The following is a 71911-nucleotide window of genomic DNA, read 5'->3' on the forward strand; positions in this document are numbered from 1 at the left end:
CGCGGGCGTTTCAGATGGTAGGCGCATCAAATGTCCCAGCCAAAGTTAGTCATCTTCTGGTTATGATTTCATATGCCCAGAAAAAATAGATTAAATCGAGCTGCAGAATGAAGTGCAGGAATAAAATGTTGTCTGACGGATGACAGCAAACGACAGATTGAAATTCTGATATGCAAATACACATCGACGGGCGTATAAAAATAAATGCACCAATAAATAATAATAATCACACGTTCAGTTTCTGATTCTTTCATGTTTTGGTCAAATGTACATAAGATAAAATTGATCTCTTACTTGATTCGTATTGTCGGGTCTGATAATCCAGTAACAGGACGCATTCTTCACAAAGTCAGAGGGGCCTAATTCTAGTTCAAATTTCCCTGACGAGGGGACCTCAACAACCCTCATGGGATCACACGCATCGATGGTGTTTAAACCTGAAACCGTTAAAAAAACCCAAGAAAGATTAATTTCAGTTCGTAGGTGCTTGCGTGAAACCTTTATGTTGATGACGATCGAATATGCACAAATTTGAAAAGGAATTTTGAAGATTCGACTATAATTCTTGAACCTGCCCACAAACGATATTACAGATTTTCCAATCGCAAGATACGATCAAAGTATCATCACATCTGAAATTTCACTTATCACAATTTTTACTTACCAAAGATGAGAACGAGAAGCGCTATGTGACAGTTCACCATCTTCAGACCAAGCAATCCACGCTGAAAATGACATTTGATTCGACTCTTAAATATACTGCCTATTCTAGCGTTGTTGTTTGATGATGATAAATAGTAGCTGGTTACGTCCGTTTATACAGGCGCGCGATTTGCAAACTTAGATTAGCGAATGAATCGGGATCTGTGTAAACACTGTGGCCACGTGTTTTTGTACATATTCCATGCGAGCCGACAAAAGATCCGCCTACATTTGCTTTGAAATCATACTCGAAACTAGAATTCTTCGATAAGCCCTATATCGAAATCCCAATTATTCGAAAAACAACGCACTACCGGCTTAAGGGTGAGATTTGGCTTGGATCCAATATAAGAAATCATGTAAATATAGCGGTTTCATCATTTTTAGGGTTTCTGCTGCGTTCGCAGAAACCCTCTTGTAATTCTGTTGATTATTATCATTATAAATTTTCCACTTTTCAGCCAAAGATTTTTCATAACATGTATCTCCTCTCAGATTCGACTACTAACAGCTAATAAACGTAATTTTCAATCATGACAGAAATATAACTCAGCGCCTGACCATTTCGAATTTGCGTATTTTAATTTATTATGAATGAATCCCGCATTATTATTCTTTAAAAAAAGAATAATAATGGGTCTAAACAGCAAATAAGAATGTCGCAAGAATCGTCATCCATCGTATATCCCGAAAAGCCTACAAATTACCGCACGACCTTGAGCTTCAAACTCAACCGTAAATCACGGATTCGGACATACAATTAGTCCCGATCCGTCATTTCCCACGAACGATAACTACAGCCGGTGCGCAATAAGTGTCTTATTAAGGAAACATGGCGGATGGTTGAAATAATTTGCGGCTTAAATTTATCGCGAGTTTTAGGACCTTAATGAATTTCACGAAACCATGATCCTTAAAATGAGTCAATCGGTTAATTCTATTCGCAAATCAATTATCGTTGGCTACATTTCCTGAAGATTTCTGGCTCGATTCAACGTAATATGGACAGAAATGGTAGGAATTTCCATACGGAATTTTACTTCCGCGTTCACTCGACGACTCAGATCGATGACAACGACAGCAGATTTTACGTAATTTAAGGTGAGAATCCGATAACCAGGGAATGTTTTACATATTAGTACATATGGTAGCAAATGAGTACTCGGTGAAGCAATGATCATTGTTGGCTAGCTACTTTACCTAGCTTTTTGGGGGGGGGGGTACACCTCGAATAGGCCTTTAATGTAGTGTGTAGAGCCAGTGGAGAAATCCCAAGTTGTTAGTAAGGGGCTGCTTTACTCTTATGTGTACGACTATTTATTTTGGTCACTTTCTTTCCAGCTATTATTCGAGGAATGAACTGGTCACTACGGTCTTCAATTCATTTGCTGATTCTTGCAGCTGGTGGAAATAAATTCAAACCACAGTGTGCGAGTGTACGTTCCAAATCAAGCTTTTTCGTCATTGTCGTAACTTCAGCGCAACTGTCTCTGTTGCCATGATTACAATATTTGGATAAGTAATCAGTTATTATACTTTCTTTCACTCCTCTATGATATTATATAACCGAGTAATTATTATATTTGATTGCTTAATTACTGGTGGAAAGAGGTCAGATGGCATGAAAATCGACTGTGGCTGACTATTGGTGCGAGTAGATCAGGCGTCGATTTTTCAAAGAGTGTAGCCAACAAGCTTGTATCATCAGGGGGTATACAAATATCCGAAGATAAATGAAAACTTCACCTCGTTGATCGTCAGTTGATTTTGCTGTAATTTTTTCGCCTGGATAAATCAACACATCATTCAGTTCAAAATCTGTGTTCAGTATAGAATTTCTTTCAATAAAATGAAAATTTAATTGACTTATTTTTATGCATTAAAGATTGAAATTGAATGCATCTTAAAAACCAGAGAAATCAAATTCTGTGAAGTCAGTTAAGGTCTTTTGCTCGAATCAAGCCGAAGCTCAGATGGATAGAATTCAATTCCTCAATGTCCTATAATGCAGAGTGCGATAAAGTCTACACACTGAAAAACTTTGGGCTGTGTTAGTATAATTTGGATAAGTTAGCAATATAATGACCGCCCTGGCCCGCTACATCTGAGACATATTTAGACTGTGTTGCTTCGATGCTTTGACAAACAGAGTTCTAAGGACAAGCTTCAAGATGGAAAATAACCCCACATATTACGTAGATAGAATATTGTGAAGAATGTAAAGAAAGAACGGGAAGAAATAAAGTGATCTAAAACGTCTGTTGTGACTCCCGCATTTTTACCAGATAGTCGAGTATCGCGGGGCACTCGTATCCACACCTGGTGTGATTCTCCAAGTTGTTTTTGTCTCTTGAGGCTATTAGTTGTGTCGAAAATATTTTTCGAAGGTGTGACTTCGATGTGCTTAACATTTTCTGTTTTATGTTAAGTTAATAATATCGAAACGTTGCATAACATATCGGCAATCTTCTAGCTGCCAATATGTTTGATCAGCTTCTTTGGCGTGCACACGTATTTGAGTTGCGGTGTCTGTTCTAAAACCATCATTGTCATTTCGAATACTCCTCCGCAACGCAAACTGTATACACAGCAGCGAGTCGAGCTACGAATATCAGTAATCGGTCCATATATCCTTCTGTGGACGATCGATTGCTTATTATTTGTCCACGCGATCATCTCAACTTGGGATCATGTTTTTTATGTATACAGCTCCTATATTCGTCGCTTGAATCCTTTGCATAACAACTAGAAATTGTTTATGTTAACATTTGGAAAATTCCATTAAGAAAACAAGAGCAGCTTTTATAGTATCATCGGGTTTATCAAACAGTTGGAGATTGATAAGATAAAACAGGATGAATTATTGCTATGATATAAACTCAGATAAAACATTAATTAATAATCTGTTTTTAAACTGTGTAGAAATGAAAAACATTCGACCATTTCCAGTACACCATTCTTCGTTATTTGGTTCTCGTGTCCTGTATCCTAGCCAGTGAATGAAGTGAATTTGATTTTCAATTCTTTATAAACGCCTTTGTTGAAATGATAGCCGGCGTATTGGTAATCGACGTTGCATTGTTCGGCGGGAGTTGTAGATCGAAGATCGGCGTCAGTGCCGTCTAAGTATCCTTTTACGCCGTTGAGGGATCCGGCAATCTTTGGTCGTCTTTTGGTGAAATAGTCCGGATATCAAAACCAGGCACTGAAATCCTTATAAACCCGGTTTAGTGTTTCCAGGAGGCAATACACAAAGAAGTCACGAAACGAGCCAGATTCTGTTAGACAAATTATTAAAGTACTGATGATTGTATGCGATGTTGGTCGAGATTTATTAGCTGTGTATATTATACAGTCGAATTTTATGAGCATTTATTTTCAGAGAAGACCTAAAGCTGTGGCCATATAAATATGGAGCCCGGAAGTTTAGGGTTTAAGATAATACAAGTCTATATAAAACTGGCCTCTGATGTTTAACACTCGGGCGTGACAGCCGCCAGTACACAGTAACTTACTAACCTGCGATATCAAAATGTATGACGTCACCGACAGCAGCATTAATTCCAAGGCTAGCAAATAATTCATCTGAAATGATTGACACAAGTAAATATTCTTCACTAACAATTATTATACACTCTTGAATCCCGTTAATGCGTTTATTGCCATTGGATTGAATTGAAAATCTTTGATTTGCTTTGAATGCCAGCAGCTGCGCAGTGACTGAATGGTGCAAGCCGCCCGTCACTCGTTTCGCCAATCGAGCGTCCAGGGTTCGAATCCCGGGTGGAGATAGAGTTTTTTGGTCGAAGGTTCTATGCTATGGTCTATCTTCGCCTAGAAACATCGAACCCGACAGTAATGCTCGCGTGGCGCTCAGTGGGTTGAGGGTTCATGTATTTGAGAAAAATTTACAGCAATGTTGTTTGATCGGCCATAGAACTAGGATTGTCTTAGGCCGGTATTATTAAGCCTACTCCGCTTGTTATTCTTGAAATTCGGTCGGGCACGGATAACACGAGTTTTAAACAACCCACAAACTGTAGACATCTAGGTGAAGAGTCGTAATAAATGAAATACTGCGCATTAGGTCAAGCCTCCACTTGGGTGCAGTCAAATTAAACCTACTGCATGAAACTGGAAAGAGATGACAACCGACAAAGAGTCAAACTGAAATCATTAAAACCACTTTAGTTGTTACAAAACATTGTCAGTTTACTTACCTTGTTACTCGATGCAGTCGCGATTGCCAACACTAAAAATGTGCCGCATTCAATCTATTTTTTAAACGTGTTCAAATAATGTGTGTTATCACCGTTTGAAATAATTGCCTTATTTACCATGATGAGATTACGACCTTAATCCCGTGCAAATTTGGATTAATGACGAGGTGCAAATGTGGAATTCGGTTTTTTATATTCATCCGTGCCACAGAGTGTGTGACTTTGGCGGATTCCACTTGTGGCAAGTGAGGATCCACCAGGGGTCACTAGGGTGGGCACGTCAACTACTGCGGCAATAGCGGATTTTGCTTGTGGCTAGTGAGGATCCATCGAGTGTCGCTAGTGTGCAGTAGGACATCAACTTCAGCGGTAACAGAGGATTCCACACACGCGCACGCACGTACGCACGCACGCACGCACGCACTCACTCACGCGTTCTATTCTACCGGAATAAATCTACTCAGCACGCAGGACAAATTCTCACAGATACATGATCATATAGTGATTTCCAAATCTCGATTTATCAAGTTAGATAGCCAACACGATTAAAGATGAAATCCAATCGGTGGCTCGCCATGAATCCAGTTTGATTGGAATAGTGTGTACACGAACCGAAACCGAGATTTTGAGAATGTTCTTCGTAATAAAAATCGAATTAGACATTAATAAAGATATGATGTTGAAATCGGCGCGAAAAATGTGTTTATGCGAATGGAGAGTTTGGCAGTCGGTCGGGCACGTATATAGTTTTGAAAAAAAGTTATTTCACCCAAAATTTTGAAAAAGGGTTGGTAGGCAATTTTATTTCATTCTGAAAATAAATGTTTGAAATGGTGAAATATCGGGTCGGTTGGGCCCGAGAAACAGGGTTTTCTTTTGATGTGGCCTAACCGAACAGTGAATATAGACATGTTATCATCAGCATACGTCAACGACACACATTTTTGGAACTGATAACTCTTTACAAAAGACACTTCCGTTAAAAGTTGACACTGACCGAAATCGAGTCAATTTTGATTGAATTTTTTCCTTTTTTGATTTTCAATTTAATGAATTTTCGCGCACGGCGTTGCATTTTTATTTCGCGTTTTTTGGTGTGCTATTGGACGACTATAGGTCCTTTATTCATCATTCGACTAATGGTGAAAATGGAATGAAATGGTTTCCAGTCAGACCTCGTTACGGGAAATCGAAAAATAAACTTCGTTTTGTCCGATACTTCGTTGCACGAGTTGAAGCCGGGTACTACATCGAACGGCGGAAAGACACTGGACTGTCATCGGTCATTGCGGAGTTTCGCTGACTATAAAACCAGGGGCCAGTTTTATAGACTGGTATTAACTTTAACCCGGGGCTAACTCAATTGAAAATGATTTAAGTAAGCCCCGGATTAAAGGTTATAACAGTCAACAATAAAACCGGCCCTGGGCATAGGTAGAGCATTCATTCGATATAATTCAATTATTAAAGTTCATAAGTGAATTAGAGCGATAGAGGGTGAGTTAGGCGTGATAGAGGATGAGGGAGGCAGCAGTGAAGGTACCAGGCTGTTGAGGTTTATTGATTCCCGACACAGATTCGATGGTGTCAATTCAGATGTGAACAAAACGCGTTTAGGTCGTTTTAGATTTTGGTCTACGTATCTCCTCATCGAAAATGCATTTTTTAATGTTTCAATTTTCTGCTATCTAGTTATTCGTTTGAAACCGATATGAATAGGCGGATGAATCGTTTTCGGAAAACCGGAATGGTCCCGACGTATATAAAAAAGTTGGTGCAGAAAACCGATTGCCGGAATATGAATAACCATCTTTCTAGAAAGTACACTTCCCAAAGCTTCCAATACGTGTCCTCGTACTCGGGCCCCTTGCCGATAGCGTCGAAAATATCGCGTAGAAAACGATTGAAGTAAAACAAGAAACTACAAATCCTACACGGTATTACAAGCGCTATGAACGTGACAACGACGACGAGGAGAGTTTTACTGGCTGAAGATCGATGCCGATCAGTTTTCCTCGTCGCTCTCACGTCAGATCTCTTATTACGTGTTACAGCAGTTATAACTGACAATACAACAATTAGAAAACATGGCAAAATCTCTTTTATAAATGGATCGAGAAAACGAAACGTACGATTGACTAATGTAATTGACAACGGAGAATAGTAACAATGCCATTTGAGGATGGTTTCGTTGAATCTGATTCTCTTACGTTCGTCGAGACGAATATCGCTGTGCGAAATAATGTCTTGAACTCCTAAAATATAAGCCAATAACAACACGACGACAATCGCCAGTTTACGCCTCTGAACGGTGAAATGCTTCATATGAAAGAATGGAAAACTAATCGAAACAAATCGTTCGATAGCGATCACTAGAACCGTGTAGCTCGATACAGTAAGGGCTGGGCGGTAGAATAAGAACTCGTAGAAACACCACGGTATCAACCTATCGGGAAGATACTCGAAATAGTAATAGAAATAGTGAATATAGGGACAACGTTTTTTGACGTCAGTTATGTACATGAACATGACGTCGCAATCGGTCAGTCCGATGTCGTAGAGGAAATACATCATCATCTGCGAATAATCGACGATTAAATGAAACACGATGACAGTTTGATCGGTAACCGCGATAGCCATCAGATAGAGGAACGTGTAACGAACCGACTGACACATCCGACAATTTATCAGTAAAACCACGGTCAGGATATTAAAGAAATTTCCCGCAGGAAGAAGCAGCAAGATTCTGGTGTAATGGCTGCCGCTGTCGGTATACCGCAGGAATCTAAAGAACGCTCGTTCGAAACGACGAATTGTAGGCGCATTAGCGACGGTTGGAGCGAAACTATTCGCAGGTTCCAGCGAGGTAGCTACAATCGACTGATTCATGTTATTATCAGAACGCGAGCGTCGCTGAATCTGACGTAGGACACGGCTGCTGCCGGGAAAGCGCGATATCTAAATCTCTGTATATTGCTGCGACACGCGTGGTAAGAATTGATGTTTTAGGAGGAATACAGAACTATGATTCGCGCAAATAGATGACACTGAAAAAATGCTAGATGTACTGCCAGTTGCTAGCGAATTGAACTGCAAGCATTTCCAGGTGTCTACAGTTACCCCTTACGTGGGAAATCATGGATCCAGGTGTCTACAGTGACGCTTGCAAAGATGAATATCACTCTACAACAAGAGTTTTACCTTCGACACTGGCCTAAATAGGTATAGACCTTTCCAAGAAGAGGACCCACCGAAGCCTCGGGCGGATATCCCTCATAATGTATATATTCGTTGCGCGTAAGGTAAGGGGGTATAATATTGGTAACATTAAGATAACATCATTTTTCTAGAAATATATATCAATGCTGCAGTGCCAGAATGTTGATTGTGTACTTCGATTTAAGCAAAAATGTTTGTAAACTCGACCGCCGGTCACATATCTGTACTTCGATTTCCGATTTCAAAATCAAACCCCCTGTTTCGATCCTGGCAGGTGTGGTGGGTCTGTGAGGGACACTCAATCGAAAAATCAGACGAAATTTACCAACCGAATAAATAACAGGGACAATGACGAGAGAAATCCCACAATAATAATAACAAAGCCAAAATTGAAAAATTCTGTATCAGAATGATTGTGTTTGAGGAGCGACGTTTTGGCTAAAAACTGTTAGCCATCATCAGGTGTACTGAGACCAAAATAAAATAACAGGATATTTATACATGAATATGACAAATGATAAACATTAAAGGATTAAGATTAAAGTAATTAAATGACAAAAACCGGAACAATAAGGAAGAAAACAAAGAAGGCAAACGACAAACTAAGGCGAAGTAATCAAAAAACAAATGCCCAGAGGGATCAAAGGCAGACAAACTAAGGGGTAATCAGACAAAAACAAAAGGCAAGAACATCAAAGGGATAATCAAGAACTGAGTGAGGGAGTGAGTTAGTAGAAGTGTCAAACGGAGAAAACAAGCTAACGGGATTAGAATAATAATAAAAATAATAATTTTATTTTTTCCATTTTGAATTATAATAACCGTACAAAGTAATACAAATACCAAAATTCGAGATGGAGGGAAACATGAAGAAACCTGTTAAGGTTTATATGATATTCCTGCCACCCTCGTACACCCAATCACACTGTCTTTCACACCACATTCATACAGAAATTACTTAAGTGCCAGATGGCAGAGACTGGCAAATATATAGATATAGATTAGAATAGAATAGATATAGAATAAAATAGATATTCATAGTCTAAACAGGGACAATCCCTATCTTTAGGTCAAAAAAGAAATGTTGAAAACTTTTCTATTTTGATTTAACCAGGTTCATATGAATGTTAATAATAGTAATATCTTCATTGTCAGAGAATATTCTCGTCAGTAAATCAGTAAACGCGATTACATATCATGACCTGATTTGATAAACTATATTAATAAAGTGATCTGATATATTTTACTTTGTTCAGAAACTTTGATAAATTGATATAATATATTGAGGGGGTTTCTCATAAATTTGGCAACTTTCTATATGTACTGAGGGCAACATAGAATAACTTGGACTTCGTCCTCCATCTCATTTGAGATTAGACCTTCTCAAGAGTTAGTCTTCATACACCTGCACAGTCTGAGAAACTGTGTCACTTCATGTAACTCCCCCGTCTGAGTTCGTGGCCCACCTTGTTACGCCGGTCGGCAAATACACCGAGATGGAATCGGCGGCAGCAGCCACAGACAATGAAAACACAACTCGTGGCATTTCGTGATACTTTACGTATCCTATTATTCGAGTACTAAACCGTACAACAAGTTGTCATGGAATGAACAGTCGACAGGTACCTGATCATATCGCGAATCAGACTGACCAGAGTACCACCTAGCGGCCAAAACACATTACAATAGGTTAAACTTTATTCGCATATAAAATTACAAACCTTTATTTACATTTATATCTACGGAGTCCTAATGGATGAATGAAATGGTGTAATATGAATATTTCTTTTTCGTGGGAACGAAATATAGTCGTTTCGTAGATTTTTTCGACGATTATGTTTTTCACGGGAACGAAATAACCTTTTCGTTGGAAAGAAATGATTTTCGCGGGAACGAAAAGATTTTCGTAGGAACGAAAAGATTATTTCGTGCTACGTTTCGGGGAAAGTATAAATCTTTTCACCACGTCACTGTTGTGGAGATAGTTAGTAGTTTAGATAAATGTACGAAAGCTGGAGTTCATGGCCAGTGTTGTTATCGCCAGACAACCTGCGTTGATGCGTACGTCATACATAAACATAAATAGAGCTTATATAAATAAACAAGTCTGGAACTGACGTATGTGTCTACGTAGGTAAACCAAATATGGCGCGGCCATGAGCTCTGGTGAGTGCAAAAGGGTATTTATAGATAATTGTGACGTGTGCAGATACGTCATCACCCATACATGGGTGGGAGGAATGTTGTGACGTATGAATACGTCACAATCCATGAATTCCAAGCCATGTGTGGAAGAGGGCCTGCACACGTTACTAAAGATAGAATAATATAAAAGGGTTTAAGAAAGCTTTAGAGAGAGGTTGGAGAGAAGAGGTTTTAGGGAGAGCTCCGGGGAATGATCTTGTATACATCTGGTAAGAGAAAATAAAAGAATAGATAACTTAAGAAATTGTTAAGTTATATCCGGGAGCCTTGTAAGAAAGTCAAGACCAAGGACTGTGATCCGGCCCAAGAGAGTGTCCCTCGCAACATCGTCGAGAGAAATCATTACCACAACACTGTTACATATACGCGACCACAACATCACCTTCACGACTCAGTACACATACCTCTTTTTACGCGCATACTTATATCCTAATAGCCCCCTTAATCGCACAACGCTAAACTCTTAGGCAACGTCACGTATTTATTTTCTCAGAAAAGTCAACTTTTCAAGAGTGACGGCTCGGTATCCGACGTAGGCCTACTTTTTGTATCTGTACCTAGATACTGGGGTCTAACATATTTTAAACACCGGGCCCCTGTTTCGGTGTCCAAGTTTCCGCATCCATGTCAGTGCGCCCCGCACCCCGACCTGGGGCGCTGCGGGAAGATTTTTGGGGATGTATGTTTTTCCGGACGCTCCCTCAAACGAAGTTTCAAAAACGAAAAGGAAATACTCATCGAATACGTAGCTCTTATTGTTCGTTTTGCGAGAAAGACACCGGCGATGACGAGCCAATAAGGAACTGAGATGCAACATATTCAACATTGTCCAATGTATCTACGAGCAATTATCTGAACATGTTCAGATAATTGCTCGTAGATATATTGTCCAATGTATAAACGATATTCTAAAGAGGCACAGGTTCCGTTGATTGTTTACTCGGGTCGTCGCCGCCATTTTCCTGTAGTTTCGCTCGTCTGTAGAGCAATACCGAATGTTCTTTAAGCGCTACAAATGACGCTACGGCTAGTCCGATAATCAACGTGAAAAACACACCAGACATTTCGAAAAACGTCAACGGTTCAGTCTTCGATATTTCGTTTGACCAACCGTCGCGAACGTTACATGGAAACTGACGTTTCATATACCTGAAAAAAAGAATGAAAGGACTGAAGTCGAACCGTTAGTTACTAAAAATCGAATTCAACGATTGTGACAAAATTCTTTTCCCTGATCCTGAACCTAATTCCACAGTTCGGAAACAAGATTGCTTGAGTTTTTATACTCATACGAAATGAACAAAAATAGATTGAACTAGAGTGATTGGTTTTTCTTTAGAAAAGAACATACGTAATGTTACGTGTATCGAAACCGGTTTTTGCGTTAGACATAACGCACCATTCACCTGGAAGTGCCGCGTGTTACTCGCCGAACCAGCTGTTTGCGTTGTTTGCGCCGTTCCAATACGCAACATAAAACATAGGTAGATATCCTCAAAACATAGCGCCGTTAGTCGTCTTTTTTGATGCTGGTTCCTATCGGATACACGGATATTCTTATCAAGGATAAGACGGTGGTTAAAACTGTGTGTAAACGATTAGCGATTCTGAGGTAAGAAATAGCACAATTTCGCCTTTAAATTACAGCGTGAATCATACGTAAACTGTTATACCATCGTCTGCGTGATATGTATGATTTTTTAATCGATACAAAATCAATTCTACGACCTGATTATGAATTTCAAGAATTCCCTTATCCCCCTCCCTCTATCTCTCTCTCTCTGTCTCATTCTCTCTCTTCCATTCATCGTCCCTTCATAATCTCTCTCCCTCTCCCTCTCCCTCTCCCTCTCCCTCTCCCTCTCCCTCTCCCTCCCCTCCCCCTCCCCCTCCCCTCCCCTCCCCCTCCCCCTCCCCTCCCCTCCCCTCCCTCTCCCTCTCTCCCTCTCCCTCTCCCTCCCTCCCTCCCTCCCTCTCTCCCTCCCTCCCTCCCTCCCTCCCTCTCTCTCTCTCTCGTCCTCTATCATACCTCCAACCAACCTCTGATATCAGTACCTACCTCTTCCTCTCTCATCCCTCCGCCCATATCAGAATACCTCCCTTTCTCTAGCCTCCTTTCATACGTCCCTAGCTCTATCATACTTCCCTATCCCTTCCTCTCGCATTCGCTGTGCCATTTAATGCGCTATGCCAGTAATTTAATCATATTGAATGAACGCTTTATGCCCTGGTTTTTAGTCAACAAAGCTTCGCAATGACTGACAACAGTCTGGTGTCTGTCTGGCTGCTAGTTCCCGGCTATATATAGCGTCTATATTAGGCTCTTCGCAGATCAAGGTACAGTTTTCATGTATGATATTTATATTCTAACGTCGTAAAGATCGATAGTCACATTTACGCTCCAGTTTAAAGAACATGATGCGTCCATATGATATACACGGGTCCCGAAGTCGAAACTTATTAAAACTTCGAAAGTACTCTAGGGTTGTTCTTTATTGACTAGAACTCAGTGGATCTTTTAAACTGGACTTAAGTTATAAGACTATCGAACTGGCCCCAATTGATTTTAAGGCTGATCGAAAGGCCATCGAAATCTTTACCTAACTGATAATGTGCTCCATTTTCTGGAGTGAGTCAGTTGCAGTTTATGAGATACATTTCTAATCACTTCGGCAAATCTTTATTATACCGCATCAAGAGCGTTAGCAGGATTTTCTTCTTTTCTTCGGGGGGGGGGGTACATTTTTTGAAAACGTTATTGAAAAATTAGCCTCGATTATACGTAACGCTGTAGTAGCCTAACAATAAACACACCAGAAAAAAATGCCACCAGTGAAAATGACAGTAGGAAAAAATGCTACCGATGTTTTGATAAAATGCTACAGATTATTTGCACACTTCATCTATCAACATTACATACAAGTCCGAAGTATAATTAATCATCTACTGATTATGAATTCAATTTTTTCAACTAGGAATAGATAATTTTACAATTAGATAATTAAGTGTAATAAAACGAACATTCGTAACATACCACATAAAACAATTAAGGGATAAAAAGATTTAGAATATCAAACTAGAGAGCAATCAGATAGAAAGAGATCGTAAGATGATTGATAATCATCGTAGTTTAACTAAGATTTATGTATCGGAATAGCTTTATTTTTTCCTGGTGGCATTTTTCCTACTTTCCACTCATGTGGCATCGTGCGATTAGTACAGGGACCGCCCTAACTTAGTTGTGCAATCTGATAATCACACCCACGAGACGTTACAAACGATTTCATAGTAAATAATCCATTTCATTCCATTTTCAATATTAGTCGAGCGATAAAACAGAATATGCGGCCGAGTAGCACTTTACACTTTTAAGCATCCATCGCCTGGTCTTTTGAGACATACGTACGTAGTCATATATACGGAAGCGATAAGGGGCCTCGAGATGTCGCGTTCCAACTCGCCAAGTCGCCATATTTATGTCGATATATCGCGTCAAGTCGACATGAATATGTCGACATATCGTGACGTTTTGACGACATATTTCGTTTTCACGACCATTTTCCTCGCGACAAGTCGACATATTCATGACGACTTGAAACTCAGTCGTCATATCACTGGTGTCCTCATCTTACATTAAGACGTGTCTTCAAATGACGGCTTATCCCGTGGAAAATGGGCGAAAAAGCGAAATTTGTCGTGAAAACGTCACGATATGTCGCCATATTCATGTCGACTTGACGCGATATATCGCGATATATCGACATAATATGGCGACTTGTCGAGTTGGAACGCGACATCTCGAGGCCCCTTATCGCTTCCGTACATATACACACTGTCACAGATGAAATGGGCATAATAAAACTCAATTAATGACTGTCATATATACGAAATGTATTTAACGCATTTCGTCCTGTTCTTTCGACAGAAGAAGAAGAAATGGGAATGTTTCGTTACTCATCGATATGGGTAGTTCTATTCAGTTCCGGTTTTCTGATGACGGCCACCTCGGCGAAAACGATGCGAGTCGGTAAGTTTTTTAAAGCTTAGAAACCACATTAAATGTTTGATTCGAGTATTTTTCATTGATATCGTAGACAACGACCGACAAAACTACGGAACTACTGAAGCGATAAGGGGCCTACTATGTCTAGTTTTCGCGTGCCGACTCAAAACGTCGCCATAATTGTGTCGACATATCGTGACGTTTTGTACGGAAGCGATAAGGGGCCTCGAGATGTCGCTTTCCAACTCGACAAGTCGTCATATTTATGTCGATATATCGCGATATATCGCGTCAAGTCGACATGAATATGTCGATATATCGTGACGTTTTCACGACAAATTTCGCTTTTTGCCCATTTTCCACGGGACAAGCCGTCATTTGAAGACATGTCTAAATGCAAGATCAGGACACCAGTGATATGACGACTGAGTTGTAAGTCGTCATGAATATGTCGACTTGTCGCGAGGAAAGTGGTCGTGAAAACGAAATATGTCGTCAAAATGTCACGATATATCGACATATTCATGTCGACTTGACGCGATATATCGCGGTATGTCGACATAAATATGGCGACTTGTCGAGTTGGAACGCGACATCTCGAGGCCCCTTATCGCTTCCGTAGTTTTGACCACAAATTTTCCTTTGTCGTCATTTGACAAACGAAATGTAAGGCGAGGACGCCAGAAATATGACGACTGAGTTTGTCGCGAGGAAAATGGTGGAGAAAACAAAATATGTCGTCAAAACGGCACAATACGCCGACATGATTATGTCGACTTGACGCGATATATCTCGATATGTCGACATGATCATGGTGGCTTATTGGGTTGCCACGCGACAGCTTAAGGCCCCTTATCGCTTCCGTTTATAAAACGCCTCGATTAATGCTGTTAAATCGATTTAACAAACGCATCTGATGTTGAATGTCTGTATGTCGATGGTGCAATAATGATATTTTCATAATATACTTTTTTCTGTTATTGTGATATTGATGAGCTGTCAGAACGAGAGATTCCTCGGCTATCAGAAGAGTTTCAAATCAACTACGTACCCCAACAGCACCTATATTCCCAAATTCAGCCCGTCCTGTGGTACGGAAGCGATAAGGGATAAGGAGCGATAAGAAGCGATACTGTGGATCTCATTGCACAGGACTTTCCATGATCTATTACTATACAAGCTCCATAAAAAAATCCAAGTTTTTTCCAAAAGGCGCGTCGAATAAGTCATTTATAATGAATGTCCTTGACTTTCAGTCTGTATCGTCACCGATCATTTTCCGAATATGCAAGAACGAGTCGAGTATTTTTGGACCGCGATCGCGAGAGTTCAAGGTCAGGAATATAATGCGACCAAGCCGTCTATCGATTTTACATTCGTCGATGTCCGGTCAGAGATCAACGATGGAGTCGGTCTCAACGAAAAGCGTAAGTTCCATATTGGTATTTTATAAACATGCAGTGCTGTTTGATTCAGTAGTGTGCGGGCTACACTAGAAAGGCCGTAGTCCCGCCGTGGATCAATCCAATAGGGTTTCTATCTCGGGAAACCAAGAACCAAACGAGCAAGATATTTAGATGAATAAAAATCTAATATCGATTTAGATGAATAAAAATCTAATATCTTCGATCACAACTGTGGCGAGTAAGGTCTCCGTGATAGTTCGTCAGGTGTCGCTAGTGGTTACTCGGTAGACCGCAATTCGAATCAGCCTTTCTTTTATACATGTATAAGTAAATCAATTATGAGTTAGATCTATACCAAACACTCAATAGGAAAGTCAATCTTTTTGAATTTTGAAGCCTCATTAAAATTTCAATGATAATAACATTCGTTAATATTAACGTTAAGTTAATGATGATAATTTAAACCCTAGAAGCCTAAAGCTTATAAACGGAATGAAATATGCTCATTCGCTCAAACGGCTCAAATGAATGAATGGGTTTTAAGATTTGATTTGAAAACAGATGGACTACATATCCCAGGTATTTCTGATTACTTGGGCAGAGGCTGAATGCCCGGGATACCGCACAACTGGCCATAGTAGTGCATTTTAACTGTTTTAAAGAAGATACCCGCAGTGCTACTGTGGCAATCGAGGATTACGTATGGCAGGCGAGGATCCGCCAGGTGTCGCCAGTAGATAGTTGGTCGCCCGCGTTCGATTTCTGTTACATTTCAATTAAATTTGAATGAACTTTTCTCTTAAATGAATCATTTATTCATGAAAAATATACCGATCTGATTAGACGAATAAAAGTATTCTATATTTGGTGGGTGGCGCTGTAAGAATACATGGATTGGGGAGTCTAGAAAATCCAGTTTAAAGACCTACTGCTCATCACGCCATCTGGTGGGATAGCTAGTTTTGCGGGTTCCCCGTGTATTCTTATCATTTCCATTACTATAGCGTATCGGTGACGTGCTACCCGAATGGATCAAAAACAACCTACCGATTCTTGACTCATCGGAAGACGTTTTTGCGACATTGTTTAATGCGTCGAAAGGAATTTTCGTGTATTTTCAATAAATCAAGTTTTGATATTTTCAGTGAAAAAGGTACTGCAAGCAAACTACGACGCCGCGATCGGACCGCCGGTAGAATATTTTCAAAGATACATAGGAACGGAATATTTCGTCGTTGGCGACGGGCTACAAGCTAAAGCGTGTCCGTCGTACGATGGAGTACACAACGTTCTGCCGACTTTGGATCAAGCGATGAGTCTCGTTTTCCCTTTCATTAAATCTACAGAGGACAAGCTTTGTTATGATTTCATAATCATCACGCATAATACAGGTATAATGATGGTATAATTGCTGATCTGCGTAACAAATGTGTCCCTGACAGATGCCTGCACTTCGACAGTAAAACGCCATAAACTGCCCACTTTAGTATTTGTAAAGAGGAATGAAACTTTAAATTAGATTTTCTTAAGTTTTTTTTTATATTTTTTATTTATTTTTCAAAATTTTGGAAGTTCGAACCCCGTACATTACCGTAGTGTCCTCGGGCAAGACACTTATCCTCACCACCTCTCTCCACCCAGGAGTAAATGGGTACCTGGTCTGATAGATGACTCATGAGCCCCCAGTAGTTGCTCGGATGTTATCCCCCCCCCCCCCCCCAGAGAGAGGTGACTGATGCATAGAATAGAGTTATAGGCTAAGGTTATTTGAACTGGACTCCGTTTGGGATACCTGCGCTATATTAATGACTAATATTATCATTATCATAATCATTATCATCATTATTATTATAATTATTATTATTATAATCATTAAGAATAAAATTGAAGTCTAAGTTCAACCCATTGGGCATTTAAGGTGTTAACATGGTAAAATACCATCAACTGTCCACTAGTTTTTATAAAGATGAGACCGGTAGAATTCAATTTCAAGTTCAAAGCGTCCAAAAGAAATTCCTAAGCAAAAACTGATGCCACAGAATAAAATCACATAAACAAAAACTGATAAATTACACACGTCAAATGTGTCGAAAGGTTGAATTACTATATGAACTGTACTGTAGTATCACTATGAGGCCACACAATCAATACCGGTAGCTTGTTTCTTATCAGTTTCATTTTTCTCATTAAAAGATAAATTTTCGTCACTTTTGGAATTTGGAATGAGGCTTTTCATTCCTCTCATTTTTTTTAAAGGGAGGTTAAAATAAAAACCTCGTCACGATTCCAGGCACAGGCTGATGAGAAACAACGCGGGTATTTCTCTGCGTGGCCTAAAACCGTTGAACGGACGGATGTATCACGTTTCAGGTGAGCTCGACGATTTTCTCCACGCGTTCGTCTCGTACTCGGACCAGTTTCGCGGTTACGAGAAGCTCTGTTTCAAGTACTACCCGCTCGTCACGGGCTGGACGAAAGGGGCGACGATGTATGAAAATATCGACCCTGAAACGTTCGATCAAGTGAAAACTGCGCGAACTTTCGGAGTGTCGCATATCATCGTATTCTCGAGAATGCCCAACGCTTACCATCCGTTCGAGGCGGTAGGTATATGAGATATCTGAAATCCGGGATGGGTTGCAACATACTAACAAAAGCGAAGCCAGGATTTTGAAAGGGCCGTTCTTAGATTATAAAAAGGGGACTTTTGGCATGTTCTATATTTTTGAAAAGCAAGCACCGTAGTTGCGACTCCCGTCTGGGGGCCTCACCCAGAAAATCTATTAAAAACTATTCCCGAAGCATCTAGTGAATATTTTACTCACACTCAAACTTGGGGGTCATTGGCATCGTATTGGGTTCCAATTACTGATACTACGGTCAGGGCCCAGTTTCACAAAAAAGTTTAACTCTTTAATCGATTAAATTTCTTCATTAAAATTCAAATTCTTAAATCGATTTAGGCCTTAATCCTTTTTGTGAAACTGGGCCAAGGACATCCGTTTTGAAATGTTACAATTTGAATTAAAAGATTATTCTTAAATAAAATCATGAAGGGCATTTTCTGAAAAGGGGAGTTCGCTCGAACGGACGAACTCCCCCCTGGCTACGGGCCTGTATTGTTGAAAGCCCAGCTGTGTGATTTTCTTAGTGTGTGAATGTGCCGTTGTCCATGCAGCCCGTTTGATACTTTTTCAGGCAACTAATTTTGACATGAACTCGTATCTTTATCGCTGGCTTTATCTGACATATGTGAGTACTGCTTCTTTGTAAATAATGAAAATTATTCAACCTTTGATTCTTCTCGGAACATCACTTCGACGATTGAGTTATGCCTATATAGATTTTGTGGCTGTAAATAAAAATATGAATGCGCACTTCGTCGATGTGCAATACGTCATGAATATTGGGTTTTCAAAATAAGAATTGCGATGGGGTACCGGCACTCACACCAGATGGCGTAACAATAGATTCAGTTAAACCATGGACTCTAAAAACGAATTTCGTTAAAACGTAGTGACAACTAATACATTTTCAATGAACTTTGAACTGGATTTTAAGGCGCCCAAATGGAAATGTTTTCAAACAAGTCATGACATAGATATGAGATTAACGTTCCTTATGAGTTTATGTTATGGTTTGACTGAAAATTGACAAAAACAATAAAAAAAAAGTACATTCAAATTCAAAAGAAATGTAGAAGAAATTGAGGTGCGGTAACTGAGTTACTACTAGCGAACCTGGTGGATCCTCGCCTGCCATACGTTGAATCCTCGATTGCCACAGTAGCGGCGCGGATACCCCATTGTGAATACTGAAGCTGGCTAGACTGGTTGCCGGTCGATTCAATTCAATTGTATAATTCAAGTCAAATGCGTACATGTGTTATTTTACCAAGGCGTCACTTAACTTTCAAGTTAATTTTCTTGTTTACGTATCTTTTAGGAAAACGTTCCTTACAAGTCTTTATCGGCGGCCCACGTCCCCCAAACGAACCCATCGCTGTCATTCCTCGATATGTTCAACGATAATCTAGTGAAGGCGTATAACCTGGCCGGATTACAAACGGACCATAAGAGTCGGGATTTTGGATTGTTCGACACGATTCTTACTTTATATGAATTTGCCGGCAGACAAATAAGAAGAAAATCGGAAAAGTTTTTTGTATGCGAAAATTTCACTGTTCCATGTTATGATATATCGATCGAAAGATTCCGTCAAACAATTCCGTCAAATTACAGTTATCTTCAATGACAACCTTCTAATTCTCAGTGACTTCAATGATTCAGTAAAATTATAATTAGTTAGCAATGACGGCATTATCATTTCCAATTACTTCAACGATTTGGTAAAAATTATGGTTGACCATCTCATACTCGCTGATTTCAGTAAAATTATGATTAGTAACTGATTTTCAATGAGATTAATCTGAGGTATTTCGATTCTAGGATGCTAAAGTCGAAGTTAATGGTTTCAGCGGACGATTTAGCTTCTCGCTGATGAACTGTCGCGAGGCGCCCGCCGTTAAATATTGCGAAACGGACGCGAATGAAAATAGAACTCAATGTGAAATGACTGATTTAGAGGTAAGAAATGCTTTCCGACCAGTGCAGCAACGATTGATGATGGAAAGTTGGGGAAGACCAAAATTCCACTTTAGCCAAAGTTAACTTTTTTCTTTACGATTCAGGACCCAGTTCCACAGTTCTGAATTAAGTTCAACTCTAGGGTTAACTTAATTGAAAATCAGCTAACTTTAACTCAGAGTTAACTCTAACTCACAACTGTGGAACTGTTTCTAGTACGTTCATGACTACAATCAAAGCTCGTTATAACGCCAGTCCCGGGACCGTCAAAATGTTGGCGGTATAACGAAATGACGATCGTGAGAGTTGAAATAGTATACACAACATGACTGTTAACCAAATCCAGAATTAGACATCAGTTGATCTTAATCTAGGAAAGGGTAAAAAATGATACAGTAGATGTGTGATACTGCTAACCACATGACTGTATCGATTCTTAAACAAAAGACTAGAAACGTCGTTGACGAAAGATCGTTGGCGGTTTAACGAATGATTTTACTATGAGTTTGAATAGGACTGTTCTAGGATTTCGTTGGCGTTGTGATGGAGGGTGAGAGGTGAAACAACAGGAGCTATTTACCTGTATATGGTCAATGTTCTCCGTTTTCTTAATGATTTCGGTGGTTCTGTAAAGATCATTACTCTTGACATATTTTTCGTTTCTTTTTTCATAGTACATGGATTGGAATGTACTCGACCAGGCAAACCCGATCAAAATTCTCCCAGATGATGGCGTGAAAGTATTTAGTGCTAACCTCGGGCGGATTCTGATAAGACTGGTTAGTATTTGAATTCAAATTTTGACCCGGATATTCGAACACAACCTCCCAGACGCAGCTTTAAATAAGGCTTTTATAAAGCACCACGTTATATCATATCCTATCACACACCACACCACACCACACCACACCACACCACACCACACCACACCACACCACACCACACCATATACTATCATATCATTTCATTTCATATTCATTTTCTGAATAATTTACATGAATGTTTAAAGAATATGTTAGGCTTACAAAAGGAATGTAATTTATTTGTTTTACACACAGATGTAAAATAACAGCAGGGCAGCCAAAAAAAGAAAAGCTCGTAGTGGTATTAAGCACCCTAAATGGCAAAAAAGGAAAAACACACACACATATTCATTTAAGACAATTTGGTAATCTTTTTATATCACACGACCCAAACATCTTAAGGAAGCTAGCAGTATTTAGCAAAAAAGGCACGTAGCGCTGTGCACACACGTCTTAATTGCGCGTGTAATGCTATGTACGAACTTTATAGAAGAAAAAACTGTTACTCTATATTGTAAATGTAACTGGAGTGGTACCTGCATTTGTATAACTGTATTATGAATCCTGTGCTCGAAAAAATTGTATAATTTCTGGAGCAATAAATTAAATCTGAATCTGAATCTTCACACATAATAAATGCATAGCACACACACGCATACGTACACGATATCAGATTTTGAACAATGTTCTCTTATTAGATTCATAGATAGAACCGAGATTTGTAGATAGTTTTAAGTTAAGATTTAAGGAATTCCGTTTATCGTCTTTATACAGCTGCCGCCGTTTTTTCTTTTGAACAGGAGCCACCGTTCTTTATCAGATCAGAAAGCGGCCACGTGAGCGGCATATTATTCGATTTACTCGAAATATACAAGATTTCTATCGACGTCGCGTTTGAATACTTTGAATATTCGTTAGGTGAAGATCTTTTGGATAGATTACAAGGTTTTGTGAGTATTTTCCCACGTCAAAACACCCGGTTTTGCGGCAGGTGAAATGCCACCAGAATCCGCTAGATGTCGCTTGGGTACGGGACGATATACCTTAAGTTCTTGTGTTTCTAAGTCTTTTCTATTTTGTACATTTAAACATTTTAACATTTAAATACATAATTCAAGCAAAACAATATACCGGTACTGATAGCTATGGAATTAGGAGAAGCCCAATTGACTTTTAAACGGTCGTAATCCCTCGTCCTTACTCCCACCGTGGACATGGTTCCCTACCATGATAAGAATGTGGTCAACGTCTTACTAGTAAAAACGTCGTATTATCTTATCTTTCTTCAAAAATCGAACAGTAATTCTACAGCAATTCTAATTTTTAGGGGGAGGTTGCGGCTGGAGGCTTTTCCATCGATTTAGAACGGGAGACCATCGTCGATTTCAGCGACCCGATCTATCCGGCGTCGCTGCACCTGGTATCGAAGCTGCCCGCAGTGGAAAAGAATCGCTGGCAATTTCTGAAACCGTTCGTCAGCACTTTATGGTTGGTCGTTCTGGCGACGATACTCGTCATAAGTATTTTGCTGTCGTTGTTGACGTTTATAGACTACACAACCGACACGATCTCGTTGGTGGACAGTTTCTACTTCACAGTGGCTCGACTCAGTAGCGGCAGTTCGGAGACTAATCCTAACGCCATTCCCAGTAGGATCCTCGTCGCCGTTGTAATGTTTTTCGGCATGGCGCTGTCGGCAGCCTATACGGCCAATATGACGGCGTTCTTGAGACTGAGAGCCGATGACCAACCGATAACGAGTCTCAGCGAATTGATCGAAAGGGGCGAGGGGAATTTCGGCGTCATCGGTTACACCGAAGTTGCAAAAATATTGTCGAAATCGCAGAAATTTCCCGATATTATTGTTTGGAATATAATACGCCGAACAGGTAACGTACTGCCGGATTTAGAAACGGCCGTTGAAAGGATCGTCAACGAGAATTTCATACTGATCACCGACACGTTGACGGCGCGGTACGCGGTAGCGCAAAGATGTGATTTAATCGAGCACGAACTGAAGCAGTTGTACGGATTACGATTCGCGCTCGCTTTGCCGAAGGGTGCGTTAGTAAAACGACCGATCGACGCATTGATCGCCAGCATAAGGGAAAGCGGTGAACAAAAGAAAGTGGAGGATAAGTAAGTTACTTCAGTAAAAACACTATCCGCTATCGGTTTAACATTATTGGTGTTGATATTTTTTTCAACGTTCGAGAGTATCAATATAATCAATAATTGTTGCGAAATCCCCTACGTATAAGGAGCCTGATTCAATTTCTCGGAAAGATAATTTAGGGTTTTCTGCCAATTCGGTAAGAATACTTATTATTAATCCCATGCATAATCATTTTCATATATATTGTTTTTCACGCTTTTTTCGGTCGGTGAAATTCGCCTATCATTCCGACTACTGATCATCAAAGCATCGCAGAAATATAAAAATGTCCGACCGCGAAGAACCCTGTACGCAACACTGCCCTTCGAAGTAATTTCGCGAAAAAATGGCCGATTACACCGATTATAATGTACGAATGATCACGCGTATAAATAGCCCATTCCCTACATACTCTACAAAACTCAGACGACATTGAGATTTCTCATTTACGAGTTTAAGAAAGAGGAAGTCTCCGAGTATATCCGAATGCGGGTATACAGAAAACCGGCCGCGTAATCGGTGCGTTGCAGCTACATTTTTTGGGATAATGATTCGTGCAGTAGTTGTGCATCTAGTTTCGTGAAGAATATAAAGCTAAAACGATTCGAATAGCTGTCATTATTGATAACATAAACGACACTAAATGTCAACTGAGCTGAACATTCGAGTTTTACTTGTCCTGAAACTTGAGCTGCGAGCTAGTTCCAATTCTTGCGAATTTGGGGAAAACTCTAGTTGATTCTATTTTTGTTCATTTCGTATGAGTATAAAAACTCAAGCAATCATGTTTCCGAAATGTGGAATTGGGTTCAGGATCAGGGAAAAGAATTTTGTCACAATCGTTGAATTCGATTTTTAGTAACTAACTGTTCGACTAACAGTCCTTTCGTTCTTTTTTTCAGGTATATGAAACGTCAGTTTCCATGTAACGTTCGCGACGGTTGGTCAAACGAAATATCGAAGACTGAACCGTTGACGTTTTTCGAAATGTCTGGCGTGTTTTTCACGTTGATTATCGGACTAGCCGTAGCGTCATTTGTAGCGCTTATAGAACATTCGGTATTGCTGTACAGACGAGCGAAACTACAGGAAAATGGCGGCGACGACCCGAGTAAACAATCAACGGAACCTGTGCCTCTTTAGAATATCGTTTATACATTGGACAATGTGGCCAGGATTATCGATTGTATTCCCTTCATACAAGCGTGTGTCCGGATGTATTATTGTGAATATGTTGCATCTCAGTTCCTTATTGGCTCGTCTTCGCCGGTGTCTTTTTGGTGAAACAAACAATAAAGCCTAGCGCACATCGACACTGCGATTGGAGACAACTAGTTGCCAGGCAGTTTTCGGCGCATGAGAGCAACTGGCTGGATACAATCAGTTGCTCGAATTTGTCGATGTGAGCGAGCTTACGACTGGTTAGCGTCCATCTATCTCCAGTTCCACCCAGTTGCTCATGTTCTACTTTTGAGCAACTAGTTGTACTCAGTTGCTCTCATATCCGTCGATGTGAGCGCTCCATAATCAACAACACATGGTTGTAACTGACTAAAACAAAGCTATTTGTCACGTGACTTGTGATGCCCTCAAGAATATTTGCTAGACCACATCTCAGTTGCTGTCGATGTGTGCGCTATGGACCTAGCGACCGGCATGAGCCACGCAGTTGCTGGTTTTTACTAAATTTTCGATGTGCGCGGGGTACTCGCTGACTAGCAACTAGTTGTCTCCAGTCGCTTTGTCGATGTGCGCTAGGCTTAAGAGCTACGTATTCGATGTGTATTTCCTTTTCTTTTTTGTAACTTCGTTTTAGGGAGCGTCCGGAAAAACGTACAACCCCAAAAATCACCGAATCTTCCCGCAACGCCCCAGGTCGAGGTGCTGGGCGCACTGACATGGATGCGGATACTTGGACGCCGAAACAGGGGCCTGGTGTTTAAAATATGTTAGATCCCAGTATCTAGGTACAGATACGAAAATTAGGCCTACGTCGGATACCGAGCCGTCACTCTTGAAAAGTTGACTTTTCTGGGAAAATAAATACGTGACGTTGCCTAAGAGTTTAGCGTTGTGCGATTAAGGGGGCTATTAGGATATAAGTATGCGCGCAATAAGAGGTATGTGTACTGAGTCTTGAAGGTGATGTTGTGGTCGCGTATATGTAATAGTGTTGTGGTAATGATTTCTCTCGACGATGTTGACGAGGAGGGACACTCTCTTGGGCCGGATCACAGTCCTTGGTCTTGACTTTCTTACTAGGCTCCCGGATGTAACTTAACAATTTCTTAAGTTATCTATTCGTTTATTTTCTCTTACCAGATGTATACAAGATCATTCCCCGTAGCTCTCCCTAAAACCTCTTCTCTCCAGCCTCTCTCTAAAGCTTTCTTAAACCCTTTTATATTATTTTATATTTATTAACGTGTGCAGGCCCTCTTCCACACATGGCCTGGAATTCATGGATTGTGACGTATTCATACGTCACAACATTTTTTCCCATCCATGTATGGTGATGACGTATCTGCACACGTCACAATTATCTATAAATACCCTTTTGCACTCACCAGATTTCATGGCCGCGCCATATTAGGTTTACATACGTAGAGACATACGTCAGTTCCAGACTTGTTTACTTGTATAACTTCTATTTATGTTTATGTATGACGTACGCATCAACGCAGGTTGTCTGGCAATAACAACACTGGCCATGAACTCCAGCTTCCGTACATTTATCTAAACTACTAACTATCTCCACAACAGTGACGTGGTGAAAAGATTTATACTTTCCTCGAAACATAGTTCGTTCCCACGAAATAATCTTTTCGTTCCTACGTAAAATCTTTTCGTTCCCGCGAAAATCATTTCTTTCCAACGAAAAGGTTATTTCGTTCCCATGAAAAACAATTCATTCCGTCGAAAAAATCTACGAAACGACTATATTTCGTTCCCACGAAAAAGAAATATTCATATTACACCATTTCATTCATCCATTAGGACTCCGTAGATATAGATGTAAATAAAGGTTTTTAATTTTATATGCGAATAAAGTTTAACCCATTGTAATGTGTATTGGCCGCTAGGTGGTACTCTAGCCAGTCTGATTCGCGATATGATCTGGACGACCAGGTACTGTCGATTGTTCATTCCATGACGACTTGTTGTACGGTTTAGTACTCGAATATATATATATATATATATATATATATATACGTAAAGTATCGCGAAATGCCACGAGTTGTGTTTTCATTGTCTGTGGCTGCTGCCACCGATTCCATCTCGGTGTATTTGCCGACCGGCGTAACAAGGTGGGCCACGATCTCAGACGGCGGGAGAGTTACATGAAGTGACACAGTTTCTCAGACTGTGCAGGTATGAAAGACTGACTCTTGAGAAGGTCGACACAGATTCAGATGTGGAATCAGATTCTGAGACTGAGGAGGGCCGGAACCCGGGAATCCGATGTAGACTGTTATAGGAAGAGCGAAGGGCAGGGCGCGGCAATTGATGAAAAAGTTCGAGATATAAAAAAGTCGTTCCCATGGCAACGCCATTGATTTTTATTTATGGAAAACGTGGATTTTTATAACGTTTAGCTACGAGAATATCCAAATCAGGCAGGGCATCCATCTCTTAACGACATGTTAATCAAGTCTGGAAAATGGCAAAAGCGGGATGCCGGATCTTCACAATAACCTCCTTGAGATGGATATTTTGTACTTCTCCTGCCGCGACACGGATATTCCCCGCTTTGGTTCTTCACGGCCCGTCAAGGGGATTCAAGCTCACTTTAGTAAACCCACCGTTCCCCGAAGTGAACTCGGTTGAAGTTTGTCCGGTTCAGCGATACTGGATCGCCCCAGTCAAGCGAGCTGTTTGTACCGTTCAAATGTGTTTTTTTTCTCTCCTGTCATTTGTCAGTGTCTTTTTGTGTTTATATTTTATTGCCATGTCTGTCCCGTGTAAATTATACGGACACAATCTATAAATTTGGAATTGAATTGAATTGGTTTGGATACGGATGCCTTATTTGGATCTTCTCGGAGCCACCCATTTCTCAGGCAATCAATAAACGATTTTTATTTCCTCTCCTCCGTAGCCATAAAATACATTTTCATCCGGATTATCCGGATTCATATCCGGACGTGATGGAGTCGGGCCCTATTGGTTATACATTATCATCAACCGCTAAAGTCAGAAAAGGTAAAAAAGGAAATATTCATAATTCACCGCCGGCCACACACCGCGAGGCCCGAGCCAGTGACGTGGAGCCTGGCTATAGTATATAATTTGTGTCACAGGGACCTGACTATACTATATAAAAAGACTTTTAAAAAAGTCTTTTTATATATAGAACCTTGTACCTAGGATACTGGGGTCAAATTTTTTTTTGTCAGGTCCCTGTGATTTGTTTGTATATCGTCACATATGCCTCTATCTTAGACTTAGTCTGATGAATACCAGTCGTTGTTACCGGTTCCTATTTGCCCTATCTGAGATTGTGTTTATTTTTCTTAGGTCCGTTATTAACTAATTTTCGTACGAGCGCGATGAGTTTACCACAGAGCCAATCAACTGTCCACCAGGGGGCGAATGATGTATATGGATTCAGACCTACAGCGGCACGTATCGGTGGATCGACCCGATGAACATCAGTTTAAATGTGCTTACTGCGACGAAACTTTCCGTACGGAAGAAACGTTAAACGCGCACGAGTCCGCGCTGCATCTTAAAGTGCAGCGCGAGATCGGCGACCAGGGTTTCGGTTCGAACGCCAATCCATACCAGCGGACATCGGTCGCGCATCCCGCCCTACGTTCGTTTAAATGCGATCGCTGCGCGAAAATATTCATTTCGAAAGAAACGTTAGAAAAGCACGCGACACGCGTACACTCGAAGTCGCTCCAGTGCGCCGTCTGTCGGAAGCGTTTTACCGAAAAATCCTATTTGAAAAGCCATATGAAAATCGTACACGAAGGCGTCCGCGCGCATAAGTGTGAAATCTGTCGGCAGACGTTCGGACAAAAGAGCAATTTGATCGTACACGTTTCGGCCGTCCACCAGGGGGCGAAGCCGTACCGGTGCAAGATTTGTAAACGGAATTTCTATCGGAAATTAGCCCTGGATAACCACGTAAGGAGCGTACACAACGGCGCGCGTCCGTTTAAATGTGACCGCTGCGATCAAACGTTTAGTTCAAAACGAAACCTGAATAAGCACGCGTCGGCCGTTCATTTAAAATTGAAACCGCACCGGTGCGCCATCTGCGAGAAACGTTTCGCGGCGGAACCGTCGTTGAAAAGGCATTTGAAGGTCGTGCACAGAGGCGACCGGCCGCATAGATGCGAAACCTGTCAGCGGATGTTCGGATTTAAAAGCAGTCTAGATCGGCACATGGAATCCATCCACAAGGTAGTGACAACGCACGAGTGCGATATTTGCGAAAAGAGTTTCAAATCGAAGAAAAACCTGAAGATTCACGTAATCAACGCTCACGACGGCGTTGGTATTTCGAAATGTTATCACTGTGATAAAATTTTCCGTCACAAAAATGATTTGGACAAGCACACGTCGGCGGTTCATTTGAAATTGAAGCCGCACCGGTGTGCCATCTGTCAGAGAAGTTTCGCGTATGAATCGTCGTTGAAAAGGCACGCGCAGATTATGCACAGTCGCGATCGACCGAGCGAAAACGGTCAGCGGAAATTCGAACCGACGAGTAGTCTAGAACGGCTCGCGATTTCCGTCCACCAGGGGGCGAAACAGTGCGAGGCGGAAGAGAGTACCAGTTCGATCAGTGGCGTACCGCGGCAGGAGATACTCGCGCAGTCGAACGGCAGTCGGCGTCCGTTTAAATGCGATCACCGCGATAAAACGTACAGTACAAAAAATAACTTGAGTAACCACACGTTTGGCGTTCACCCGAAATTAAAGCCGCACCAGTGCGCCATCTGTCTGAAACGTTTCATAGTTAAATCGTATTTGAGGACGCATATCGAGATCGTACACGAAGGCGCTCGGCCGTACGCGTGTAAAATCTGCCGCCAGACGTTCGGAGAAAGGAGTAATTTGAATCGGCACGTTTCGGCCGTCCACCAGGGGGCGAAGCCGTACCGGTGCGAGATTTGCGAGAAGAATTTCTCGCTGAAATTAACGCTGAAGAAACACGTAAAGCGCGTACACGACGGCGCGCGTCCGTTCAAGTGCGACCGCTGCGACAAAACGTTCAATTCGAAAGGCGAGTTAAACAAGCACACGTCGGCAGTCCATTTGAAATTAAGGCCGCACCAGTGCGCCATCTGTCGGAAGCATTTCGGACTAAAAGCGGATATGACGAGACACGTGGAGAACGTGCATAAACGAGTGTGGCCCCATGAATGCGAAATCTGTCGGCAGAGCTTCGCGCGAGAGAGCTATTTGAATACGCACATGCTCGCAATTCATACTGCGGGCGACGTGTCCGATTGTAAAATGTGCGAGAAATCGTTCGGTAGCAAAGAGGATCTGACCGCACACATGTTTCGGGAACACCTTAAAGAGGGCGCCGCGCGGAGATTTTGGTGTACGTTCTGTTTGAAAAATTTCTCGCAAAAGGCTTCGCTGACTCGCCACGTGAAGAGCGCTCATCGGCTCGAAGATCGATCGGAGAAGGAGGTGAAGATGGTTTCTGAAACTGAGGAGGAGACAAAGAAGGTGACTACAGACGACTGTGAGGAAGAGGTGGAGCTGACTGACGCAAAGACGGTTTCTGCGACTGGTGATGTGATGACCGACTCCGAGACCGACGAGCAGAAAAATGAGGTTAAGACCGATTCTGAGACGGATGTAGTGAATACCGACGCTAAGAAGGTCGTCGCAGATTCAGAGGTCGGATCAGATTCTGATCAGGAAACAACAACAGAATCTGAGGCAGACGACTTCGACGAGGAAGAAAATGAAAATGCAATTAGATATGACAAATCGTTTGCGTGGCAACACTATGCAGTATATTCTGGGAAAATATGGATTTTCATTGAACATGAATAAAAATATTAAAGTTTGTTCAAAGATTTTCACCAGGCAGCCGTGTTTCTTTTATAATTGTGATACACATATTTATTGATACCATAATAATCTGTAGTTGTGGCTTGGAGAATATTTTGTATAGATGTTTGCAAAAGTGGCTGAGTTGCAATATTTAATGAAATAAAAATGAATACTTTAAATTATTTAAAAAATGTTTTGCGTCGATAGTAGTTCGAAGTGGGAACCAGACATTTTTCTGGACTAGAGGGTCGCATTGTTTTCTTCCATTTGATGGTGGTGAGTTAGGTTGATAAAGGCCAGTATAACTAAGTAACCGCTGTTTCGCGGGCCGGTCGGTATTCAAAGGCAATCAGGGCCTGATAGGGCAATAAATCGAGACGTGAACCCCTTGTTGATTGAGAAAGGGTGAACTTTTTCATGCAGCTTTGCAATTTCGATCCCTTTCTAATACGTACACAGCATTGGACAACCCCTTCGCGGGCCCGGTCCGGCACAAAGATTCACACATCAGCATTTATTGAAAAATAGAATCAGTATTTGAATATATATAGATATTACAGAGGTTCTAAATGGCATAATTCACTCAAGATTGGCTGTTGAAAAAAGATTTTCGCGTACAAATACACGAGTGGAAATACGCCTTTTCGCTACGCAGCATGTGAGGTTTGCATTTTAATCGGAGCCTTTGATGAGTTATGGTTCGACGCGGCGTCGCGGGTCTCCGCGCGGGTGCTGTCCGCCAATACTTCAGATCGAAGATAAGAGCGCGGCAACCAGTCGAACCCAACAGATCCTCCTTCCGGTACACAGTCGGCGAGTCCCGTGCGCTAAACTGCGACAGAATGGCACTGTTCAGAGCAATTACCAACCAAACTATCCATTCCAACAAGGTAAATACATCCGCTCTAGACAGCGCCGGTTCCGAATTATCGCGTTCGGACGGCTTTAGACGGTCAGATACGGAATTGAGCGCGTTTGAACGCCGGCAACTCTTGACCGCTGCCGGCTTGGAAGTACTCGTTCTCATCCGTCACGGTCACATTCATTATGCGGGTCAAGTTAAAACGATCATTGCTCATTTAAAATCGTTGAAATCAGAGTCTTATGTTTGACGTTGCGACCAATTCAAACCCGAACATTGAAAAACATTTTCAAATTGGCGACATTTTTGCTTGCTGTGCGTTTGTAAATTTCCTATGACCTTCTTGTCCTTCCTTCCAATAAGTCTATTTCAACCTGACTTGAGAGCATTCCGGGTGGCCTAGCTCACTAATTTTTGGTAGTACATACCCGTCTTAATAGGACCAGAAAGGACTGGCAGTCGACCTAAATCATCATTTTTTAATCCATTTGAAACTCTGTTGAAGGATATCCAAAAATTCTTCACTGAAAGGGGTTAAATGAAGAGACGTGACTCCATGATTTGAAAGTTTAACAATATGTTTCTATGCCTACGTATAAAATTTCAGTTGGTAGGCATGGAGACATATTGTTAAACTTTCACATCATGGAGTCTCTTTTCTCTCAGGAACCCCTCTCAATGCAGATTTTTTGGATATTCTTCAATACAGTTTGAAATGGATTAAAAAATGATGATTTAGGTCGACTACCAATGCATTCTGGTCCTGATAAGACTATTATCAGGTATGTACTACCAAAACTGACTGAGCTAGGCCACCCTTTATGCTCTCAAGTCAGGTTGAAATAGACATTAGTTCCTTGTCTTGTTTTGTAGAGGCAGAGGGAAGTAGAAATTCATTCTCCCCGCCAGGGATTCGAACCTGATGGCATCGAGATTGCCACGGTACGAACTAGACCGAGTGCGCAGGTTAGATGATGTCATTACCAGCCAATCAGATATGCCGTTATATTTTAGCCCGGGTTTTCCCGTTTATAGTTCTTCCGTGAAATCTACCTCAGCGATTATACAACGAGCAATCTGATTGGTGCTGCAAGTTTTCATGCCGCAAAGATGCACATGTACCTGCGCACCCGGTCTAGTGTGGCAGGGGTTCGTGCTATGGCTGAGTGTAGCGATGTCATCAGGTTCGAATCCCTGCCAAGGGAGGATGGTAGAAATTTAGCTCGATGGATCTAGTGATTTTAGTTATTTTTGACATAGGCTTAAAGATATTTATTCAGTTTGATACACCAAAAACCTGGGCCCTGTATTATAGACTGGTTTAATCTTTTAGGCTACCCGGGGGCTAACTGGATTGAAAATGAATTCTTAGCCCGGGTTAAAGTTAATACCAGTCAATAAAACCAGCCCAAGTATTATCTTTAACCCGGGGGCTAACTCGATTGAAAATGAATTGAGTAAGCCCCGGGTTAAAGATAATACCAGTCAATAAAACCAGCCCAAGTATTATCTTTAACCCGGGGGCTAACTCGATTGAAAATGAATTGAGTTAACCCCGGGTTAAAGTTAATACCAGTCAATAAAACCGGGCCCTAATGATTAGAGTTAATTGAGTCATTTTTGTTTTCTGCAGGTGTTGTTACCAGCGATAACCGCAGCGTCCAGATATATCAGCTCTGATACTTGCGTAAGTATTCCGTTCTTCGGCGGTATTCTTCGATTCTAAAACAATTGACACCCCCCCCCCCCCCCCCCCCCCGAATAAAATCCTTTTTGATTTGGATTAACGTCACCTAAATACTAAACTTAGAAATTCATTTGTATATTATTGAATATAGATTTATGAGATATAGAATTACTGATGTTGTGTGCAGATCAAAAGCTTTAAATCAGTCCTTGTGTAATTATGATTAGGCCTAACTTACCAAATTAAAGGAAACTTAATCAGTCCACTTATTAGTGCATTAGTCAACGTTGGCTGATTTATTGGAATTAGTTTTAGTGTTATTTTAGCCAATCAAAAACTTTAAAGCAGTCCTAGAGTAAATAGCTAGAATTAGTTCACTTTGTCTAATTTAATTTGATGTAAATATCTGTGTTACTTTAAGATTAAAAAGATTTAATTTGGGGGGGGGGCAATTGTCCTGACACCGGTATTCTTCACCGCGCCTCGTTTTGCCTTTTTGTGGAACTGGCCCCGAAGGTCTTAAAGGAATTAAAGCTGATTATCTCCTCAGTCGCGACGGTTTCGACTGGGCCTCGGGATAGATCCAGTTGACTCGGATATCGTTCGACCGACTAGCCTAAAATTGGCTGAAGCTGAAATGGGGCATCGAGAGCGAGGGTCTGGCGGTTAAAAGGGTATAATTCGGGGCCGGTAACTTGCGGGTAAACGTTAGATTCAGGTCGACTTGAGCCATTTGCTTTAAGGTAACCAGTCCAGATAAAGTGAAACGTAAAAGAGTTATCAGGGTGGCCACTCGTGTGGAATTCAGAGTTGCCACTTCTCCGGATTTCTCCGGTATTCCGGATTTAAAAAAAAAACAATTTCATTTCCGGATTTTCGGGAGAAGTCAAATAACTACAAAAGAAAACAGCGCGAAAAAAATAAAATCAATTCGGGATTCGACCCTAAACATCAAAACGTGACGGCTCTGTAGAGGGTTTGAAAAAGCCTTATTGTGCTGCCACGTAGTGGCAACAACCCCGCAGTACACGAATAAACCAAGATGACGCGACTATCGAAATCGACTGACGCTTCGTTTGTTTTTGGCTCTGGTTTATGTATGAGGTGTATTTGACGGAACCAATCGCTAAAAATGATCTATATGCGGTAATGAAAGTGAGGCCTATAACGCGTATTGCGCCAGAACGCATCTCCTGGCGTTCTAATTTCAGACCCCCGACTTATTTTCCGGATTTTTAGCTTCACATAAGTGGCAACTCTGGGAAAATCAGGGACTTTGATTTTCGTTTCAAAAATCATAATATATTCAGGAAATTTTATGGAAAAATATCAAAATCATGGAAAAGTCGGGGAAAACTGTTTTTTATGCACGTCTAAAATGCATTGCATGCCTTTTCATTGCTGGCTAAAAATTCAGAATGAAATATAGGCCTTCCGTAGTTGAGACAACTTGGGTCATGGAATTCGGTGTTCAGGGAAAAGTAATGGATATAACAAAATCAGATAAAAGTGGCAACCCTGATTATGATTTTAACTAACTTGTATTGTAAGTTACTGGCTTAACTGACATCTGGTGACCCGTTAGCAATTTGTATAATTTGTGTAAAATTTGTAAATCAATTCTAAACTGATTTCATTCTGGATGATGTTTGAAATATTCCCAGTCTTAGGGTCGAGGAGAGATCTTTTACAAATTGTAATTGATTAGGGCTTTCCGCGAGTGAATTCGCTTTTCACGTTCTTGGTGGGATTCTCGCACCTGGTGTATCGCAGGGCTGCCAACTGTCTCTGATTTTCAGTATTTACTTTTGTTGTAACGTGATTGATTTGAACAGAAATATGAAAGGTGTTACTGAGTGTCTTACTGGTGATTACCGATTAATTTGAACAACAGAAATATGATAGATGTTTCTTTATAGTCTTATCGTCGATTACTGATTAATTTGAACAACAGAAATATGATAGGTGTTACTGAGGGTCTTACTGTTGATTAACAATTAATTAGGCCTATAAACAATTTCTTCAATATTTCAATGAAATGTTACTAAAAAGAAATTCCATTTATAACTGATAGTACATCTTAGAGAGGTCGGCAGCCCCATGGATGTGACTGAGAAGTGAGCATTCATAAGTAGTCTTGTGAGAACCTGAAGACTTTATTAGGCCTCTTAAAACGTGTTCGGTCAGTTTTGAAATGACCGTCGCGGTCAGTACAAGTATTATATAGTTTGCATAGATATATTGTGCCCTCCTGTTGCGGGATCAAAGACATGGACTTTAAGTGTCGTTATCAACGCTTAGTCCTTGTCTAATCTTTTGTGACCTGCCGTAAATAAGGTCGCGGGTTCACATTAAGCAGGAGTTGCCATTATGCACTTAAGTACACTCATTATGTAGTGGAAATATGTACAATTACATAGTGGAAATTTGTACAAAATACCCCTCTGGAACATTTGGGACCAATAAAGAAATTGAGCTAGTTTAAGCCCAACTCGCACACAAAACAGGGAATTAACAGAAACGCAGAAACAAACGTGTTTGATTTAACTATTAAAATTGTTTCTCAAACTATGTTCCAAAGAAATATGTCAATATGTGCCGAGAAGTTCTAGAACTCCTCGTTACTAGATATAGTCACTTGCAGATGACTAGATAGTCATTTGAAAAATTGTGATTTGATAAAATTTAATCAACAGCCTAGCGCGCATCACTTCGCCGCGTCAAGTGTCCTAGTGCATGGAATGGCCAAGTGATTAGTCATCCGTCAGTTATTGTTTGACAAATCATGATGTCAGAGCTGTAATTACGACATGTCTGATTCGGGCGCAATCCACCAAAAAATGTGTATTTTCGAGCGCCAAAAGTTTCGTACAGAGCTCATTGCTAAAGGCTTACGGCTGTAAAACGCGTGGTTCAAACAGTCTTGGCCTCTTTATTATAAAGAGGCCACTTGTGTATTAATATCTTTTTTCCCAAGGTGCTGATACTTTGTATAGAAAATACATAAAGAGTGCTCTTTATGTATTTTTGTTAGTATTCATAGACCGGTTTCGAGTTCGCTTATCTGGAATCCAATTTGTTGCCCACAGCCCTCGTTCACGTAGTTTAACTTATTGTCATTCGATATTGAAATGAAAACAAGTTTTCTGATGATTAATAAAATGAGCTTTGATATTGAATAATTACTTTCAACTGACTCGCACGAAAGATGTTTTCCGATATGTGATAAAACTGTAAAGAGTTGAACGCGTCCTCAAACAATGAATACCATGTTACTTTTTATCTAGAGGTATTTTTTCGCTCGGCTTATGTCGGTCATACTTTAAGAAATGAGAAAGTACAAAGTACAAACTGACTTAAACGCTGTTTGATCTGTTTTAACGTTTGACTTATGTGTCCTAGCACGAACTTTCATTGAAGAGCAAATATTTTTTTTTGTTGAAGTTTTACTCAATATTGTTTGGTCATATAATTTAAAAGTGGCTGCCATGTATATTATGCTTGATTCATTTGAAGCTAGACAAAAAGGATTTTTTCCAACCCGCTGAGTGTCATTCAAGATGTAGTAAGCAGCAGCTTTGAGGTTTCTTTTTCCCAAACCCGTTGAGCAGGGCATATTTCATTAAGGTTCAAGGAGGTAACCTCTTCCCCTCAACCCAAGTTCCATTCGTGTTGTTTAATTAGCAAGTCTCTTCTTTCCCTTCAGCCAAATGAGCGTAGCTCGGGTTAAGCAGGCCCTAGATTTCTTTTTCAATATTAACCCTTTCAGTGTTGGCTAATTAATACCCTATAGTGCTGAAGATTATTTGAAAATTCTGAAAAATTCCACCCTAGTGTGTTGAATAACGGGAATAGCATTATAGTGCGTCTACACCGCAGCGCAGTGTATCGTTACTTACTAATATTTCACTATGTTTGACAGGTGCTGCCATCTTTCAAGAGAAATAATAAGTAATTACTAATTAAATCAACACACCGCAGTGCGGTGTACTAGCAAAATCCATCACTGATTTATACACCGCACAGCGGTGTAGACGCACTGAAAGGGTTAAAGGGCAGAAGAGAGAGACCAGAAAAGAATAAATCAGACGAGGAACTCCGCCGCCAGATCCGAATCTGTGAACCGTTGTTGGCGATAGAATTATTCTATCACATGTCTTTCCAATGCTTTGTCTCCTTTTTTTCTGACAGGGCCTGAAAGGTGAGCTGAGCAACCTGATACCCGATCACCAGAAGAAGGTGAAAGAATTTCGAGCGAAGCATGGAGGTACGAAGATCGGTGACATCACCGTCGATATGGTACGTATACGTCAGTTAATAATTCATTACTGTATTGTAGACCCTGCAGAGCATCCTCACTTGCCACAAGTGGAATCTTCTATTTTCACAGGAGTAACTGATGTGAAAATAGAATTGTCCTCCTGCACACTAGTAACCACTGGTGGATCCTCACTTGCCAGAAGTGGAGTGCACTATTGCTGCAGTAGTCTTTACACTTCCCTGCTTGCCATTAGTGGAGTCCTCTGTTGCAGCATAGTTGATGTCCTACTGCACACTAGTGACACCTTGTGGATCCTCACTTGCCAGAAGTGTAGAGTCCTTAATTGCACTAGTTAATCTCCAACTAGTGATACCTGGTGGATCCTCACTTCTTGCCACAATGACAACACAAAAGCTGTATCATAAATATTTAAGACACTATACAGTGAGGTATCATTTTACAGTCTTCGTAATGTTAGACGTATTACAGAACAGCGTGTATGTTTTATCTAGATGTATCATGGTAGACTGTCTATTGTTTTAGATGTACTACGGTACGATATCTGTATTCTTAGATGTATTATTAGGGTACAATTTTGATATTTTTAGATGTATTGCGGTAAGATGTTTGTATTTTTAGATGTATTACGGTAAGATGTATGTATTTTTAGATGTATTACGGTATGAATTTGGTATTTTTCAGACGTACGGCGGCATGCGGGGAATGAAAGGTCTCGTCTGCGAGACGTCGGTCCTCGATCCCGAAGAGGGCATCCGTTTCCGCGGCTACAGCATCCCCGAGTGTCAGCAGCTTCTGCCGAAAGCGGCTGACGGCGCCGAGCCGCTCCCCGAAGGTCTGTTCTGGCTACTGTGTACTGGCAAAGTGCCAACCGACGAACAAGTGAAACTCGTTTCGCAGGTATAGTAGTGTTAACCCCCTACCATCAGTTCCCTATTTCAGCTAGCCGGTCATCGGACATTGTCCATCTATGCAATGATCTGCTTTCATTTCATCCACATTTTCACTCTTTAACTACTTGATTAAACTCGTTTACGAACTATTCACATCATTTAGGTCAGATTAAAAAGGTGCGTTCACACAAAATTAATTAGACCGGTCTAAATTTGATTCAAATTGGATCAGACACAATAGATAAGCACTCGGCTTGGATAATTGACCCCTAAAATTTAGGTAAACATTCCCTAAGAAGAACCCTATAAAACGACCTAAAGTTCTGGAGTAACCAATCTGTAGGAAACATGTCGATACTGACTGTGCCCAAAGAGTGACGACTTTCAAACACATTTAGCTTCACCCTTAACCCTTTCAGTGCTGACTAACCAATACCCTATAGTGCTGGAGATGATTCAGAAATTTTGAAAAATTCCGCCCTAGTGTGTTGAATAACGGGAATACCACTATAGTGCGTCTACACCGCGGCGCCGTGTACCGTTAGTTACTAATATTTCACTATGTTTGACAGGTGCTGCCATCTTTCAATAGAGTTAAAAACTAATTACACCACTGCAGTGTACTAGCAAAATCCATCACTGATTTGTACACCGCACTGCGGTGTATACGCACTGAAAGGGTTAAAACAAGGCTTCTTCACGCTATGATATTCACAGTTCAATTGTCCGTTAGAAATCAAGCATAGTCGCACGTGAAGAATCCATGTTCTCGCTTTGCTCGTTTCTGTTAACGCTCTCATGTCGGTTCCCTATTTCACCCGGTCTGCTGGAAATCCTTCAATCTTTTGTTACTTTTTTTTTGCCAGGAATGGGCGTCGCGTGCGTCGATACCGCAGCACGTCGTGCAGATGTTGAACTCGTTCCCGAACAACATGCACCCGATGTCTCAGTTCAGCGCGGCGATCACCGCCTTGAACACCGAATCGAAATTCGCGAAGGCCTACTCGGACGGAGTGTCGAAAGCGTCGTACTGGGAGGTAAGCAGCGCGTTGAGAAAGATATACAGATCTAAAGGAATCTTCGATTGCCACTGTTGTAACACTGGTGGAAGAGTCCCCAATCGCTGCCGTAGTAATAGATTTTACTAGCATCCTTGACAGCCAGTGGATTGAGGATTCCTCAACTGCCACAGTAGCACTCGGAGTTCCTCAATTGCCATCCCCTGCCATGGTAGGATCTAGAATTGCCCCATTGCCGATCGACCAACTATTTTGTAGCAACACCTAGTGGATCCGCACTTGACATAAGTGGAATCCTCTTGTATGCAGTAATTAACGTCCTTACTGCACACTAGCGACACTTGGTGGACCCTCACTTGCCATAAGTGGAATCCTCTTGTATGGGGTAATTAACGCCCTACTGCACACTAGCGACACCAGGTGGATCCTCACTTGCCATGAGTAGAATTCTCAATTGCCACAATATTTCATGTCTTAACTGTAATTTGCGACATGGGGTGGATCTTCAAGCACAAGTGAATCCTCTATTGCCGCGAATTTGATAATTAACTGCATCTGACTGGAATCCTCAATTGTGACAGTAGCTGTTGTCCTACTGCACAATAGCGACACCTGGTGGATCCTCACGTGACAGTTTATGTTGGAAACCTGTCGAGTCGTCACTTTGAAACTAAAATGCTTGTGGCGGATTTACCTTTCAGTACGCATACGAAGACAGCATGGATCTGATCGCGAAACTGCCGACGATCGCCGCGTTGATCTACCGTAATTTATACCGCGACGGTAAAGTGTGCGCGATCGACGACAACCTCGACTGGTCGGCGAACTTCGCCAAGATGCTCGGTTACGACAGCCCGATGTTTACCGAACTGATGAGGCTTTACCTCACCATTCACAGGTACGTAAAACAAAAGATAGCTTTTCATAACGGCCAGGAGCTGCAGTTGCTTTAAAGTTGGTTATAGATAACTGGCAGATGAATACGATAGTAACAATGAACTTTGAATTGTCATTACGTCGCTTATCCACTAGTTAACTACATTGTTGAGCAACTGGCTCCAGGGCCATTTGTGGGAGTCATGACTCGTGTTAAAATTGCTCTTTATTCATGAAGCTGGTCTTGAGTTCTTGGATTGGTCAAATGGAACTGAGATGGTCTATTCTAAGACTGGTTTTAAATCTAAGCCATGACCGCAACTGGTCTGCCTGACAGTTGGTTATTTTCAACGCTTCAACCAACCTTCTCTTGATGTTCAAATGTTCCAATAATGTCCACTTCGAATGAGTCTTCAAAAAGGAGCTACAATAACCTTGCCTTACTCTGACATAACCAACTTTCAACTGACTCGGACCGAAGGCGAAAGTGAATTCATTTTCCGATTGCCACGCTGCTATTGAGATAACAATTTCTAATTGCAGCGATCACGAGGGAGGTAACGTCAGCGCACACACCTGCCACCTGGTGGGCTCCGCATTGTCTGACCCGTATTTATCATTCGCTGCCGGTATGAACGGTTTAGCCGGACCACTTCACGGATTAGCCAATCAGGTAGGTCAAATCTTTTACTCGTTGGATTTTTATGAGGTTAAGCTTTAATCGTCTCGGATCCACTAGTTGGATCCTCTATTGTCGCAGTAGTTGATGTTCTATTGCATATTAGTGACACCTGGTGGATCCTCATTTGCCACTAGTGGAATACTCTATTGCCACAGTAGTTGATGTCCTACAGCACACTGGCGACACCTAGTTGATCCTCATTTGCCACTAGTGGAATCTTCTATTGCAACATTTGTTGATGTCCTACTGCACACAAGAGACATCTGGTGGATCCTAACTTGCCATAAGTTGAACCATCCTTTGCTGCAGTAATTTATGTCCTAATGCACACTAGCGACACCTGTTGGATCCTCACAAGCTCCAATTGTAATTTTCTATTTCCACTTTAGTGTATACATGTACATTTGTAACAAGTATGTTGTAATATTTGTTTCTTTTTTGTTCGGGTTCTTTAGGAGGTGTTAGTTTGGTTGATGAAGGTTAAAGGGCTAGTCGGCGAAGTCACCGATGAGACGATGAAAGAATTCATCTGGAAGACCCTGAAGAGTGGACAGGTTAGTAGCGATTCAGTATGCAGTTATACCTCGGGTCGTGGCTCATTGGGGCTGTAGGGTGTTTTTGGGTGTTGTAAGACTCCTCGCTAAATGAAGCTTGTTCTTCAAAAACATTGGATATGTCAGAATTTTCGGCACATGCATAAACCAAATCACGCTAGCGTCACCTGGTGGATCCTCACTTTTCACAAGTTGAATCCTCTATTGCCACAGCAGTTGTTGTTGGAACTCTAGTGACACTTGGTGGAACCTAACTCAGAGTGGCCTGGAAATCCTCGAACACTCTAAATCTAGAAGATAACAGTGAAAACTTTGACAAATTTCACAAAAAACCTGAAAACTCAGATGGGAATTCAGATAATGTTATTGACCACATTTTCCTAATCAATATGCAATTCAATGAGAAATGAGTAAGTCCATTATTAATCTATTACCACAGCAGTAGTTGATGTCCTACTGCACACTAACGACACCTAGTGGATCACAACTCGGAAGTGGAATCCTTTATACTGCCAGAGTTATGAGAATGGTGCTGCAACATCATCGATAATCGTAAAAAAATCGATAATCGATACTTTTATCGATAATTCGATGTTTTAATCTCGTTACTGCAGGTAGTGCCGGGCTACGGGCACGCCGTGTTGCGTAAGACCGACCCGCGGTACACGTGTCAACGCGAGTTCGCCCTGAAGCACCTGCCCGACGACCCGATGTTCAAGCTCGTGTCGACGATCTACAAACACGCGCCGACCATCCTCACCGAACACGGCAAAGCGAAGAATCCGTGGCCGAACGTCGACGCCCACAGCGGCGTTCTACTTACCGTGAGTATTCCGCGGAGCTCTCCGCAATTTCAGAGGGATCAGAAGCCACCGAGAACTAATAACCAAAGTATTCATCCGTCCCCTTATGACATCATCAAATCACCTGTTGGGGTCATGCGAATGGGTGAAAGTATTCATTAATCCCCTTATGACATCATCAAATTAGTTCGTGCGATATGGTGAAAGTATTCATCTATCCCCTTATGACATCATCAAATCACCTGCTGATTTCATGCGAATGGGTCGAAAGTTTTCATCGATCCCCTTGTGACATCATCAAATTAGTTCGTGCGATATGGTGAAAGTATTCATCTATCCCCTTATGACATCATCAAATCACCTGCTGATTTCATGTGAATGGGTCGAAAGTTTTCATCGATCCCGTTATGACATCATCAAATTAGTTCGTGCGATATGGTGAAAGTATCTATCCCCTTATGACATCATCAAATCACCTGCTGAGGTCATTTGAACGGGTGAAAGTATTCATCAATCCCCTTACGACATCAATCCCCCTATGACATCATCAAATTAGTTCGTGCGATATGATGAAAGTATTCATCTATCCCCTTATGACATCATCAAATCACCTGCTGAGGTCATTTGAGCGGGTGAAAGTATTCATCTATCCCCTATCGACATCATCAAATGTACTTAAAAAACGATATTTGACATTTTTAGTACACTTACAAACACTGATCATCAACATTTCATTTTAATCAGAAAATGAACTATCAATACCGGACATTAGTCATTTTCAGTCGCGTCATACTCTGTGTTCAATACTTCACCCGAGATATTTTTAATCGAAAACGAACTGCAAATACCAGACATAAAGACATCCTTCGATAATTTCCCGGTCCCGTAAAGTTCGTCGTAACGAGGTTCCGCTGTACATAAACATCCAACGCGGACATCGCTCAAGTCTGACACACATTTTTCCATCGATGCGACTCGAGAGCGAAGTTTTCGCCGCATTTTGTAATACGATTCTTCCTGTTTATTTTTTTTCAGTATTACGGAATGACCGAGATGAACTACTACACGGTGCTGTTCGGCGTGTCGCGCGCGCTCGGCTGCCTGTCGTCGTTGATCTGGAGTCGCGCGCTCGGCTTCCCGATCGAACGCCCGAAGTCGATGAGCACCGACGGCCTGATGAAGTTCGTCAAGGCGTAAAATCGACCCGCGCCGCGACGGAAATCCGTTCATCGCGAAATCTTAGTTCCACGTGTATTTCTTTCTTTTCTTTTTTTTTTCCTCGACGAATTCAGTTTTAACGCGTCGTCGTCGTTCCATTCCAATGTCGTTTACTTTTTTCTGCTCTTGTTTTTTCCTCCGAAATCTTAAAAAAAAAACAAATCTAAATTCGGTTAAAAAAATTTTCCTTGTTGCGGGCGACGTTAGTTTGACGGCATTTTTTCTCGAGAGAGAGAGAGACTCGTTCGTAAGTGCGCGTTCCCTTTTTTCGTTGTACGCCGCCATTTTTTGCTCTAAACCTTAAAACTGTAAACAAAAACTTGCATATCTGAAATGTATCGATTATCATTTGAATGTCAAGAAAAATTCTGTATTCTTGTCGCTTGTGGACAGTGAAGGGTTAACGGCCATTTTTCGACTTCTACGTTTTTCGTTAAAAAAAAATTACAATAAAACCTGTGCTGAATGTATCAGAATTGATCAGGATCCGTTTCTCGAAAAGCGGGTCTGATGTGTTTTAAAAGTCGTTGATTCTCGTTAAAAAAATAATTTCGCCCCTTTTTGAAAACTTTTATTATTTCTGAACCGTCGTTTCCACTCGATATCTCGTCTACGTAATCGTGTTTGGTAACCCCGACGTAGAACTTGAATTGAAACATTTAGTGTTGTCTATAAAACTAACTAAAACGCGTCGGGAACGGTTCTCGAAATCGGGATATAGAGAAAAATGTGCTAGCGAAATAACGAGAAGAAAAATTCTAGTGCCATGTTTTAAGAAAAAAAGGAGACAAAAATATTGTATATTCTTCCTAAACCGATGTTGTCATCGTCGTTATCGTTGTTGCTGTTGTTGTAAAGTAGTCTGTGTTTTTACCCTGTAGCGTAAACGATGTAATATCGCGAGCCTACGTGTATCCACGCTATCGATGGAGTCCGCGCACGCCTCTCCGGGTCTAGGAAGAGTATATAGTATTTTGTTTTTCTTCGCGAAATGCCCGGATAATAACGTTCGAGATATAAAAGCGCGTATTGCGATTAAAAGGTAGTCGTTGAGGTTAGAACGTTGAATGAAGACTTCGTTTGTGTGTGTGTGTGTTTGAAATGTGCTAGAATTCGAAAAACTACATCATCTCTCAGTGTTTATATATAGTTAATAAAATAGAATCGATAGAAAAAGAAACCCGAGCCTGAATTAGCGTTCGACGGAATGTGTTGTGTTTTGACAATAGATTTTTAGGACGCCGCGATGCCAGTTACGTGAAAAAGTTAGCGCTTAAAACGGTTAAATTTGAAATGATTTTTTTCGATGAAAAGTGTAACCGATAGCCAATTAAACCACAAATGTATTTTTAGATCTTGTGTGTAGCTGTACTCGAGATTAAGTTTCCACGAAAAAAAAGTTGAAACGGTTAAACTTTGAATTTGTAGTTTAGATGAAGTCAATGAGGACAACATTTCGAACTTAAGCTTAAACTTCTTCATGAAACGGCACCCAGGACCCGGTTAAACTGTTGCGGCGGTGTGAGTTAGATTTGCAAAGCGAGAAAGATTTCATTATCGATTTACTATTAAACTCGCGGCTGTGGAACTAGGGCCCGTTAAATCAGTTACTCGATAATTGATTCTAGACGCGGTGTGATGGTTAAAAAAAATAGTAACAACATTATTGAGAATAAAGTGATGGGCATAGACTCGGTTGGATAAGATAGCTGCCTCCCGAAATTACACCGAAGAGTCATCCTGAAAATATGACCGAAAAAATATCCGAGTCATTCGATGGTTGTTAATAGGGCGATTGAAAAGGCAGCCATCTTCTATAGAAAAGTCTGCCTAAATATTTGGACAAAATTTCTGATAAGTTTTCGCGCATTTGTAAGACTTGACCAAGATGTTGATATGTCCGCGGACGTTTTAGCGACCTGTCTACGATCCGAACTTTAACCTTCGGGTTTAAATCGAAATGTTTCGAGGTCAAGTAATTTTCCATTCCTGGACATATCGTCGTCTGCCAGTAGAGAGAGAATGCCAGTTGCGCCACGTTCAGAGCTGCAGAACGATCGTATTCAAATTACGAGGGCCGAATATCGGATCTCGAGAAATATCACTTGCAATATATCTTCATCTGCGTATAACTTCACCTTGCCGTTTCGCTACCTCGTTCTTACGTTGCAATAATTGACAACTGGCAATAAAAAATGCCCACGAGCGCCCTCTGATGACTAAGTGTTCTGCAGCTCGGAATGCGGCCACTTATTGTAACGATATTTTCTACTAATCGTTTGTATCGAAATAATGAATATATTAGTAATATTTATATTAGTGCTGTGTATAGTGAGAAAGGCTTTCAGTGAAGAAAAAACTTGAATAAATATTAGTTACACGCAGTTCTGATCAGACTTGTGTTATTTTCTCTTTTCATTCAGTATGGGCCGCACTTTGTTCATTTCAACGTTTCGACTACATCCTAATAGTCGCCGTTAGGCCATTCCGCTCTTCCTAAGGCTAAAACATTGATACACCTACATGATTGTGTAACAGGCCCGTTAAAGCAGAGGTGGTTACTGGTTAGTGGTAACCCCCATTTGGCCGATCATGCCCTTTTCTGAGATGTACTTATTTGATTTAAACCCCTTTACTTCTTTACCTTGAGCACACTGCACGAAAGGGTACTTTAACATTGAGACAGGGCACCTCTCACAAAAGGGACATTAGAAGGCACCCTTTCCACAAAAGAAGGCACTTTCATTGACGCAAGAAGGCAGTTTCCATGCATAAGATGTAACCAGTAAGCGCCCTTTTATATCAAATAACCCCCACCCTCTAAATCCTGCCGCTACGGGCCTGTGTAAGCAAAAGTGCCTACAAATTGCAGTTTACGAAATGACTCGGCGGCCGGTTAGGAGAAACTAGGTATGATTTTCTTAGCCTTATATATTTAGGTATTCCAGATGATATAGGGCCTGCTGGAGTCAAAACGATGAGAAATAATCTTCAAGCTCGAAGAGAACTTTCGGACTTATTGTCTTCTTGGGATTTTACCATCGTTTCAATACTGACATACATTGTAGCGTTTTATCAAGATTAGATATATAAATATATATATATACGGCTGATATGTATATGGTTATTTTGCTACGCTTATCTTGATATCATTGATACCATTAATCGGAAGTTGCACGTGAGCATTGTTCACGCGGCGGGAGACAGTCTAATGGAGGGGCTCGCATTACGACACGTGTAATCGAACCAGCACCGCGGGTTTTCAGACCCTCGTAATTCACCGCATACAGGCACTCGCTATTCGAGACAAGTCTAACTTCGTGCATCTAGAAATACGCCGGGCTGTGGCAGGTATAGTCGATGATTCCTTGCTAGTGCGAATCAGAGAGAAAACGACGCCCGGATTTCTTACAAGATCTATACTCATGATGATTTCTCAAATTCTAAGAAATGAGGAATGACAATCTCAGATAATGCAAATAAACATGAGTTAAACATAAGTCCAGATGTGTGGGAAGCTAATATTCTGCGCACGAAAGTGGCTTCAAAACGACCGATTTGTCGCACGCCATCTAGTGGGATAGGTGTTGGCACCTAGTACTCATTTACCTATGAAAAAAATCATATATAATCATCCAGCCCCGGTCACGGGTTTAACTTAACACGGGTTACTCTCAACACCTAACTTTTATTGTGCAGTTTTTTTAAATAAGATATTCGAAGCAACAAGCATGTGAATTGCACTAATGATAAAAGGAACCACAATATTTAAAATCAGTTTCCGTCAAAAGTCACTTTCTTTTCTGCGTCCGGTTCCGGTTCATCCTTTACCGCGGGGGCAAGGTCGCCCTTAATTACTGGCTCAACTGGAACCACGTGATACAAACCGAGTTTCACCTGTTCGTGACCGTACTTCCGGTCGCCGTAGCAGACGAACAGGTGATTTTTATCCCTTCCGGAAACCGCCGAATCGACCAGAAAACAATCCCAACTCTCGACTGTTATCGGTTCCGCCATGGTGCGCCGTAAGGGGTCGATCTCGACCGACCAAACTCGCGATTTCTCCAACGCGAGTCCGGATGATTTCAAAAGCGACCGGCTGGATTCGGCGACCGGATTCAAATGCAGCAAGGCATCGGTACCGTCCAGTGCGCCCTCTGGTGACGAGTGGGGACTAATGGGAACCTGATCGGCCGCCTTTTCTTTCGCCAACGAATGATCGAACGACGCTTTCACGCTCGCCAAATATTTGCTAAAACCCTTTTTCTCCGACGAGGAACTCGATTTTAGAAGCTCGTCTTCTTTAGCGATATTAGCGCCCCCTGCTCCCTCTTCGGACGCCAATGAAGACACGGATTTGAGCGTCGCCTCGGAACCTCCCGACGAAGTGGACAGTTCCAACTCGTAATCGACCGGCATTGTGTAACGCATTTTCGGCTGGTCGCTCAGGTTGCTGTAGTTAACCTGCCACGCGCTTCCGAAAACAAAAATATTATTTTCGTCGAATTTACATATGGAATTGATGCACCTGGCGATCGGATTCGGCGACCAGTCGCGACGCGGCACCAGCGACCCCAAAAGCGCCGAGAAATCGATGATTTGCACGCATTCGACCAGTGCCGATGACTTTTCGAGGCCGTCGCGCGTCCCGAACATGAGCAGTTTATCGTCGGTAGCTACGATTACTTCGTCGCGTTGATTGGCGAATATAGCGCGCGCGATGCCGCCCTGGGTGGAGAAACTGACTTTTCCGTTGATGTCGATGAATTTCGTATTGGCGTGTTTGTGGAGGTCGTCGTCTTGAATTCGATTGGTCGTGAAACTGCTCACCGGATACGAACAAACGACGCCGTCGCCCCCTATGAACAGCTTGTTACGATAGGCGAAGATGGCCACGATGCCTCCTTTGATGGCTACGTTATTTTCAGTACCGGTGCAGGCCAGGGCCGTCCCGATCACTTTACCTTTGCTGTTGTAGTTGTCCATTTGGCGGTAACGCATGACGGTCGAGTCGAACGCGCGGTAAAAATCCCCGACCGAGCTGTCGCGCGTGAAAATACCGATCCCCTTCCCGCGAACGGTGCGCCGGATATCGGCCATGACCTTATGCGCGCCCAGACGATCGTCGAAAAGCCTGACGGATTTATTCGTCGACACAAGCACGCCGCCGTCTTTCAAACCGGCCACGCTCTCGAGGCGGCCCCCGATTTGGTCGAGGTCATCGTCCGCTTTCGTGCGCAGATCGTCGAGACGAAATCGCGGCGGTTTCGGTCGCGTTTTGACCCCTTCGATTTCGTCGACCGCTTTCTTCTCGATGACCAACTGACCGACCACGCTCGCGCGCGTGTTAGCGGTGGCGTTGTCGAATCTGACGTCGACAGTCGACCGCTCCAGATCCTCGGCCGCGTCCTCCAAACCCTCCAGACACAGATACAAATGTTTCTCAGTATATTCCCTTAAATCGTCCAGCTCGATATTTTCGACTTTCACCTTATTCAGCATGTACTCCAGCAATCCTATTTTCACGATCGAATCTTGTACTTTGTGTTTGACCTTGTCGAACTTTTCCTCCAGGTCGGTTCGAACCCGGGACAGCTCGGTCATGTATTCGTCCTCGCAGGTATCGGTCAGTTGTCGGACCTCGTCCAGGGTTGATTTGATCTGGTACTCGACCGCACACAAACTGTCCGAATTCTCGGATAAAGAGCTATCCGCGTTGATCAGAATATCGGCCAGAATTTGTGTGTGGACGTTCAATTGCTCGAACGCTTTGTCGAGGTCGTTTTTGCCGCCACCAGCGCCATCTACGCCTGTTGATGCACCGTCCTTATTCTCTATTTGATGAGGGCTACTGACGTCATCTTTCTTCTCGCTGTCATCGGCTTTGGGGCCATTTGTCGTCTGTGGTACTGCGGTTGCCATGGTGAGTGGATCACCGTTCGTTTGGTGATTTCTGAAATTATAAACTGATTTTTATTATTTCTGAAAGTTGGTTTGATGCCATTTTGATGTCAATTACCGTGATCCCAAATTCTACATTGCCAGAGACTAATCTCTAATTCGCTGTAGAATTTTACCAGTTCCAAGTGAAAAATCGAGTCGTTTTGTATATACTGTTTAGTCGGTAATTGACACCAACTCGGGGTAGAATTTCACAATCGCTGTAAGAGTATCTGTGATACCAGTGGGGTCGAACCATCCCGATTCAAATCGGTATGCATAGGCCTACGTAGGCCTACTACATATGTCAAGAAACTTGACGGGCCATATTGATGGCCTAGAATGTTACCACAGAATTTCACCTGACGCTTACCCCTCCCCCCTCCGGCTATCATATATAGTTATACTTACCGCAATTCGTCGGTTTTAGTCGTCGATTTAGAATTGAAGATATTTTGGAAACGTTTCATCAGTTGTAGCAGTGAAATTTACAAGCACGGCCTGAACCATACTGGAACATATATTATATACTATATATTATACAACAGCTCCCAGGGTATACATTTCATATATACATATACATATTATTTGAACTGTTTTGAATTGCTAATTTTTTGTGTCATTTACATTTATGCGCATTGATACTGAAAATAGACCGTACAGACACGCGCGGCATCTGAATAATACGATAACATATGTGACGAAAGTTCAGTTCTATGATGATAGTATAAATTTTATTCTTCTAGGAGGGTTGTATGCAAGCAACAGCAACGCCATCTATCCAGAAAGCAGCGATAACGGGTTTTCTGCCTACAGCCTGCGAATGTTCATGTATCCCTTATATACTGGTCAGTCATGATTCGATTTTAGCAATGAATAGACGAATATACTCATATGCTTTTTTGACTTCCTACGTCAATGACGTAACGATATAGATTTAGCTGCTTAGCAGAGATAACGGGTTTTCTGCAGCCTCACAAAGGTTCATTAATAGGCCTAATAATAGTGATTTGATTAAAAAAACGACATATCAGTGACTTCCAACTTAAATGACTGAAATATCAATTAAAGCAAATGAGAAAAAAATCCCGAAAAAGAAACGGATTGGGACTCGCAAACTGCAACGGCCACTAGTTCGACCCAGGGGCACACTAACGAAAGTACCGACGTGCAATATTCACTTTATAGGTAATAAATAGATCAATCATGTTCTTAATGACTTCCAACTTCAATCACTGTACTTTTCGAAGCAACCTAGAAAAAAATATTCCGGAAAAATTTTGGGACCAGAAATATAAAAGACCCGTTGCCTTGAAGACGGTCGTCCTAACGCTGCACCAACCTCAATCGCTCTAGACCTGGCCGACGTGCACCCGCCGGCAATTGTTCAAAAACGATTCCTGACACTGACACTTCTCAAAGGATAATGTTCATATTATAGATGAAAGTTCTTTTGGTGTTCATTGGTTCGCGCTGCTTAGGTTTAGGAACGCTCGGAAGCATTCGGCTTAAACAAGCGCATGCGCACGACACAAGGACACAAGGAAAAATAATACAGAATCATGTTTCTGGGCACTTATCTGTGTCGTGCGCGTTTACGAGAAACCAAACATGTTTTTTTTCTTTGTTTCCGTTTTTCCGGTGTCGTCTGCGTTGGGCTTGAAACCCCGATGGTTTTCTTGCTGTGAGCAATTGAGCGCGACCGGTTGAATAAAGCCGATACAGTGCTGCCATCTAACCGTTACTTGATGGTGTCAGGTGGTTTGAGGCGGTGTTTTGGCGGCAACGTGTCATTGTTGAGTTGCAGCTCGTTTAGGCAACAACTGCCGCGTAATAAGCGTTTCGTCTCGTTGCTGCAGGTGAGAGACTCTTAACAAATCTCTTTTTAAATAATAAGACGTATCAATAAATTGTCTGCATTTTCTCTTCGTTTATATCAATGTTAAAGACAATAAATGCGTCGTATCGTACCACCAGGTGCGGTACTTGACGAGCGTGGGGGTACTCCATTGCAATCATTTGTTGATATATGAGTTGTTGGTTTCTGTTGCTTACATATGGCCGAAGTGTGCATGCATGGCCGCCATTTTTGTCTCAGGTATACTCAAAAATACTATGCTCTTGTGTGGTAAGGCAAGTAGGCCTTAAGCACCGGAATTGAACTCGCAAAAACTTCGTACTTACGTGTTGCGTACCAATAAATTTGCAAGGAATTGATTATTGCTGAAATTATGTGTAAGATCTTGTTCAGAATCCCGTGGTGTTTTTGTAGATGTGGCGCTTTTTCGCCGCAGGGCTGGCGGAACCCGTGGCCGGGCCAATAATTTTGCCGATGATGATTTTTGATCTGATGGTTATTCGAGAACTTTAGCTAGGCCTGGTGCTCCCATTCCTGAAAAAAGTAATCGTGATCTATGAAACAGCTGCGTCTAAAACATCATCGTCCGTAAAGCAAAGCGACTCTATCGCAAACCCCGAATCATGATACCGGAAAAGTATAGTCACAAATAGATACCGAACCCTCGAAATGGAACCATTAAAAACAAAATTATCCGGGGAAGACCTCCGATTTTTTTGCACGGTTAACGCCTCGTTGTATGAGCCGGGCCGATGATGCCTCCGCCGGTCCCGCGCCGTCGTTGAGGACCAACTTTTCAAAGTCAAAACTGAATTACAGCAGGAACCTTACTCAGCGAATCTGCTCAACGTAATTTTCGTCGCAAATTACGCGGGAGTCTACTCTCGCAACTCCAAATTCGTGAAAATCTCCGTATTCACACGTAATCTTTTCCGACAACACGATGTCCATCCAGTAAATTGTTTGTGTACAGTCTCACTACCCATAGCGCGGCGCCGGTCCATTCGTGACCCGTTTAAACTACCGAGAACGATAAGCAAACTTTCAGTCCCTACTGTTAGTGAATGTGAAAAAAATCCTTACACCTAAACCGATCACGTCGCTGACGCTATAGGCGGAGTCGATTGTACGTTGGTAACGTAAGAGCTGTTTCGCAAAGATTGAAATTATGTATTTGTTTTCCTCGGCGCAATTATTTTTACTTTTTAGTGTCGCGAAGAGACATTGAAATATTTGTTGGTTTTTGTCCGTGCCACACTGCGTTTTCCGACAGATTTTCCTCCAGGTACCAGTCTGCCAAGTTAGCTCGGGTCCGCTACCGGCCTCGCTAAACAAACGACCTAAACACCCGGAGGAGAGTTTAATATCTATATATATAAATATTAGTTAATGAAATAATTTTTCCAAGAATCTACGGAGTCGGCGCTAAAATACAAACCATTAAAACAGATAGGAGTGGTTGCTACAGATATAGCGGCTTAAGGCCAGAACAATATTTACCTTTAACGAAACAGGAGATCCGATCCCGGGGCTATAATTTAGAAAAACTTGTCATATCCAAAGGGGATAATACATGTATAATGTTCGAAATGGTATTCGGCGATTTTCTTCACCGAAGTGCACCGGTTTTCTTTCACCGCAATCAAAAATGTGTTGGATTCAAAAGTCAACCTTGATTCGCCCTGCCTGCCGATGACTTCTCGTGAATCCAGTGACTCACGTGCAGGATGCGACTGTCAACCGACCGTCCTAAAAGTCCCCACTTATTTTGGGGGGATGAATATCATTTTTTACTCGTCTGCCCGTACTTCCAGGAACCCAGCGCTAGATACCGTACATCCCAGAGCGTTATTGGAGATTCCCCGATATTGTAAACTTGAATAATTTGTTCAAGTCAAATTGCCAAACCCTTAAAAAACTGGCGTTGTACATACGCAAATGTTTAATGCATTTCTAATGTTTGATGTTGCAATGTATATTGTAAAATAATTTTGTGCTTTGTGCAATTGTATAATTGTGGAGTAAATAAACTAATTGTAATTGTAATTGTAATTTTTGTAAGATATCTACCGTTCTGCCCTTGTCCAGTCATAGCCTTACTGGTGCGTAGGGTGTCTACTGTCAATTGTCCAGTCATCTATCGAGGATCTATTTATATGGAACAGTTTTTACGTAATGATGAGATATGTTTTGCAGATTTTTATTTCAGGCCTAACATCGGTAAATTTAAGCGAGCTGGACACGCGTTTCCCAAAACTATCAAACTGCTTATATTATATTGGTAAGTGCGTAGTATTATCATCTAGAAAAAACGTATCAAGATACTCCGATACATCGATTGTTTGTGAAGAAAATCGTGACTTTTCATCCGTTGCGACTATAGCATAGTATATTGTTATGGAATAGGTATTATGATACGTAAAATGAGTAGGCCCAAATTGTATTTATAAATCATATAGTGGTTGTCCCTAGGATTGCACAACTCTCTAATTCTAGTGTGTTCTTTCCTCGATAATAATAGAATTTCCTAGTTACTGACTATTGCTATTTCCGCCGTATGATTTATATTTACAATTTCCTAAGTACTCATTTTACGTATTGGAATACCTATTTCATAACGATATACTATATCTATGAAAACGGCTTGTCTTTTACCTTTGTCTCCGTACTTGAATTCACTATTCATTGTTTTCCCCGGTAATTGTTTTGAATTACGCTAACTGGTTATTTCCTTTCTACAGCGTATTTTCAGATCAAAAACAGTTTTGACTGTCAATAAGAAACTGCCTGTTTTTGTCTTGAAAGTAGGCCATATATCTGTGAAGGCCTATAATGAAAATAATTGTTTTTAGCTGGATCCGACGTCTAGAGGACAGGCACAACATGTTGGTGACGTTTCTTCTAACGTGGTTTGTAACGGTGAACGTTGCTTACGGCGAAGATGTCGGGCAATCTGTGGTGCTTTTCAAACGACCGCCGAACTGCAAGAATAAGACACCGGGTTTCAACTCGCTGAACGAATTCAAAGAAACCCGGCGATATTTGGAGTGCTTTAGACGGTGCGCGGCAGACGACCGCTGTCTGTCGGCCTTATACTCGAAAAAGAACCGGTTGTGCCGCCATTATTCGCGGACTTCAGATTCGAAATGTACGGGACTCGAACCCACCGCGGACGACACGAAATTCTACGAGCGACGAACACGAACGGTAAACGCTCAGACTAACATCGATAAAACCAACTATAATTTCAAAGATCAAAAACGAGATTTATTTTCCACAACTGACGATGGTCTCCGTAGTGAGAAAGAGAGTCCAGATCGTCGTTCCTTTTTAATTCGTATCTCAATTATTGATAATTAGCCAGAAATGCCGTTTTTAATCTATAAAATTTGTAAAAATAATAATATCATTCATGATGATATTCAAATTTGTATGAAGTGGAGGTTTTAATCTAATAATCTATTATTTACATCTAAATATTCGGGTTTTCTGCTGACACTGAATAACTTGCGTATACAATTCGAAACATTCTAACTCCTGTTAACCCGCGTAATAATTTGCTCAATAGGTCAACGAAAACGCAACAGATGTCAGTGACGGATGCCCAGGGATCTTAATTGGCAGAAACTGTGAATATGATAAAAATAGTAAGTATTGAAACTGACTTACAGATCACACGCGCCTGGTGCAACTTTTTTTCGTTATGTCGATTCAGCTGGATAAAATTCAGCTGGATTTGCGCATCGATTTGAAAAATTGTTATGTTAGTTGCACCTAAAAAACGGTTCCAAACATGGCGTAATCCGCGAGGCTGCAGCTACGGAATGAAAACGGTTACGGTTATATTTCACTTATGATTGTCACTCACTCCACTTATATTCACTATTGACTTTGATAATTGCGACACCCCCCTCCGATCCGCCCCTCCCCTTCCCCACTTCTGATGGTGACTATTCGGATATAGTCGAAACGTTGGTTGGAATAGATTTATACCTTTTTTCCGTTATATCAGTGTGGGATTTTCTATACGCGGATTATTTTTTTCGGTAGGGGGGGGGGGGGAGTTCGCGTGGAGCACTACGCGCATTCATCTTAAAGCTCAATTCCACTTCCATGACTTGACTCCTCCCATCCCCTCCAAGCAGGGCTGATCATGAAAACCCCGTGCAAAACATCCGTAATGAAAAACGGTCGCAAAATTGGTCCATATGGCAGAGATGTTTATGGCCCAGACGGCAGAGATGCTTATACTCCAGACGGCAGAGATGTTTATGGTCCAGACGGCAGAGATGTTTGTGGTCCAGACGGCAGAGATGTTTGTGGTCCAGACGGCGGAGATGTTTATGGTCCAAACGGCAGAGATGTTAATGCTCTCATCGATTCTCTTTTCAGACGCATCTCAATACTTTCCGATGGATAACGTAGTTGCCGGTGACATTTGCATTGGCTCCAAACTCAACGCCACTACTTCTGACGTTAAAGTCGTTCCCGGAGCGTTCTCCGAATACGCCGTGCAAATCAAGAGCCTGGCTGGATACATCGATTTCGGATCAGTCAAAGAGCTGGGTTGTTTCGGGGGGGATTTCGAAGCGTGCGGCTCGGATGGGTTTACCCTGATGTTTTGGTTACGCATGTTCGGAGGTACAGTCGACATTTATATGACAAATCGCGGCACAAATCCGCTAAGCTTCGGTTACTTGATGACACGCCAAAATGGTTACATAAAACTGGATCTTCGGAGATGCGTAGACCACGGGCGCAGCGTCAGAACGAAGACCATATCCACCTCGACTCAGTTCAAGGTCGGATGGGTGCACGTGACCGTCACGTGGACGATCTCCTCTTCGGTGAATATGTATATGAACGGTACTAAAGTACAGGTGGACGAGGATAAAGAATCGCAAAAGGAGTGTAAAATCGGCGCGGAGCATAATTTGATGGTCGGTGTGGCTACCCCACTGGTAATTGACGAGCTACTGTTTTGGGAACTCGTAGATATGAATATGATTCGTAGTGTTTGGGATTATTATAAGTTACCGTACCAGTAAACGTGACTATCGCGAGGTACACAATACGACGCTGCTGCGGCAATCGAGGATTCCGCTAATGGCAAACTATGAACCGCCGAGTACACTATGTAGATACTCAGTCCTCGTCGTGAAGTTTATTTATCTATTTAAAGTCGGCCTGCCAAGGGTCCAAAAATGGAATATTACGGCATTTTTTGTTAAAACCCTTTCAGTGCGTCTACACCGCAGTGCGGTGTATAAATCAGTGATGGATTTTGCTAGTACACCGCACTGCGGTGTATTGATGTAATTAGTAATTTGTAATTATATCTATTGAAAAATGGCAGCAAGTGTCAAACATAGTGAAATACTAGTAACTAACGATACACCGCACTGCGGTGTAGACGCACTATAGTGGTATTCCCATTGTTCAACACACTAGGGTGGAATTTTTTAGAATTTTCAAATTTTCTCCAGCACTATAGGGTATTAATTAGTCAGCACTGAAAGGGTTTTAATGGTTGGCAGCATACATCAATCGATAGATTAGATCCGATAGTACATGAAAATGTCTGTTGCCACTCTGGGGTCCTGATTTTTTAACCTATAGGGGGCGCTGAAGTTGCTATGGTTAATTACCATATTGTGGTATTGTTCATGTTTCACTTGTTGTATAGAAATCATAAAATGAAATATGCAGATAAATAAGTATAATATTTGCTTAATTAGTTTAAATATTTCAAATTTTTAAATGTTTAACATCCTGTTACACGAACTTAATTATCATTGTTGTCAGTAACTAGGCAACAGCATGCAAAAACACAATTGGAACGCATAAGAAACTGTATTAGTGGGTTCTGAATTCAAGTCATGACACAAAGGTTACCATTTGCCCCGATTTCGCGTATGGTGGTAGGAGTTATTATCTATTCACTTGTTTACGCAAGTCAACAATGTATAGTACGCAATGTGACGATCAATGCATAATGTAATATAAGAAAAAATCTTTTTGTTTTTTGTAATATCTTTTTATGTTTTCCCTTTTTGAATCACATATTTTGCTTATACCGCTGTACACAGTTGGCTCCTATCGTACAATCAAACATATTATGTTGCGTTCGGTGATCCACATTTTTCGAACTATAAAATCTGTTGGGTTATATTGAGAAAATCACGGAAAGATTTTTAATCGAATCTGAAATGCATCTTCGACAACTGCAAACTATCGCTGTTCAGACGAAAGGCAGAATCCTGTCGACAATTGACGAACCGAAAATGATTCGGCAGCAGAGAGAACTGGATTTTCAATGAGTGAAGTGAACATTTATCGCTGGACTTCGTTGACTTGCCACAGGAACTCAGAGAACTTCGAATTCATATTTTCCTGTTTTGTTTTTTTTTTTAATTTCATTTAGATTCTACAGAACACAGTCATTTGTATTTTACAAACCGATTCGACGCATGATTCTCGATTAATCGATTTTTCGCAGGTGTTTTCGCAGTTAGACTCATATGCACTTCAACAATATCCGAATTGGGAGTCTAATTTCACACTCAATGGGCTCGATGAACAATGCTTAGGGAGATGGGAAGTGGCGAAGTGTTTCTCACGTTTCTTCTGTTCAAATTTATAATTTGAAAACGTCAATATGCCTCGTCGATTTTCGATGAAAATACCGCTGAAATTCGTGCTACACTTACACGGGGCATGTATGAAAGCCGAACGGCTCACAATCGCAAAAAAAACTATTCACAATCGAATCAAACTCAAACGAGGAAACGAGTACCGGATCAAATTGCAACACGGACCGACCGATGTTCAAATACTGGTTTCTATAAATTCATACTATAGACCGGTACAGTCGAAAAGTTTCGTCAGACGCTGAAGTTTCATATTTGACGTTCCCGTCGTTTTAAAAGATGCTAGGTAAGTGAAAGTCGCGATAAACTAATAGTCACACGGTATTTGGATTGTAGATCTTAGGTAGAGAGTTTAAATAGTTGAAAATCCATAGAAGCAAAAACAGTTCAAATCTCATTTTCTAATGAGTTTACATGTATCTATTCTAGCAAACATTTTCGGGAGTTACATTTTCCCCTTTTCAGGCATAGCGCAAATGATTAAATGTTCATATCATATTGGTATTTTCATATCAGTATGATATGAAAATAACAGTATGATATGAATATTTCATCACGTAGGATACGTTTTTCGAAATGTCGAAGGTGTCACCGACGAGCGCCGATGGCGCAAAGCTCGGTGCGGGGTTCGGGAAAACGTCTAGATGCCCATGAATGTACTTTCCCGGCTTTTGAACATCACAATCCCGACCGAGTTGAGCGAGAATTGCTTTAGTAGTGAAAATTTGGAAATAACGAATTAGGGTCCATCCGATTCGGGAAATTATTCATATGTCCAAAGTCGGAGCAGCCCCGCTGGAAAATGGAATGCAAACACCAGAAATTAAGAAAATACATTTCATCAGAACACTTTCAAAAGGATAAGTACGACTGTAGCTGCATAAAAACACCAGATTTTGGCAGACAATATTTTTTTCGGGCAAAAGAATTATCACCCACGCGTCCAGACTAAACAGAAAACATCTGAAGCCGCTCCAGTTTCAGTCCAAGTTGCTACAAAAGATACTTTGGTCGAAATGAAGTTGTGCATGAAAAAGAATAACGTTTCGTGTGTTCTATTTTCAGGTCAGGTTTGCAATTTGCTGCTCAGCGCGACGACAATAGCGGTGGCGTCGCTGTGGACCGTCGCTGCGGCTGATACAGAACGGAATGCCGAGAGACTTACCGATGACGCCGCGGCGGTGGAAAGAGTTGCTCGCTATTGCGACCCGTGGACCTGTAGTTAATTGAATAATACCATCTACAATTTGCGTACTGCTTTTCACGGCAAATATACAGCATCGATGCATTCATTCTAATTCAAGTCTTATTATTTTGTGGTTTCGAGCGAATCGGCTCGCACTCACCAGATGGCGAAACAATGCACTCACTTATAGATAGTGAAAAATAGTTCATTTTCGCCGAACTTTGAGCTCTATTTTTAGTCTCCCAAATGGAAATTTTGTCAAACAGGTCATCAAATGTATTTGTTTCAAATTCAAATCGGGCATCCCCAATGAGTGTATGGTACAGTTTTTCTGAACAAAAAAGATTTACCGATGAGAAAAGTTCATTCGAATTAAATAGAAACGTAGAAGAAATTGAACCGAGTAACCACTAGCGAACCTGGCGGATCCTGGCCTACCATAAGTGGAATCCTCGATAGCCACAGTAGCGGTGCCGGCACCCATTACAACAGAGTGTTATCACCGTATCTATTTGCATCTTAAACGAACTCCATGATAGATAATGAAACCCGTTTGCATTTTACCAGGTAAACTTCATTTTTCCGCCGTACATGGAAATAATATTACAGACAATTATAGTTGAATGAATGAAAACTGTTTTGAGCAAATGAAACCAACAATGAACAAATAAACAAACATCTGGGCAAAATTAGAAAGATAGATAGATAGATTAGCTAATAGATAGCAATCACTGATTTGTCTAATAATCATGACAATGACAATGACAATTCAACGCAACGGCGATAACTGAAGATAGAATATTATAGAATTCCACATAGTTGTTCTATTGAAACTTTCCATTTTTTTTTTTAGTTCTATTTAAACTTGAATAATAACAATTCTCATAATTCGAACATCAACATGAACCCAGGTTAGATCGAACTTGGAGATTAAGTAGAGTTCGACTGTAAATTCGGAACGACCTGATTCTTAAAGCATGTCGATATAATCTAGAAACAGTCAAAGCTTGTCATAACGCCAGCCCCGGGACTGTCAGAATTTTGGCGGTATAACGAATGTGGTGATCATGAGATTTGACGTAGTAAACAAGACACGACCATTAACCAAATCCAGAATTGGTATCAATTATTCTTGATTTAGGAAGCGTAAAGGTCGTAGCTTATTTCATTCAGATAGTAGAAAAAACCATACCGTAGATGTGTGATACTGCCAGCAGCCACATGTATCGATGCAAAAACCCTTACAATAATATTTAAGCGTATGTCAATGATAAGTATGCTAGTAATTTCCATTCTATTCTAGTCGTTATTGCGATATCATAGCTATATCTAGCAGGTGCCCGTACACAGCAGGTGCGTTTTATTGCTGTCGAAACCTATCATTGGCGTCATCGTATACCACAACTATTTGCATCGGACATTTCAAATATCCAAGATAAGCTGCACAACTTAAAATGTTTGTAATATTTTATGCAAATATAGATTGTTAGTACTAGATCAACGAATTTCAACAAAAATAATGAGAAGAAAAGTTTTGTCGGACAAATTGTTCGGACATGTTTCGAATAGAGGCGTTCAAACCATCAGAGGTTCGAATCTGAGAGAATGCAACCTGAGCCCTCAGCATTCTAGGCCAACAACAGCCTTTATGTCTCGCAGTTTAAGCTTCTACAAAGGAGCGCGTTCTTCTAGGCTATGGTTCATACGTACATCGGCAAAATACGTTCTTAAGAATCCACACAAAAAGTTACCGAGTGAGAAACTGATTCGGTATTTTCGACGAAAGATTACACCAAAAGCAAATTGCACGAATACTCATTTCAACTACAGTCAGATTTCTTGATTTATTTTCATTCCCGAATACAAAATAATACATCATATGAAATATTCCTTGGTTTACACAAAAGTTCATCTCTTATTTATACACATATGTTTACAACGCCCGTCAAGGATGGACCCACTTGCATATACAAAGATTATACCCGAAATCAGATATTTGACAAACAAGTTAAAAGAAATACGTATCTTTCATCTTTAGGTTATATTTATAAATTCATACAATATAATTTTTGAATAAACTTGAATATATTCAACACACTCAATGGAAAAATTCAACAGATCATGATTCGTCTAATGTAGGACCATAATTCTTCTAATAACTTTGGCCTAGTTTTACAGATTTGAACAGGTTTTAACCGAGTGAGTTTAAATAAGTGTTAATACGTGGTTATTATGTATGCCTGTGAGACCAAGCCCCGCGCGCTGGTGAAGTCGACGATCAGTTGTTGTAAACAACGGAGCGTTTTTTCCGTAGCCTTAGGGGTGGGGAGGGGGAATGGCGGGGGTGAGGCATAGACCACGCAGAATCACATTTTTTGTACATTATGTTGAAATATGTACGAGTAATGTTTATCGATTAGCGGTTAGATCGAAACATATTGGCTGGTTGTATGAATCTTTTCTGTTTACCGATCAGGGTAAGACGAACTCTTTTCCAAAACGTAGAACGGGCTTTTTCGTCTCGCGGGTATTTCATGTAAACGATATTTGAAAAAATCGTCTGCAAGGATTCGGGCATGCGCGATTCGGGTATATGATCGATATCGAGCACGAGTATGATGTTATTGCCCTCCTCCACGCACCGGGTCGCCGCCATACTTACCACAAATTCCGTCCATCTTTCTTTGACGAATGATTCGGTCAACAGAAACACGACCCACCGAGACCCGTAAACAGCATCCGCGATGTTCTGTTGTATGTAGCCACCGAGCGTAAAATCTCGAAACTCGACGCAAAACTTCGAAGCAAACTGTTTAGATTTTTCTATCTCGGGTATGAAATCCAAATAGACAAATTGTAGGTCTTCCATGCTGTGGCTTAAAAATCCGTCAAACTTCAAATTATCAGGACGGTCAACCATTTTTATGCGAAATGGTTTCGGTAGCAATCGATTGATATTTACCATCCACCAATAGATAAGTTGCCATTTCTTTTTGGCAACAATTCGCCCAATAGCCATGATTATAACAGCGACGCATAAAGTCGAAAGAGAAATGATTAAATCTTTGTGGTTGTCACATTCTATCCAAGATAACTCAAAGTTTACGATTGGAACTCCTGATAGTTTTTTTGGTGAATCGCAGAGAAGTTCTAACGTGGTCATGTTGTGTACGGCTTCTGCAAAAAAGTCAAGATAGTAATGCTTCTTTGTTCTATGACTTCTCAACTCTCTTAGCCAATTTCGAAGGTTTCGCAGTTCACAATCGCATTCTAATGTATTATCGAGAAGAAATATGGATCTGAACCGTTTCAAATTCATGATTTCAGCAGGATCGAACGTTTTTAGTTGATTCGATGCTAAATTCAAAGTGCGTAGGTTTATCAGCGGTTTTAACAGACCTGGTTGAATCACGGACAGTCTGTTATGATGCAACACCAAAAACATTAAGTTAGGGGTCGCTTCAAACGTGGATCCATCCAAATGCCTAATTCCATTTCTGGAGAGATCGAGTAGTTCTAATGACGGAACTCTGCTTAGGATATGATGGAGTACATGAATTGGACAGTTGCCAATGATCGTTCCGGTTAATAGCAGTCGTCTAAGTTTATAAAACGGTCTCTTCCACGAAAGGTTTTCACACGCGGCGTTAAGCGTTTGTTTGTCTAAATACATATTGAATGCTCCTGCAAAGTTTCTTATCCCGATGAAAGTCATAGATTCGGGCAACAGATCGAACGACTTCAGGCACAAGAAAACGTAAGAACTAGTTAATTCGATCACAAAGTATTTCAACATGCGCAGGTTCGTTATGTCGTTTCTCAGATAGAAATTTCTGTCCAAGGGTCGTAAAGCGCCCCTACAAGGCGATTTATCGTGAACTAGTTCTACAACACTGCAAGATACACTTAACGCTGTCACACTGTTGTTCAAAGCAAATAATGTGCCACTATCGAAACAAGTAAAGCCTGGTGAATCAAACGCGTAAAATTCTCTCAGTTTCGGGCTGGATAATATGATTTCTGTCAGATTCAAATTCTGGACGTTGTTCCGCGTCAAATATAATTCACGAAGATTAACGAGTCCTTTGAATTGGTGCTTTGTGAAATTCGTTTTGCTATAAGACATATCGAGCCTTCTCAAACGTTCGAACCCGCGAAAAAAGCCTACGTCTATTTCGGGTATTCGATTCAACATCAGGTTTAGAATCTTCAAATTCTGCACCGGTAAATATTTCAATATTGACCTAGTCAACGAAATTGCTTCAAATCGCCACGCACCCCGTAAATATAAAACTTCTAAGAAGATGCTGTTTTGCAGAGAATGAAATAGATTGTGAATAGCTTCGACAGTGTGCTTTGGAAGACATGATCTTCTCATAAGTCCCACTTGTGGCTTGGTGTACAAAACAAAATTGTAAGCGAACCATCTCAGATGCTTATTTTCAATGAAAGCCTGTTTGTCAATAAACCGTACTGGATTACATGAAACATCAAGCGCTAACAGATTCGGTAGATAATGGAACGACCTTGGTCCCACCAGTGAACTCAATGCGTTTTCCGCTGTCTTTAACACAAACAACCTCGGTAATCGGCGCAACGGTTTTATGCTCTTTATCCTATTCTTCGACAAGTAAAGAATATTTATGTTATTCTTTATTCGGGGGAACTTCGTGAATCCTTTATTCCTGCAGTTAGCGATACCATACCTGGAAAATATAGTGCTGATATAGTTTTACGAATAAAGTTTCTTTTAAATCGATTTAATGGCTTTAAATTTGATTGCTTTCAATCAAATTGCATTGGCTAGCAATGATACAGTGGAAGGAACTAGGGTGGGGATTTCGGCCCCTTCGTCCGGACAGTGTTTGCCAATACATCTTCTCAGAAAAGGGCATCTCTCCAGGCGCAGATCGGGATCCCCCTGCCCAGCTACCAAAAAATTATTTAAAATTTATAAAATTATCATTTTTATCGTTTTCTCGAAGGAATTTACTCAAGACAAATGCAGACAGTACCAGATATACGGTACCATATCATCTTATGTTTGACCTAACAATATGCCGTATAGGCCCCATCATCATAAGAGATGTTAGTCGGCAGTTTAACATAAACATTTATTATGAACCCCCTCCTGGAAAAAAATCCTGGATCCGCGCCTGCCCTCCGCATGACATCGTAGGATGTTCCCTTTGGTTTCGCATGCTTTTCACATGTAGTACGTTCCTTTTTCATTTGAGTCCCACCTTCCAAGAGATAAGATAGATCATCCACCACCAATAGATACCGATATGATGGAGAGGCGCAGTGGCCAAGTGGTTTAAGCCGACGGTCACTGGTCTCGTCAATCCAGGGTTTATGGGTTCAAACCCTGGTGGCGACAGAGTTTCTTGGTCGAAGGTTCTTCTCCGGTCTCTCCCCGATTGGGAAAAAGAAACATCAAACCTGCTTATAATGCCCTGTGTGGCGCTTAGCGGGTTGAGGCGTTAGAAAAAAAAAAATACCGAAATGAATTTCAACTTACCCGCGCCTGTAGTAACAGCGACACACCGACGGGCAACCGTAGTAAAAACGTCTGAGGATATCGTCGCGTCGGTTTGGACCCCGCTTATCGCCGACTATTCCAGAATACGGCATCGGACTATCGCCGAGTGACCGGTATATCTGATAATCCACTGAATTACTTTCTGAACTCCACGGCGTTCTTTCGATTTCATCATCGATAATTTCCGATATGATACCACAGCGGCACAGCAGTATCGCAACCACGAGAATTAGAAGTTTACAAGCGGCCATTCTTCCGTCTCTCACTGATCACATCGAACAGACGACCGAAATTCCGTGTACAATGATGCAATGAACGTGTACAATGAAATGTGAAATCAATCGGACAATCCAAACAAAACTTCCGGCTTTTTCCGTATCGTTTTCTATATTATTCTATTATATTCATTTCTATATTGATATGATGTATAATGATTCAAGGTCGAATATCAAAACTAAAGTGAAGCTGTTTGATAGACTTTTCTATCACAGCTACCTGCAATTATCAAACGCAGTTATCAATATTTTCTTATTTTATAATAGTCATTTCAGCAGTGGTTTCAACTGAAGGTAGCCACTGTCTATTTCAACCTGACTTGAGAGCATTCCGGGTGGCCTAGCTCGCTAATTTTTGGTAGTACATACCTGATAAAGGTCTTAATAGGACCAGAAAGGACAGGCAGTCGACCTTAATCATGATTTTTTAATCCTTTTGAAACTGTATTGGGGGATATCTAAAAGGTCTTAACTGAAAAGGGTTAATTGAAGAGAATTGACTCCATGATTTGAAAGTTTAACAAAACGTTCTATGCCTACGTACCAAACTTCAGTTGGTAGGCATGGAGAAATATTGTTTAAATTTCAAATCATGGAGTCTCTTTTCTCATCTCAGGAACCCCTGTCAATGCAGACTTTTTGGATATCGTTCAATACAGTTTAAAGTGGATTAAAATACGATATTTTAGATCAGCTGCCTGTCCCTTCTGGTCCTATTAGTTCAACAACTACTTCAACGACCATCGTGCGTACTAAGACGACGCGGGCTCATAGCCGAAAACGTTGCTCGAAATATATAATACTTATTTACTCAAGAACTTTCATTGCTTTTCGAAAATTGCGATACATGTTTTCCACGTACGTTCGGCAGATGATATTCTTACGACTAACTGCAATTTGTAGTTAGAGTTTTCAAGTTTAATTGTAATTGTACTTCACAATATAACAGTAATATATTATATCTTTTGGAAGCTACTATACATTAGTAGTGAAAGCTCCTGCGTTAAAATGAATAGTTAACCTAAACAGTACTACTCGTTATATATGTTTATTGTTTTGCATTTCAACTAATGAAAAACGTTCGGTAGTGAGGTTATAACACGTTAAGTAATTGGTATCTGTTCATTTCCAATCCCCGAACCCGCCACCCGAATCCGCCCCGAAATGGGATATTTACAACTCTTTAATGTCCCGCTATCGGAGAGTGTTTTCGAGCGCATCAAAACTCGACCCCGTTCCATAGATCTCGGGTGAATTGTTTTTCAATTAGTTCTATGAAAATGCGACGATTGAAATATCGCAATGCGTAACGGAAACGCGACGATAAGAACTCCATGTAATAATAATGAGGCATGTTTTAGTGTGTACATGTTTCAGTGTTAATTTCGCTGGTGTCTCGAATTCAAGCGGACTTCGAATTCCTGGTAAGTTGCACTGTTTTGTTATCGTAAAAGAATGTACATCAAACAACTCCGAAACATTGAGATAATTGTATAGTTTTGGATAAAAAACGCAAAGTTTGGGCATGGAAGAGGGCGATGCCGGGAAGGAGGTCGTCCGTTCGGCCGATTGCCCCACCCCGATTTTGAAAGGTCCAAGCCAGGGGGCGGGGGTCGTCCGTTCGACCGGTCACCCACCCCGATTTTAAAAGTGCCCTTCAAAAAGTGCTCTTCTAGTAAAATACTTTTTTGACATTAATCAAAGAAAAAAATTCTTCATTAGTTTCACAGTTTTATTGAATGATCGCTTTGATAATTTATTGACGAAAAATTTGGACCCAAGTTTGAGTGAGTAGAGCGTGCACTTTGCGGGATATAGATATTTACAAATCTTTCCGGGGGAAGGACTCCGACCGGGCACAACGCATCTGTGGTGCTCGCTATACGTAGATACACAACACGTAAACAGTGTCGTTTTCATAATCTAAGAACGCCCGGCCGTTCGATATTCTGGCTACGGGCTTGAGGGGGCTTCACGGAAACATTTCAAGATTACATTCGCAGTGAGTGCCCTGGGTGACTTTGAGACGAATGGATTGAAAACATGCGGTAATTAAGGATTCTACTTGTCGCAAGTGAGGAGGATCCACTGCAAATCGCTTGTTACTCGAACTTCAATTTCCCGATTCGTTCAACTCCTCGCGTTCAGTTTCTTCTTCATTTCGAGTAAAAGTCGATTGCACTTTTCATTGAGGTCGATTTTCAACGAAAACTAAACCAAACACCGATAGAGTATAAAAATGTCCACCTGAACATGGTCACAATATAGTGACAAGTATATTGTTAGATACCTAGTAATATATCTATAGCTACGTCCGGGAGATACTTCCGCGTACGCAATTGTCAACCTGAATTTACAGTGTGCCTACAAGTGATTATCAATTCTGATTTGTCATTCAAGGATGAAATTGCATTCATTATTCGCAGAAGCCAAATATGAACCAACTATCCCACCAGATGGCGTAACGATCAGTAGGTCATCCCAACGGTCAAATTAGCTAAATTCATTAAGACCGGCTTAGATGTACATAGATCCCTCCAATAGTATATATAGTATTGTAAATTAGTTGATGTATATATATTTCGTTACGTTTTCATTCTCTAAATTTTAATCACTTCAGTGTTGTTTTGTAAATATTTGTATATACATGTGTAATAGTTTTCCTCCATATACCATGGAAATGGTTGGAGTGTAAATAAAATCGTAATCGTAATCATCCGTTGTCCAAATTAGTTCATTTTCAATGAACTTTGAACTGAATTCTTAGACTCCCGAATCCATCACACCACACACAAAATATACAATATTTTAATTCTTCTACTCGGATATCGGTATAATTTTAGTTAATAATTGATTCATTTAAGAGAAAAGTTCATTCAGTACTAATTGAAATGTAGAAGAAATCTAATGCGGCCGACCAACTCTCTACTAGCGACACCTGGCGGATACTCGCCTTCCATACGTGGAATCATCATAGTAGCACTGCACTATACCGTATTGAAATCAACATTTTTCAGAACGATTTGACGTAAGCTTATAACACATGCACAAAATGTTGGTGACGTTTCTACTAACGTGGTTTGTAACGGTGAACGCTGCTTACGGCGAAGATGTCGGGCAATCTGTGGTGCTTTTCAAACGACCGCCGAACTGCGAGAATAAGATACCGGTTTTCAACCCGCTGAACGAATTCAAAGATATGCTGAGATGTTTGGAGTGTTTCAGACGGTGCGCGGCTGACGATCGCTGTCTATCGGCCTCGTACTCGAAAACGAACCGGCTGTGCCGCCATTATTCGCGGACTTCAGATTCGAAATGTACGGGACTCGAACCCGCCGCCGACGATACGAAATACTACGAGCGACGAACGGTAAACGCTATTGATAAAAAGTACACAATAATTCGTTAAATAAGAAACGAAATGTCTTCATGCACCTGATGACAGTCTCAAGAGAGAGTCAGAAATATCGTGTCTTTTAGTTTTAGATTCCACGTAGTTCTTGATGGACGAAATTCGGTTTTAAATTTTTTGAATTTGAATGACTGAGTTTATTCACTATTTCTGAGCACAGGTGCTCGGCGAAGAGTGGTAGGCCTACGTTTCACGTTAGATAATGTATCCATATTCTTAGTGATGGTTGTTCTGCAATTAATTGGAGAAAAAACGTCTGTTAACACTTCTTAAAATACAATAGCCGCTGGCTCATCATCTGCGGCTGGGATTCGAACCTGTTGGCATCCTTATTTATTGCAATACTTCCACCACTCAGAACAGAGAGAAAGATTATCGATAACCCCAGGAACTGTATCCAAGCTCATCGGCGAGCGCATGTTTGCAGTCTATGGTTATTCTACGGCCAAGAACTAAATTCAATTACATCAATTACATAAGTTAGATAAATACTGATACCAAGCTACATCACGATGACAACTTCATAAACTTTCTAGTTGATTTCTATTTTTCTGATGATTCATTTCTAACGAGAACAGTAAAATATTCTAAATCTGTGAAAATCTGCATAATAGGTTAACGAAAATCCGAAAGATGGCGGTAATGAATGTGCGACGAGCTTCATCGGTAGAAACTGTGAATATGATAAAAATAGTAAGTAACGAAACTGATTAAAGTCGGTTTAGCTCATAGGTGCCTGATACAACTTTGTTTACCCCCCAAATATCCGATAAAGAACAAAGAAGCCGTCAACGTCCGACCGGATTATCTGGTGTGCGTTTCCAGCACGACGCAGGGAAACGCTACTTTTCGTTTCCCTATGTCCCTAAGTTCAGAAACAACGTTTACGAGATCGAAAATGTTTGATTCCGTGTTTCCGCGTTTCCCAGTGTCGTGAGTATTAGGTTTACGGAGAGACGAACAGTAACCTCTATTGAGAAATATTCACCTTTCTATGAATTTCGAGATTTTACAAATTCGTTTCTTTGGTCCGATCGGTTTCTCGTCGAGGTCAAGAATCACAAACATGTTCTTACGATAGTCAAAGAAGAACAGTTTCAGTAAATATATCTGGCCCTTAACTTTGGAATGACATCGGTAATCTGGATCTAATCTGGAAAATTCGAAACTGTTTTTTAGGAATTATGGAAAGCAACTTTTGCTTATTGAATGATTAGATTATATAGTTTTATTACTTAAAAGAATGTGCATTATCGGGGGTTGAGAGTTGACGGAATGTCTAATTTTTACATTGCTCCTTTTTTTCTGTTTATTTCTCAGTTTTTCTTAGGACCGCTCCCCTGCCTCCGATATTGTTGATTTTACAAATGTTTATCGCAATTAAATCTTTCAGACGCATCGCAATACTTTCCGATGGATGAAGTAGTGGCAAGCGAGGTTTGCATCGGATCCAGACGGAACGCCACTGTTACCAGCAATGTTGAAGTCGTTCCGGGTGCGTTCTCCGAATACGCGGTGTTAATCCACGAATTTGGAAGCATGGATTTCGGGGTAATCGGGCATTTAGGCTGTTTCGGGGGGATGTTCGAAGCGTGCGGTCCGGACGGGTTTACCCTGATGTTTTGGTTACACGTGTCCGATGGAAGTTGGGGAAATTATTTTATGTATAACGGGGGGGGGGGGTTAAGGCCAGGAAGTTACGGTTACGTTATAACTCGCCAAAATGGTTACATAAAACTGATGTTTCGGAGTTGTCTAGACTACAACAATGCGCGCCACGTCAGATATAGGGTCGTATCGAGCTCGACTAAGGTGGTGGTCGGATGGGTGCACGTGGCCATCACATGGGCACTTTCCTCGTGGGCGAAAATGTTCATAAACGGTACCATAGGAATAGTGGACGAGCAGAATGTAATATCGAGCAATTGCACCGTCGATTTGAGTAATCATTTCTACGTCCGTTCGCTTTCTCCGACGATAATTGACGAATTACTGTTTTGGGAAGTCGCGGACGTGGATTTGATTCAAAGCGTTTGGGATTATTATAACTCAACCCGCCCGTAAACGTGACTATATGAGGGGAGCCTCGGACGCTTCTGTGGCAATCGAGGAATCCACTCATGTCGAGCAATGATCCACACAGGTGTCGCTAGTAGGTGCTTGGTCTCACGTGTTCAATTTCATCTGCGTTTTAATTAGAATCGAATGAACGTTTTGTCTTAAACAAATCAATTATCATTGGAAGCAATCTGGGGATCCCAGTCCTAATGCTGACGATCTCATGACAAAGGCATCAAACAATATTTGGAGACATTTCCTGCAAGTCGTATTGGCAAAAATTCATAAAGACTATATAAATGTTTGGTATTGGACATATATTTTGCAATAATGTACATATTTTTAGACACTTTATTCTTTTCTATTAAAGATGATATGTGAACGGATGTGCACTTCGTTATCCATGCTGGGGCGTAAATATTCAAATTGAAAATATTGCCATTTAGAAACTAAAAGTTGATGTCGTAACCTGGGCAGTAACATGTAACCGTCTGACGGTAACTGATCTATTTACCTAATTGTCCGCCAGATGGCGAACTAGTCGAAGGTGGCTGCTCAAACTGCAGTGGCATGCAGTATAGCTGTCTTACAGTCGTTGAAATGCCAAATACTGATAGTTGCGATACTTTTCAAAAGTTTTTTTTTGAATGATCACCAAAAACACCCGGGTCCGGTTTGTATACTGGCGTATTACGAGTTATCCGGGGGCTAACTCGTTTCATTTTCAATTGAGTTAACCCCCGGGTTAAAGATGATACCAGTCTATAAAACCGGACCCCGATTAGCATGAATTGATTTTCTTAAATTGTATTGAGAGGGTTTAAAACCATATAATATCAATGTTTTATCATATCATCTTTTGTAAACAATACCGAGCATTATAACTTACTATATCTGTACGGAGCTCCGGAGGTGACATGATGAGAAATAGATATATAATGTTTTTCGATCGAAAACATAATAATCTTTTCATTCGAACGGAATGTTTTTCGTCGGAACGAAAATGTGTGCAAATCAGTCACCGAGAGACATAGTTGTTTAAACATTTCTGAACAAACGTGGTTTGATATCTTATTCGTATGATTTTTTCTTTTTCTTTCGGATGTATTGAAAATCTTTTATCACAACAATATTTCGCGTTGATTTTTTTCTGACAAATTCATCATTTGCGAATAATTTGACAATGATCAAAATATCAAGACTATAAGTGAAAACGTTTTGATATTTTCTTCCAAAAAAATAAGCTTTTTCCATCTACGAATTTTCTCAAACGTTGACGATAATTACTAGAATATAATGCTATAATTGGTGGAATTTGAGAACAGTTCATTGCTATATGGGGAAGGGTGCTGATTAACCCAAGCTTGCGGAACACTCCCTTTTCACTGCAAGTATTAAACCTGCTGGTCTGAACAGAATCGCAGAAACGACTGTTTCAAAACTTTCGCAAATCTCAGAGCAAAACCTCGGCAAACTTCATTCGTATAGTAGTTCAAACAAATCGAAAATCTACCGTCTATGGTCATAGTAACGACGTTGAACGGTCTGCAATCCGAAATATTGTAAAAGTAGCATAATCGAAGACCGGAAAATAATATCCGCGCGTCAGCGCCATGTTTTAGCACGTCGAAACGTCCCCAGTTCGTAACAAACAGATCAGCGCCGAAAGGTTGTTTCGTCTGAATCGGTTTACCAGATTTCAACTTGGCCAATTTACAACTTCTGAACAATCTCGACAGATCATTTACTTGATATTCGACCGTTTTCTGCGTGGTCTTCGCGATATTCCAAA

The 71911-nt window shown here is 41.1% G+C and overlaps 6 protein-coding genes across 10 annotated transcripts in view; 3 read left to right on the plus strand and 3 right to left on the minus strand.

Moving 5' to 3' along the window:
- Window positions 1-718, minus strand: part of LOC141912002 (uncharacterized) — a 2820-nt gene extending 2102 nt beyond the window's left edge. Inside the window, exons 1-2 of the mRNA XM_074803154.1 lie at window positions 665-718; window positions 295-437 (exon numbers count right to left, since the gene is read on the minus strand). Coding sequence (XP_074659255.1) covers window positions 295-437; window positions 665-704 — 183 coding nt within the window. The 5' untranslated portion in view covers window positions 705-718. The remainder of the gene's footprint in view (window positions 1-294; window positions 438-664) is intronic.
- An 11059-nt stretch (window positions 719-11777) lies between these two features.
- LOC141911994 (uncharacterized) lies at window positions 11778-24444 on the plus strand. Of its 3 annotated transcripts, none has more exons than XM_074803141.1 (12): window positions 11778-11958; window positions 14272-14373; window positions 15606-15776; window positions 16901-17146; window positions 18126-18358; window positions 18954-19007; window positions 19701-19919; window positions 20204-20341; window positions 21016-21120; window positions 21945-22094; window positions 22472-23283; window positions 24202-24444. In XM_074803141.1, exons 2-12 carry the CDS (start codon window positions 14283-14285, stop codon window positions 24440-24442), a joined length of 2460 nt encoding a protein of 819 aa, XP_074659242.1. In that variant the 5' UTR covers window positions 11778-11958; window positions 14272-14282; the 3' UTR covers window positions 24443-24444. The 3 variants fall into 3 exon arrangements, with proteins under 3 accessions (XP_074659242.1, XP_074659243.1, XP_074659244.1); XM_074803142.1 differs by having other exon boundaries at window positions 14275-14373; XM_074803143.1 differs by lacking the exon at window positions 11778-11958 and adding an exon at window positions 12593-12696.
- A 912-nt stretch (window positions 24445-25356) lies between these two features.
- LOC141911996 (uncharacterized) lies at window positions 25357-30459 on the plus strand. Of its 3 annotated transcripts, none has more exons than XM_074803146.1 (2): window positions 25357-25419; window positions 27818-30459. In XM_074803146.1, exon 2 carries the CDS (start codon window positions 27893-27895, stop codon window positions 30323-30325), a length of 2433 nt encoding a protein of 810 aa, XP_074659247.1. In that variant the 5' UTR covers window positions 25357-25419; window positions 27818-27892; the 3' UTR covers window positions 30326-30459. The 3 variants fall into 3 exon arrangements, with proteins under 3 accessions (XP_074659247.1, XP_074659245.1, XP_074659246.1); XM_074803144.1 differs by lacking the exon at window positions 25357-25419 and adding an exon at window positions 27246-27502; XM_074803145.1 differs by lacking the exon at window positions 25357-25419 and adding an exon at window positions 27552-27580.
- Window positions 30460-31114: 655 nt separating this feature from the next.
- Window positions 31115-43360, plus strand: LOC141911660 (citrate synthase, mitochondrial-like). The gene is made up of 10 exons (XM_074802650.1): window positions 31115-31215; window positions 32821-32874; window positions 37066-37173; window positions 37838-38053; window positions 38913-39083; window positions 39767-39963; window positions 40485-40614; window positions 41079-41177; window positions 41792-42001; window positions 43016-43360. Exons 1-10 carry the CDS (start codon window positions 31168-31170, stop codon window positions 43175-43177), a joined length of 1395 nt encoding a protein of 464 aa, XP_074658751.1. The 5' UTR covers window positions 31115-31167; the 3' UTR covers window positions 43178-43360.
- A 3537-nt stretch (window positions 43361-46897) lies between these two features.
- Window positions 46898-49642, minus strand: LOC141912096 (uncharacterized). The gene is made up of 2 exons (XM_074803306.1): window positions 49550-49642; window positions 46898-49151 (listed from the first exon to the last, which is right to left on the minus strand). Exons 1-2 carry the CDS (start codon window positions 49606-49608, stop codon window positions 46973-46975), a joined length of 2238 nt encoding a protein of 745 aa, XP_074659407.1. The 5' UTR covers window positions 49609-49642; the 3' UTR covers window positions 46898-46972.
- An 11051-nt stretch (window positions 49643-60693) lies between these two features.
- On the minus strand, window positions 60694-64625 carry LOC141912346 (uncharacterized). The gene is made up of 2 exons (XM_074803597.1): window positions 64354-64625; window positions 60694-63538 (listed from the first exon to the last, which is right to left on the minus strand). Exons 1-2 carry the CDS (start codon window positions 64623-64625, stop codon window positions 61249-61251), a joined length of 2562 nt encoding a protein of 853 aa, XP_074659698.1. The 3' UTR covers window positions 60694-61248.
- Between the last annotated feature and the right edge of the window lie 7286 nt (window positions 64626-71911).

Source organism: Tubulanus polymorphus, chromosome 10 (genome assembly GCF_964204645.1).
Source record: "Tubulanus polymorphus chromosome 10, tnTubPoly1.2, whole genome shotgun sequence".
NCBI classification, from domain to species: domain Eukaryota; kingdom Metazoa; phylum Nemertea; class Palaeonemertea; order Tubulaniformes; family Tubulanidae; genus Tubulanus; species Tubulanus polymorphus.

Bases quoted from the DNA above. Each gene is read 5' to 3' on its own strand.
- LOC141911994 (XM_074803141.1), top strand. From the start codon at position 14,283: ATGGGAATGTTTCGTTACTCATCGATATGGGTAGTTCTATTCAGTTCC. The intron at 20,342-21,015 runs GTAAGAAATGCT...CTTTTTTCATAG, and splicing joins GTGAAATGACTGATTTAGAG to TACATGGATTGGAATGTACT. The intron at 22,095-22,471 runs GTGAGTATTTTC...TCTAATTTTTAG, and splicing joins TGGATAGATTACAAGGTTTT to GGGGAGGTTGCGGCTGGAGG.
- LOC141911996 (XM_074803146.1), top strand. From the start codon at position 27,893: ATGATGTATATGGATTCAGACCTACAGCGGCACGTATCGGTGGATCGA.
- LOC141911660 (XM_074802650.1), top strand. From the start codon at position 31,168: ATGGCACTGTTCAGAGCAATTACCAACCAAACTATCCATTCCAACAAG. The intron at 39,964-40,484 runs GTACGTAAAACA...TTCTAATTGCAG, and splicing joins CTTTACCTCACCATTCACAG to CGATCACGAGGGAGGTAACG. The intron at 40,615-41,078 runs GTAGGTCAAATC...CGGGTTCTTTAG, and splicing joins TTCACGGATTAGCCAATCAG to GAGGTGTTAGTTTGGTTGAT.
- LOC141912096 (XM_074803306.1), bottom strand. From the start codon at position 49,608: ATGAAACGTTTCCAAAATATCTTCAATTCTAAATCGACGACTAAAACC. The intron at 49,152-49,549 runs GTAAGTATAACT...TTATAATTTCAG, and splicing joins ACTAAAACCGACGAATTGCG to AAATCACCAAACGAACGGTG.
- LOC141912346 (XM_074803597.1), bottom strand. From the start codon at position 64,625: ATGGCCGCTTGTAAACTTCTAATTCTCGTGGTTGCGATACTGCTGTGC. The intron at 63,539-64,353 runs GTAAGTTGAAAT...TATATTTTCCAG, and splicing joins CGCTGTTACTACAGGCGCGG to GTATGGTATCGCTAACTGCA.